This window comes from Capsicum annuum, chromosome 12 (assembly GCF_002878395.1).
Source record: "Capsicum annuum cultivar UCD-10X-F1 chromosome 12, UCD10Xv1.1, whole genome shotgun sequence".
NCBI classification, from domain to species: domain Eukaryota; kingdom Viridiplantae; phylum Streptophyta; class Magnoliopsida; order Solanales; family Solanaceae; genus Capsicum; species Capsicum annuum.
This window is the reverse complement of record NC_061122.1, coordinates 130,309,314-130,381,402: the sequence shown is the minus strand read 5'-3', so window position 1 is coordinate 130,381,402 and position 72,089 is coordinate 130,309,314. Positions and strand designations below refer to the sequence as shown.

The following is a 72,089-nucleotide window of genomic DNA, read 5'->3' as shown; positions in this document are numbered from 1 at the left end:
ACTACCCCACCCCAACCGTACCCTATGGTATAAGTGGTACCCTTAGCTTGTACCCTAGGCCTCCCCATGGATCCCAACGCTGTCCAACATACGACCTCTCAAGTCAAACGGTACCCAGCCATACGACTAGTACTATGAAATTGTACCCTAGGCAGAATAGAATCACCTAGACTAAACTTAGGGAAATATACGATTGACACCTTACTATTCGTACCTTAACATACTACTTGTATGTTCCAACTGTACCTTGGACAGAAACCATCCAACCCATACTGGTCACCATATGACTATGAACTACTAAATTGTACCACATCATATGACTAGTACCTCAAATCGTATGATGCCTAGAAGCATAAAACTGAGAAATTTTCTTAGGGTAAAAACCCAAGGTGTTTTAGTCTCCCTCACTAGGATAATTCATCCCCAAATGACGAAAAAGGTAGTACAAGCATGAATTACACCCAAACATAATCACTCCAACCTTTTACTAAGTTAGAAAACAAAGATACAAGGAAATAAACCTTCTTTTTACCAAGTTAGAAAACAAAGATGTGATCAAGAACACATACCTTCCGTACGAATATCCAGAGCAAAAAACAAATGTGGATACTTGGAATTCATGTCCTCTTGCGTTTCCTAAGTAGCTTCTTCCACCTTGTGGTTCTGCCATAGAACCTTAACCGAAGCTACATCCTTGGTCCGCAATCGACGAACCTGCCGATCCAAAATATCGATCGGGATCTCTTTATAAGACAGAGAATCCGAGATACCCAATTATTCCAAAGGAACAACTGATGAAGGATCACCTATGCACTTTCTAAATATAGAGACATGGAATACCGAATGAATGGAGCTCAAACTAGAAGGAAACTCTAATTCATATACAATATTTCCAACCCTTCACAAAACCACATAAGGACCAACATACCGGGTACCGAGCTTTTTTTATCCCAAACCACATTACTCCCTTCATGGGAGACACCTTTTGGAACACCCTATCCCCAATCTTAAACTCCAAGTCCCTGTGTTTTACATCCGCATAGGACTTTTGGAGACATTAGGCAGCCTTAAGCCTATCCTGAATAACCTTTATCTTCTCTATAGCCTAATAAATAAAATTCGAGCCAAACATATCTGTCTCACCAAGCTCGAACCACTCAATAGGAGATCTACACCTCCTACCATACAATGCCTCAAAAGGTGGCCATCCCAATGCTAGAATGATATCTATTATTGTAAGCAAATTCTACAAGAGGTAGATGCTACACCAAATTACCACCATATTTATTCACACATGCATGAAGCATATCTTTCGATTTCAGAATAGTCTTTTCTGCTTGCCCATCCATCTGCAGGTGAAAAACAGTACTCAGACTAACCTAAGTACCCGACTCTTCTGAAACGACTACCAATAGTAAGAAAAAAATTGCGTACTATGATCAGAGATAATCAAAAATAGGTACCCCATGCAGCTTCACAATCTCATAAAGATACAACCTCACATAATCCTCAGCTGAAAAGTTATTCCTCACTGGCAGAAAGTGAGCCAACTTGGTCATCCTATGTATAATGACTCAAACTGAATCAAATTGGTTTCAAGACCGATAAAGACCGATAACAAAATCCATGTTGATCACTTCCCATTGCCATTCAGACAATTCAATTTACTAATACAAGCCTCCAGGCCTCATGTGCTCAAATTTCACTTGTTGACACACCAAACATTTTCCATAAAATTAGCCAAATCTTTCTTCATACTACTCCACCATTACATCTCCTTGAGATCATGATACATTTTCATACAAACGAGATAAACAACATAGCGCGTTTTATGCGCCTTGGCAAATACCCTTTCTCGCAAACCATTGACGTCAGGAACACAACCTCTCTTGGTACCACAAGGTACCATCACCAATGATCTCAAATACCATTATCTTTTTCCCACCTACATCACCCTTGATTTTTATCAAGACAGGATCTAGTATTTGCTTCTTCTTGATATCTACACCAAGAGACGGCTGAACCACTTGCTCTACCAACACACCACCATTCTCAAAGTCCAAAAGGCAAACTCCAAGATTAGCTAAGCAGTGAATATCCTTCTCTAACTCCTAACTCTCTTTATCCACATAAGCTAAACTCCCCATGGACAGCCTGCTAAGAGCATCAACAATATTATTAGCCTTACTTGGATGGTAGTGAAGACTCATGTCATAGTTCTTTAGAAACTCAAGCCATCTCATCTACCTGAGGTTAAGCTCTTTCTGAGTGAACACATACTGCAAACTTTTATGATCCAAGAAGATATCACGTGCACTCTATACAAATAGTGCTGCCAGATTTTCAATGAAAATACCACAGCTAACAATTCCAGATCATGAGTTGGATAATTCCTCTCATGCACCTTAAACTGTCTAGAATCATAAGCAATCACTTTACCATGTTGCATCAAAACATAGCCAAGTCCCACCCAGGATGCATCACAGTAAACAACAAGCCCCTCTTGCCCTAAGGCAAGGTCAAAACTGGAGCCAAAGTTAGCTAATCCTCCAGCTTCTCGAAAATACCCTCATAAGCATCATATAATAAGAACTTTACCTTCTTCTGAGTCAACTTAGTCAACGGGGAAACTATCGTAAAAAAATCTCCATAAACCTCTTATAGTACCCGGCCAAACCCAAAAAGCTCTGAATGTCAATTGGAGTCATGGGTCTAGGTCACTTCTTAACCACTGACACCTTTTGTGGATCCACCATGATCCTCTCACTGGAAATAATATGACCTAAAAAAGTGATAGCGTTCAACAAGAATTCATATTTCGAGAATTTAGCACACAATTGCTTATATTTCAAAGTATACAACACTACATGGAGGTGATTGGCATAATTCACCTCACTCTTAGAGTACACCAAAATGTCATCAATGAATACAATGACAAACAAATCCAGAAACTGACAGAATATCCTATTAATTAAATCCATGAATGCCACCGGGGCATTGGTCAAACCAAATGACATAACCAAGAACTCAAAGTTCCCATACCAGGTATGGAATGCCATATTAAGGATATCCACCTCCCTAATCTTAAGTTGATGATACCCAGACCAAAGATCTCTCTTTAAAAAGAATTTGGCACCTTGCAACTGATCAAACAAGTAATCTATTCTAGGAAGAGGATACATGTTCTTAACCATCTCCTTATTTAATTATCGATAATTAATACACATCTTTTTCTCTTCGACTTATTGCATATATACTACAAGCCTAGAGATATCCATATCCTTGTTCAACAAGACGGCCTTGTTTTCCTAGGTCAAATCATAGGATAATCCAGAAGCAAACTTTCTCGTTCTAGCCCTCATTCTAGACACTTATTTCAAAGCATATCACAATAGCTAGTGAAACTTTAAGGCATACTCCTTTACTACCATCCTACCTTGCTTGAAATTCACAATTTCCTCAGCTTTCACCTCTCTCAACTCCTGAGGAAAAAAATGATCAAGAAAATCACCAGAGAAGTTATCTCACAAAGCGGACTCAGCATCATCACCCCTAGACTGGTCCCATTCCTCATACCACTGTACGTCACAGCCTTCAACTAATAGGCAACAAACTCCACACCATTCACATCAGTAGCATGCATCATAAGGAAAATCTTTTCTATCTCATCAATAAAATTTTGAAGATCTTTCTCAACTTTGAACTAGTGAAAGTAGGAGGACTTAACCACATAAATTGACCAACTTTAGTGACCTCATAGGATAGAGTAGTAGAAGCAACACACTTATTCTGAGAGACCACCAGCTGGGAAAGCAAATAGATTGACTAGAGAAACTCAGTATTAGATACGGCAGCTTAAGTCGCCCGAGGAGGGCCAGAGAGAACTGGTGGAACTCCACTAGTGCAGCTAGAAAGAGCAACCCTAGACCGGTTCTAAACTCTTTGAGTAGGAAAAGCTTCATCCATATTGTCCTCAGACGGGACAGAAGATTTTCCACGAGCATCAAATCTTCTAGGAGAAATGATCTAAAAATCTAACATATAGGGATTAGAGGATATTTCAAGATCTTAGACTCTATAGATCGAAATAGAACAACAAGGAAGGAAAACATTCCTAAATGCCTCGTAGCCTCTCCTTTATAAGTGTGGCTCACTACACACCCATAAAAGAGACTTTATTTGACACGGCTTTGTAGACACCCAATGACACCAAACCTAGGCTCTGATACCAACTTTGTCATGCTCCAAACCAGGGCTTGGCCATGATGGGAATCTCAAGTCTACCGTGGACTGGAGACCATCCCCTGTACCTAACTAAAACACCATACACTACCTATAGTGGCTGAATTTCGAACATACAATAAGATAGCATAAGATAAGCTCAAAGAAATTTAATACATGTCTATAAATGGTAATTTGACCAAAAACAACCAACAACCATCACCACCCAAGTCCATAGTAATCCAAAGAGCCTTCAAAACAAAACTAAAATCAATAAAGTATCGGGACATACCCCCAACCCTAACAATGTTAATGATAAAGTAACTGTCAATTCTAGTCTATGAAAGGAACTAATAAAATATCTAAGTATTTTGGAGAATAGAAGTTCACCACTTCACCACAACGAACTGATGAACCAAGCCGATCCACCAATCTCTGTGCAGAAAAAGTAGAAGTATCTCCAGTGCCTGCATCACATAGTGATATAGTATCAAGAGACAGTTAGTGGGGTGAGCACTAGCATAAAACTCAGGGATAGGGGACAAAATAATGTCACGTCTAACCATTCCAAATACCATAGGAATCACATCATAATACATATATAAATAATATGCCGGCATAGGGAACCAGGCCTAGCATGAACTTTAAAACTTTAGCCTGGATTGTGTAGCTTAACCGTTAACATAAGAAGGCACCCGTGGGCTATATGAGCCCAGCTCTACCCTAGATAAAAGGGCCCCAATGCGTGTAGCTGCACAAACTAAATGATATATATATGCACCATGGGGAGTTCGAACCTTACGACATATCACGGTTACTTAAGCACCTAATTATGTGATATAATATGAGGGACTCAAACCTCCCAATTATATGATAATAATAAGGGTGACTCAAACTATTCGATCATATAGACCCCTTCGTCAGCAACCACAGTTTCTAGTATTGGTCCCTCAAGACCTCCACTTTCATGACTTATCTACACAACCCTCATTAAATCCAAATTAAAACCTTTAACACACATTCCTATTCATTGAACTATGATACACATTTAGTCATACATTATTGGTATCATCATACCAATTACACTTGCAAGGTAACATCATCATGCCAAACCAATTAGCATAATTTAGGGGAAAATCACATCCCTCTTGGTTTAATAATACATTAGCTTGGGGAATTACACAACCCCACAAGGTTCAATTCAAAATCATTATACTTCATTGACTTTTCACATTATGCAATAGTTCAAGAGTAGTTCAATATGCATACTTTTTGTATTCAAAACCAATTTCACAATATGGGGTTGAGGTCATTACCAATTCAACTGTAATATTTGCAAAATTTAGGGAATTCATAATCCCCTAGTTTATTCACCATACCCATGCATCAAATTGATTTCAAAACCACTATTTAAGCATGACCAATGTATATACAAACATAAAACATCACATAAATAACAATCGTTCAAAACCTTCAACCCATGTTCAAAACCCAACATCAAAACCATATGAATAGTACTTTTAAATACATGTTTTTAACAAAATAACAATTTGGAGTAGAGTAACATATCTGAAATACCTAATATTATGGAGAGAATTCTACCCTTGAAGCTCTCATTGATCCTCTTGTTGGAAACCCTAGGTATGGATGCTTAAGAGAATTGAGAGAGAAGAAAGAATTTTTAGAGTGTGTTATCGATAAAAATAGGGCCCCAAGTATGTTTATAGGTCGTGGGTTATTATTGGGATAAGAGGGAAATATCTATAATACCCCCATTAAAAGCTGGGAAATAAGCCGTTAGTTGTTATGGGTCTCATAATGACTCGTCACAAGTCATTACGACTCATCTCTACTAGTCATTATGACTTCTCTCTAAGAGTCGTTGTCAAGATAGCGTCACTAGGTACACTATTGACCTTACGACTCATATGCCATGTCTAATAATGGGTCACTATGACTCGTAAGTTCAGTCGTAGTCAACACAAAAACTATTAGGGTATACACTAGACATCCTACGACTTGCACACAATAACCCATCATGAGTCCTCATAACTCGTAGTAAGCCACTCATACTCAGAGAAGAAGATTTATCTACATGCACTGGTCAGGCTACGATTTATGTCCAACAACTCATCATGACTCCCTACGAATTATAGGGTAAGCCATTAATACGCCCAAACTACACCTCTCTTAAGAGAGAGTAAGCGGTCGTTGTCAAATATATAACCTAACTAGGTTAGGGTCGAATCCCACAGGGAATATGGTGCTAATTAAGTTGTATACAGATTAGTTAGCTTTTAATCATTCGTTTTCATAAAATAAATAGGGGGGATTTGATTCAGTTCACAAATTAATGATTTCAGTTTAACCAGATAAAATAAGTGTAGTAGTATTCAAATTCAGAGAAAGAGCAAGCTAGGATTATGTCCACCTTGTAGTTTTCAATACTTTCTAACACTGGGCTTTACGAATTCATACATGCATCATGCTTACAGAGAAACGTATTGTATTTAATAACATAATCCTAGTATTTCTCAACCATCAAGGACTAATTCACTTTAGTTCTCTCGAATTAAAAACATTTACCAAAAATAATACGAAATCTCCAAGTAGTTAATCCTTCTAAGGCATTAACATATGAAATAGGGGTTGGTAATCCTATTTTCTTGTGTTACTCTCCTTTCCGAACAACAACCTTTCTTTCAAACAAGTTGCATTTTAAGGCATATCCTCTATGTTTGCAACCACGAGAATTCAAGATAAACGAAGAGTGTATGATGTAAATAAATCAATGCATAATGAATTCAAAACCCAAAGTAATAGATTGTATGCTATAAGGCTTCCATAACCCTAACTAATAAACTTAGCTACTCATGAATAAAATCAAAATCACAATAGAAATATTCATCATACCAAAAACTAGAAGACGATCTTAGTGTGCGAATACTGAGAGCAAGAACAAAAAACATTTTTCTCTCTCTCTCAAGCTAAGCCGCCCTTCTCTGCTCTCTAAAAAAAATACAGAATAATTGAATAATCAATAAAAATTCAGCATTAAGCCTTTTAATAATCTTTTCTCTCATAATTGCCTTCTAGATTCCTGAACTAATTATAAATGATAAATTGGTCTTGGACATAGTTTCTAGGTGCCACATTTGGTCCAAATTATAGTTTTTAGGCGCCACATTTGGTCCAGGTTGCTACTCTCTCTTGTGTCATATGCCATCGGCATTCCATAGTCCCATAATGTCTTTATCTACCTCATTAATGCCTGAAATCATGCTAATCACATCGGTTAGCTCAATTACATAGAAGTAGAGTAAAAACATAAGAAACTAGGCACTTTGTTCTCTAAACATAGCTAAAATATGGATAAATTATGGTGCTTAGGCGTATAAATACACCCAAGATCAGTCATAGCCAGGACAGTGAGGATAAAATTTTAGAATTTCCTCAGAGATAAACACCTAGGGTGTTTCACTTTCTAAGGACAATGCTCTACCTTAGACAGTTTCTTTATAGAGTCGTCCTTAACCCCATCAAATTTCAGGAAACAATGCTTAGATTCAGATAATTTCTCGAGAGAGAGAGTTGTGCTTAACCAAATTAACTTTCCAAGGACAATGCTCCTCACGCAATTTCTTGATAAAGTTGTGCTTAACCCCTTCAAATTCAAGAAAATAATATTTAGCTTCGTAGAATTTCTAGAGAGAGAATAGTTGTCACGACCTAAACTAGGGCCTGACCGTGATAGGTATCCTAAGTCCGTCGTGGATCGGAGGCCATCCCTCTTTTGCCTAGTGACACAGAACATAATACAGCTAGCAGCAGATAAATTTTGAATTTATAATAAGATAGAATAAGAAATAATAAGAATGTGCTAAAAATCCATAATACCAACTCCCAATCCACAAAGCCTCTAGACAGACCAAAACAGATCTAAGTCGGGATATGCCCTTAATAATAGCCAAGAAGATAACCAAAGAAACAGTCTATGACAAAAACTGGACCATAAAGTAACGGGCCATTCAGAGGAAGAAGGGTCACCACTTCAAACTGACTCATGAACTATCCAAGAACTATCTATCACTGCTCAGGAAAACTAGAAGTGTCTCTGTTCCCTGGATCGCATAGGGATACAGCGTTCGGAGATGGTTAGCGGGTTGAGTGCTATTATGTAACTCAGGGATAAGGGAATGAAATAGATCCATGATCAACAGCTCAAAATCATTCAATGTCAATGCACATAGTCATATGCATATACATATATATTTATATATAACATACCAGGAGTTGGAACAAGGCTTAGCATGAACTGTAAAATATTATCCTAGACTGTGTAGCTCAACCCTTATAAACTGGCACCCACGGTCTATATAGGTTTAGCTCTCCCCCGCTGAAAGGGCCCCAGTATGTGTAGCCATACGAACCAGAGAATAATCATATGTATATATATACCATGAAGGACTCAAACCTCTCGATTATAAATCAAGGGAGACTTAAGAACCCAGTCATTTAACATGGGGCACTCGAACCACTCAGTCATTTAACATGGAGGACTTGAACCACCCAGTCATTTAATAAGGAGGGAACCACTCAGTCATTTAATAAGAAGGACTCGAACCACCCATCATTTTTATCCCTACACCGACAAATATGGTTTTCAGTATTAGTCCCTTGAGACCTCTACTTTCACGGCCCAGCTACACTATCCTTTTTAAGCTAAATTAAAACATCTTTCACACATTCCCATTCATTAAACCAATTTATTAAGGCACCTCATTGGTATCGCCATACCAATTTTACTTGCAAGCTAACATTGCCATGCCATATCAATTAACCATTCATACAGGGGAATTCATGACCCCTCGAGGTTCAATTACTCATGCATACGGGGAATCCACAATTCCCAAGGTTCAATAAAATTAATTCATATTTCAAATGCCCTTTATGCCATACAATGGTTCCAAAAGTATTTTCAATGTTTGTATACTCAAATTTAAAGCCAATTTAACAATATTGGATTGAGTCTATACCAATTCAATTATTAAGATTCATAAAATTAGGGAAAACCACAACCCCCTAATTTATTCCCCATACCCCTGCACCCTGCGAGTTTAAAACCATAAACAGAGCATGAACAATGCATATAAAATCATGGGATTTCAATTTAAAAAATATTCATTCCAGAACCCTCAACCCATATCAAAACCCATGTTCAAATCCACATAAACCATTAGATACTTTCATGCTTTAAGTAAGACATGTTTAAGGGTAGAGCCACTGGCCTAAAAGCATCATCATTATGGAGAGAATTTACCCTTAGAAGCTATAGAAAATCAACCTTGAGAAACCTTATGTGTTATTTGACTTAGGGATTTGAGAGAGTAAAGAAAGTGTTTTGATTTGTTAAATGATAAAAATAATGCCCAAAAGGTGTTTTATGGTCATGGGCTCTAAGTGGGGAAAGAGAGAATTGACAAGAATGCCCTTACTTAAAATGCTACAATTTGGTCGCCCAGTTGTTATGGGTCTCATGATGACTCATTACGACACATTATGACTCGTCACCACGAGTTGCAGTCAAGGCAGTGCCATTGGGTACCCACACTGTTGACCCTACGACTCACATCACAGATTCATCAAGTCACCCTATGATTCGAAGAGTCCTAGTCATACTCAAGACATAATAGTTGGGTAATAACATTGGTCACCTCATGATTTGGTACCTTACGACTCATATAGACACATTATGACTCGTATGGACAAGTTGTGGTTAGGGTAGTGAGCTTAAAACTCAGGGATTTTTCAAGGACCAAAATCCAGGGTATTACATCCCCCTCCCCGTAAGATCATTCATCCTCAAATGATAAAGCAAGGTATCCATCAGCATGATTTAACACAAAACATAACCACAATTTCCTTTAACAAAGACAACAAATAAGATATTAAGAAATACACATACCTTAAACATGATCATCCAAATCGGGAAACAATAATGGATATTTGGACTTTATGTCCTTTTCAGTTGCCTAAATAGCTTCTTCAACCTTATGGTTCCTCTATAGAACCTTCACTAAAGCCACATCCGTAGTTGTTAAATGACGAACTTGCCTATCCAAAATCTCAACTGGGACTTCCTCATATGACAAGGAATCCAAAAAACCAACACTCTCCAAGGAAACAACCAAGGATGGATCACCCACGCACTTCTTCAACATCAAAATATGAAACACTAAATTAATAGAAACCAAACTCGAAGGCAATTCTGACTCATAAACCACCTTGCCCACTCTCCTCAAAATCAAGCACGTTCCAACACAACAGGGATTGAGCTCCTCCTTCCTTCAAAACCTTATCACTCCTTTCATAGAAGACACTTTCAAGAATACTCAATCACCAACATCAAATTCCAACTCCATTTGCCTCATATCTGCATAGGAGTTTTGGCAACTTTGAGCGGTCTTAAGCCTATCCCAAATCACCTTCACCTTCTCCATATCTTGGTGAACCAAATCAGGGCCAAATAATCGAGTCTCACTAACTTTGAACCACCCAATTAAGACCTGCATCACCTACCATACAAAGCCTTGAATGGAGCGATCTGAATGCTTGAGTGATTGTTGTTATTATACGCAAACTCTATGAGAGGCAAATAATCCAATCAACTACCACCAAAATCAATCACACAGGACCTTAGCATATCTTCCAAAGTCAGAATAGTCATCTCTATTTATTCATCCATCTAAGGGTGGAAAGCGGTGATAAGGTTCACCTTAGTTCCTAAACTTTTTTGGAAAGAATGGCAAAAGTGCAATGAGAACTGCATACCTTGATTAGAAATAAAAAAAACAGGCACACCATGCAACTTGTTGATCTCCTAAACGAAAAGCTTAACATAATCCTCTGCCAAAAAATTAGTCCTCACTGGCAAAAAGTGAGCAGACTTAGTCATCCTATCAACGATGACCCAAATAAAATAAAACTAACTTTGAGATAGCGGAAGACAAGTAACAAAGTCCATATTAATCACTTGCCACTTTCACACGGACAACTCAATCTCTTGAGATAGACCACCAGGCTTTAAGTATTCCACTTTCACTTGCTGGAAAACCATACACTTGGTTACAAAATTGGCCACATCCCTCTTCATGTTATTCCACCAATAGATCTCTTTCAAATCGTGGTACATCTTTATCAAACTAGGATGAATCATGTACCTCGACTCATGAGCCTCAGCCAAGATTCTTTCTTGCTGTCTACCAATATCGAGAACGCATAATCTACCTTGGTACCTCAAGATACCATCACCACCAATCTCAAAAGCCATGACTTTCTGGTGACCCACATCATTCGTAATATGCATCAAGATAGAATCCAAAACCTATTTCTTCTTCACCTCAGCACCAAGAGATGACTTTACCATATCTTGAACGATCATACTTCCATTATCAGAGTCCAAAAAATAAACTCCAAGATTATCCAAATTGTGAATGTCCTTCACCAAACCTCATTTTTCTTCCTCCACATGCGACAATCTACCCATAGATAACCTGCTAAGAGTATCAGCAATCACGTTAGCTTTACCTGGGTGATAATGAAGACTCATGTCATAATCCTTGAGTAACTCAAGCCATATCATTTGCCTGAGGCTGAGTTCCTTCTGGGTGAACACATACTACAAGCTCTTATTGTCTGAATATATGTCGACATGAACTCTATACAAGTAATGGCGCCAAAATTTCAAAGCACAACCCATAACCAACAATTCCAAATCATGAGTTAGATAGTTTTTTTCATACACCTTAAGCTTCCTAGAAGCTTACACACAACCCTATCATACTGCATCAAAACACACCCTAGTCCCATATGGGACGCATCATAATAGACAATGAAACCATCAGTACCCTTGGGTAGGGTCAAAATCAGAGCTGAAGTCAACTTATCCATCAACTTCTCAAAGCTACCCTCACAAGGATCGGACCATAGGAACTTTACCTTCTTTTGAGTCAACTTAGTCAATGGGATAACAATCGAAGAAAAACTCTCCACAAACCTCCTATAATACCCGGCTAAACCCAAAAAGCTCTAAATATCAATTGGAGTCGTGGGTCTAGGGTACTTTTTAACTGTCTCAACTTTCTATGGATCTACCATGATCCCCTCATTTGAAACAACATGATCCAAAAAAGCAACAACATTCAACCAGAACTTACACTTCGAGAACTTAGCATACAAATGTTGATTCTTACTATAGAGAGGTGATAGACATGTTCCTTCTCACACTTGGAGTATACTAAAATGTCATTAATAAACACAATGACGAATCAGACCAAAAACTAACAAAATACCCAATTCATAAGATCCATAAATTCTGTTGGGGCATTAGTAAATCCAAAAGACATGACTAAGAAATCATAGTGGCCATATCGGGTATGGAAAAAAGTCTTAGGGATATCCACCTCCTTAATCTTCAACTGACGATACCCCGACCAAAGATCAATCTTAGAAACGTACTTAGAACCCTGAAGCTGGTCAAATAGGTTACCAACCCTAGGAAGAGGAAACTTATTCTTCATCGTCACCTTATTCACTATCGATAGTCTATACATATCCGAAAGGAACCATCCTTTTTACGCATGAATAGCTCAGTATCATCCCAAGGAGAAATACTAGGATAAATAAAACCCTTATTAAGAAGATCTTTTAACTGCTCATTAAGTTCTTTCAACTTAGTCAGAGGCATTCTATAAGGAGAGATAGAGATAGGACGGGTATCCAGATCAATCCTAAAGTTTATCTCCTTATCGGAAGGGATACCAAAAAGATCATTAAGAAATACTTTGGGGAACTCGTTGACCACAGGGACAGATTGTAAAGAGGGGCTCTCAAAATTTGAATCCTTAACCTAAATTAGATAATATAGATACCCCTTGGAAATCAATTTCTGGGATCTAAGATATGAAATAAACCTCCCATTAGGTACTAAGGAACTACCTTCCCACTCCATCATTGGTTCATTCGAAAATTGGAGACTGGCCCTTTAGGTCATACAATCAAGAGATACATAGAATGAATGGAGCTAGTCCATTCCCAAATTAATATCAAAGTTTAACATATCCAGCTCTATCAAACCCATCAATATCTCCCTACCACAGACAGATACCACACAACCCCTATAGAATTTTTTAGCCATAATAAAGTTACCCACTGGAGTAGACTCGAAAAAGGAATTAGGAATACAGTCAGGTTTGAAACCAAAATGAATAGTCAAATAAGGGCTTACGTAAAAATGAGTAGACCTCGGATCAAGTAAGCAATACACATCACGATAGAAGAGCTATAACATATCAGTGAAAACACTAGGAGATGCCTCAGATTCTTGATGAGTAGTAAGAGCATAAAGATAATTTTGGCCAGTGTTGATACTATAAGTAGCACCCTTTGGCGTAGGAGCTGAAAAAGAAGTAACCGAAACCTTATTAGCTTCAGAAGCAACCTTTGAAGGGCAATTCTACTTTATGTGACCAAGATGACCATACCTAAAGAACCATTTACTCCCTTTATCACACACTACACGATGCACCTGCCCACAAAATCTGCAAAAAGGATATGATGGAGCAGACTGAGCTCCACTGGCCTAAGATTGGGCACCTTGTGCCTTGAAACCACTATTTGTCTGAAAGAGACGATCACCAGATAGCTTTGGATTTAGAGAACTAGTCGTAGAATTAGAACCAAAGTTTCCCCACTTTTTTTAGACCACGATCTACCATCTCTACCACTATTTTGTTGGACTTTACCCTGCTCAGAATACCTGAATTTCTTACTCTATCTTTTCCCTATTTTATCTTGCTTCATTTTCTTATTATTCAGCATTGCGACCTTGCACTCTAATACCAAGTCTCGAGTTATGCCCAAAGCAAACTTCCTTATCTTAGCCTTCATGGTAGAAATTAGCTTAGGAGTATAACGAGACAACTGATAAAATTTCAGGGCGTACTTTTCATACTCATCTTGCCCTATTTCAAATTCACAAACTCCTCAGCTTTTGCCTTCCTCAACTCTTGAGGAAAGAAGTAATCTAGAAAAGTACCAGCAAAGTCATCCTATATAGTTGGCTCTATACCATCTTCTCTTAGCTATTCCCACTCCTTATACAACTGATATTCCACATCTTTCAACTGATATATGGAAAACTTCATACCCTTCGAGTTAGAAACATGCATTACCCTGAATATCTTTCAACTGATATGCGGCGAACTCCACACCCTTTAAGTCAAAAATATGCATTACCCTGAATATCTTCATCATCTCATCAACAAACTCTTGAGGATCCTTCTCAACCTTAGATCCAGTAAAGGTCAGGGGATTCAGCCTCATGAACAGGCCTACCCTAGAGGCATCAAAAGATGGAGCGATAGAACCAATATAATTAGGCTGCCGAGACTGAGAAGCTACTAACTGAGCCAGCAGATGAATAAACTGATGAAACTCGACATTGGAAATATCTCCTTGGGGTGGTGGGATATAAGCATCATCGGCTCGTGAAACCCAAAGAGAGCTGGTAGGGACCAGTGGAACTCCAAGAGGAGTAGTACAATAAGGAGTCTATCAATACCCATATTGCACTATTGTGTTTCGAGTTCAAAAAAAATACCAAAACCACAAGTGGATCCCACATATAAAAAATGAGTTTTCAAGACCAACCCAATAGTAACACATGAATAAGGAATCATAATCATCAAGAAATGGGTGAAAAATAAGCATACTTTGGGATAAAATCAAGACCTAAGATAAATTGGAGTTTTTGGTCAAAACTAGGAAATTTAAGCATGAATTTAAGGGATTCTTACCTTAAATTTGAAGATAATTGCAAAATAAGATGACAATTAATCTTCCAAGTCACCCACTATTATCAATTTGTGATTAGCACACCATATTAGTGTTTTAAGCTCTGAAGGGAGGAAATAAATGACCAATTCTCGGCTAAAATGGCTATCTAAAGAACCATCCTAGGCCCTCAGTCCTCACGATCACGACACACAGATCACGTTTATGACAGTCACGATCGTGTTAAGGCCTCCACAATAGTGGTCTTGGCTGCACCAGATTACAGTTAAAACTTGGACTTTGATTCCAAGTTTTGGCTAATGGCTTGGGATACATCCGGAGTCTAATTTTTGCAAACAAAATATGTAACCATACTAAATTCGGCATTTCAGACGCGTTGGAGAACTCAAATTTTCAATTCAGGGTCGTTTTAACCAAATGTGGATCCCACACCTAAATATTCAAATTTTTAACTATTCTATCGATAGGTCAAAATGAGTTCGAGTACATTGGGACCCAAACCAAAGGTCTACCTAGTCTAAAATTGATATTCTAGATCTGCTGGTGCAGTAGGAATTTGCATCTGATGTTATTTTACTAAAGTTTTCACTTTTAACCTCTGAGCTCTAAGATAAGAAATAAATCTCCCCCTAGAAGCTAAAGAACCACACTCCCATTCTATAACCGGCTCACCAGTGAACCTAAAGATAACCCTATGGGTCCAAAAATCCAAGGATGCATAACAAGAGTGCAACCAAGGTGGCTATTTGGAACCAGCGAAGACTTCTAAATAGAGAATTGGTTCTAAAATCAAACAAACTACCCGGTAATAGAACCGTCAATCCTAGCAAGTCATAAATAACTTAGGGCAGCTATGGAGAAGCTCATGGAAAATGGCCGAAAGGGCAATTATAGTTATAGAATATATATATATATATATAAACTATAAAATCTCATAACAATAGAACACCAAACTCATAACCTTCAATTCCTAACTTTGTTTATATTATTTGATTCTTAAAAAGGAAATTATGATAGTTAAAAAATAACAGAGAAAATATATTCAACTGAGAATGAAGATAATCTAAAAAATTAAAAAGAAGATAATCTAGAAAAATTTTCTACATTGTATGGAACAAACAAATCAATGACACTGAAATAAAAAAATTAAGAAAGGAAAACATTTACTCGATTTCAAATTATTAGCATTCATGCACACCAATATTTACTTCCCTCTGTAAAGCTTCATCAAGATCCTAGATCTTCAGTGCACACCAACATTTGTATCCCTATGTAAAGCTTCATCAAGTTCCTCTTTATCATCAGGTGTAATGTCTTTAGCATACAATTGAGTCAAGTAATTACGGTTCCTAAATAGTAGAAAAGTCAGCACTAAAAAGGTAAAATAACTAAAAATATAGGGAAAAAAAGACTTCCATTGGTAATGATGATGCAATAACTTGTAAAATAGGTGTAACAAAAATTTCATACCTTGTATGCTTCTAAAGAAAAAATCTCCAGATAGATTGAGTTGGATGAGCAGTAAGGACTAAATCCACTGTCTGATTCTTTAGAGCATAACTCGATGAAGAACATTATGAAATTAACATGATTTTTATAGAAGTTGAAAAAATTCAGAAAAAAAAAATTTCCCCATCAAACCTATTTTAATTTGAAAAGGTTATTTTGCCAATATGTTTGGACAGTGAAAAAGGTATTTTTGGATTTTATTTTTTAAGGACCAAGCCTATTTTAGTTGGAAGAGATTTTTATTATAGTCAATATTTAATATTATAAAAATAATAAGAAAAAAAAGTAAAAAGATGGTTTTTTTCTAAAAAGGAGACTTTAAACAACATTTTTACGGTCTTTCACACTTTTAATATAGCTAATTTAGGATACGTGCATTGTACGTGTATCAAACATTAATTAAAAATAAATATATATAAGAAAATAAATTACTGTGTGAATGTTATTTTATTAATTACAAGAAAAATAAAAACATAACATAAAATTTTGAAGATTAAAAAACTAGTAAATTAGGAGGAACATGATAAATCACTGTCACACTAATAATTAAGGAGCTAAATTAGACGTATGTCAGCTCAGTTTGCTTACAAAAATATATTACTCGTTTTAAATTTATATTATTTAGTCTTTTTGTATAAGTTGAGAGTGGTCAAAATTTTACAATCAAAGTGTACTCTGAATAGTATTTAATCATTGTTGAAAAGATATAACATAAAATTTTAAAAATAAAAAAGTATATTTAATTAAAGAGGAACATGACTAATTACTGTCAGAGTAATAATTAAGGAGCTAAATTAGATGTAGCTCATATATATTCGCTGTAAAATTTATACTATATAGTTCTTTCTTATAAGTTGAGATGGTTTGATTAATGACAACCAGAGTCACAAATTCTACTGATTTTTTCTCTTTTAAGTGTTTTTGTTTCATATCTAAAATAAATTTGAAAATAAGTTTAAGACAACGGTAGTACTTTCAATGAATCAAAATTGCCTATGATATGACAATACGATAGTTTTAATGATGTTCACGTGATCTACGCCTATTTAGTTAGTTCAAATATTGATATACATGTAGAATACGACTGAACTCACCATGTCGCTAGGGGCGAAACAACACACCGAACAAAGATTTTCTTAAAGACGATACTAAAGAGAAATTATGAAAAGACTAGTAATATATTAAATTGATCGTTTACTTTTAATTGAATTTTTATGCGTAATATGGAATGAAAATAACTTTTTTGGTGTTTCCTAATCAATTACAATTTCAAAAGTTTATGGTAAATGTTACTCGATAGAAAATACTGTATTTTTAAACCACTAAGATAGACTATAACAAATATATATTATAATAAAAATACAAATTATATTTACACCAAAAAAAGAACAAAATATATAATTAATAAATTAGAAAATTTAAAGCAAATAATCTAGGAGACAAAAGTCTTAGAAGAACGTACTATATCAATTAGGAAACTTCTAGTTGTCTTCGAGCTTATTTGGATAGGCTGAAAAAAGTGGCTTTTAAAAAGTTCTTTAAAAGTGTTTTTGAAAGTGCTGAAACTTATTTTAAAAATAAGTAGTTACATGTTTGGATAAAAGTGCTAAAACTGACAAAAAAGATGTTGATGTGTTTGGTAAACAAGTGTTGTTAAGCACTTTTTCTGGTCAAAATATCTTAAATACCCTTAAAGCTGTGAACAGTATGTAGAGTTGTTTATTATTAATTTTTATTTCTAAAATGATTTAAATTAGAATTAATATATATTTTTTAAATTTGGTTTCAATATATATATATATATATATATATATATATAGAGAGAGAGAGAGAGAGAGAGAGAGACAATATTTTCATGAATGACTATTAAATTTGTGCGCTAAAATAAATCTGTTTTCTTGGTTAAAAGAGTTTAAATCATCAAACAAAATATATATGTTAATAATCATTATAATTACATTAATAGATAAATAGTTGGTCACAAATAATACTATTTGTTTGCTAAAATGACTCTTAATTGAAAAATATATTACTCGTTGATTGACTATGACGATATCACTATTAAAATATTGTTGAATACGAATGTTGTGTCATCAAATATACATGAATCGTTCATTAATTGTTCATAAAGTTGTATATCTTCAGTGAGTGTTCTCCATGTATCTTGGTTGGTGAGTTGTTTTTTCTTAGATAAATTCATATGTTGTACTATAATAATTATTCAAATTTAAAAAAATATATTAAATAATAAGAATAATACATAAAAATCATATTTCATAAATTAGAAGTTTCATACGAAAGAGGTATTAATATGACTAGAGTTAAGTTCGTCATAAATACAAAAAGTCAAAATGTTTAATTAATACAAAAAAGAGTATGCTGTAGTGAAAGAGAAGTGTGTTTTAGGGTTACAAGAGGGTGATTTTGGAATAATAATTATAAGGGACACAAATATCTTTTACTTGGTCAACTTTGAATGGATTATAAGCTAAAAAAGGTAGGAAATGGATAACTTCTAGCTTTTGGCTTTTAAAGGGTCAAAATTGACTTTTTTAAGCAACTTTTAAATTTGTCAAGCACTCCTAAAAGTAAAAAGTGGCTTTTAAGCATTTTGACCAACTTATAATCTTATCCAAACACTCAGTGAGCTTCATCTAAACGAATCTTTGATGGAGTTGCAGAACACGGTTCTTCACCGTGGAACCACATCTTTAATAAGGCAGATCCATAGCCATGGTGATCGCTCAAGGTAACGTGCTCTTTGGTTGAGTTCCTCTTTAATTAACATTGTTATTTCCACGACGAAGAACTATGTTCCGCAATTTGATGTGTGTTTATCCATAGCAATGGAGTTGAAGCTCAAACGACCTAGGTTCTTGTTCCCAATAAAGTAGTTAACTTTGAAATGTACTAATTTCAATTTGTGGGTGAGTGAGTAAGATGTGTTAAACTGATAGTAGCCTTATTTTATTCGAAGTTGGGATAATCGTCGTGTGCACTTTTAGAATTTTATTTTTCTATCTTCATTTTACGGATCTACTTATTTTGAAATGATGTGAAATTTATTTTTATTAGAAAATTAAAACAATAACCAGATTTAGAAGTCGGTAGCTTTGAAATCTCTTAATTTCACTTTGGCGTTTAGTGACTAATGTGTATTTAAGCTGATAGCATCCTTATTTTTGCCCCAATTGAGATAATCTTTGCATCCATTTTTAGGATTTTGATTTTTTATCTATTTACTTTTAGACATGAATTCTCCATCATAGTAACCATCTCAGGGGTTTCATTTTTAGTTCACTAAGTACCTTATGTGTGATGATTTTATCTGATATTTATGTTATTCTGTGATTTGTGAGATATCGTTATATTAATTTATCAGTTTGAAATAATTGGAGTATCTATTTTTTTATTTTTTAAAAAACAATAATCGAGTTCAGAAGTCAGTTCTGTCAGGTTAGGAAGAATCTACTTGACATTTAACTTTACTTTTTTTTTCAATTTGTCTCACTTATATAGTCAATAGAAAGTTATCATTTTGATTGTCTGTTTTATTATTTTAGGAGGGATTTTTATCCATTTGCCTCTCAATTAGATGATTAAACTTTTATTTATTTTTGCCACCTAATAGTGATTAGTTTAGCTTGTGAGATCTCTAGCGAAGAAGTAGTAAGCAGTTTTGTTTGTTTTGGTTTGCCTGATTGTACACTTGTGAATTTACGTTGCTAATTATTTAGTTGCTCTTTCATTGTCACTGAGTTTGTGATTTCAGCAGATTGCTCAAACTCAATTTAAACGGTGATATTGAGGGAGACCTAGCAACAATATCAACAAGTGAAAGTGGCACAGTAGGAGGTGGTGGTGGCTTGAATAAAATGAGTTGGGCTTTTTCTCCAGCGATCTAACCCCTACTAAAAAAACTTGGAACTTATAGTGTTACTAGTTTTATTTTTTATTTAAAGTTTCAGGGTTTCACCCTCTTTCAAACTGTAGTCAACTGATGAAGATTTTTGGTATTGTCGCTTCATCCTTTCTAGATTTTTCTTCTTATTCAAGTATTTATGATGGTCTTGAAGAGCAACTTGGAAGTCATAAGGTTTGGGTATTTATCTAAATCCAATACCAATTAAAGCATGTCTAAAGCATCCTTCAATGTTCTCTTCAATCTGAAGAACAAAGTATCTGCTGCTATCAGTTATAGGCTCCCCATCTTTGAGAAACACCCGAGCATACAAGTCACTTGTTTTCTCATCTTTCAGTTTGATGATGCACTCTTTACCATTGTTTATAACTTTTAATGTACCCTCCTACATGCTCATATACTAACATTTCATTTATCGACCATATATGAAGATGCACTTTTCTTCGGAGGGATCATGTAAACATAACAGTTTGGGACTTGAAAGAGCGGAACTTCAATGAGTTTCTCAATTTCTTGAATTAAATTCCTTTCTATCTCCATCATCTAATTTTTTTGTCAAAAGTAACATGAAGTGCAACTCTAACACCTTTATGAGGGTGGATGTTGTTATTGAGGAAGTAAATGAAGTGCCTAAATAGAAGCTTATATATAAGAAATATGTGGTAAATGGATATATGAGGTATGAGTGACATATGAGATAATAGTTTATTGCGTGTCTATCACACTACTCTCTGTTGTATCTTTTTTTTCCTTTTTCAGTTGTATCGATTGTGTAACTTTGGTAATTGCAAGTAATGCACGGTATAAGAATATTTTTCCGATTTTCTCTAGGTCCATTGACAAAAATAATCCTCATTTCTCAGACCGACCCTATCCAATATAGTCTTGGATGCTTGATCTTGTTCAAGATTTAGGTTTGTTTGTGTATTCAAATAGCTCATAATAAATATTAGAAATCTTAAATAATAGTAAATCTATTAACATCCGTCTACTTGAACATATAGACTTTTCTACTTTACGTATAAACTTTTCTAACGAACCACTAACATATAAAATAAGAGATATAGAAGTTCCTTCTAATTGAATATATATTAAAATCCGTCGGAGAACTGAAAATCGAATGAAGAAACGGAGACAAAGCTGAGACCAAAAGAAATCACAACAAAACGGAGCAACATGCTGAACACGAATATGAAATTATAAGATTTTTTATAGAATTAGACACCCTTGCTTATAACCTTTAATGCACCCTACCGCATGCTCATATATTAATATTTCATTCATTAGCCCTGTATGAAGTTGCACTTTCCTTCGGAGGGATCACATAACATTCAGGGACTTGAAAGAGAGGAACTTCAACGAGTTCCTCAATTTCATGGATTAAATTCTTTTCTATCTCCATCATATAATCTGTTTTCAAAAGGTATCAAGTAGTGTGATCTTGAAACCCTTTTTAGGGTGGATGTTGTTATCGAGTAAGTAAATAAAGTGCCTAAATAGGAACTTATATATAAGAAATATGTGGTAAATGCACAGTGACATATGAGGTAATAGTTTCTTGTGTGTTTATCACACTACTCTGTTGTGCCTTTGTTTCCTTTTTTAGTTGTGTCAATTGTGTAACTTTTGTATTTGCAAATGATACACGATATAGGATTTTTTTTGGTTTCTCCAGATCCATTGACAAAAATAATCTTTATTGGTCAGATTTGACCCTATCCAATATAGTCTTGGACGCCTGCTCTAGTTGAATATTTAGCTTTGTTTGTGTATTTAAATCATCTGAAGGCATTGCGATATCCAACTCATAATAAATGTTACAAATCTAAAAAATAATAAATCTATGAACATCCATTTACTTGAACATATAGACTTTTCTACTTTACGTATAAGCTTTTCTAACGAACCACTGACATACAAAAGAATAGATGTAGATGTTCCTTCTAATTAAACATTTATTAATATCCATCGGATATCTAAAAACCAATTGAAGAAGTAGAGACAAAGCTGAAACCAAAACAAATCAGGAAAAAGTCATCATTTCCACCCTACACTATACCTGAAAAGTCGAAGACACACTTAAACTATTGAAGTGACCTAATACACACCTAAACTATTTAAAAGTGAATTTTTTTACACCCTAACATGCATACAACCAGTCTCATGTTGGGAGGTGTTCTGTACTCTCGCCACACATCATCAATATGTCACTGCCACGTCAGATATTATGTGAAAATTACAATAAATAAATTCCATGTCATTATTATTGCTTCTTCCTCACTATACATCATCAATTCACCATTGAAGAACCACCATTAAAGCTACTATCACCCACATTTCCATCACAATTATTTTCACAAAATGCCATTAAATTCAAAGTTACACCCAAATATTTTACTATTAAAACCCGCAACAACGTTTTTACTAGATTTTTATTTTTACCATAATTGTAGATCTTTCATTGGAGACAACTTGTTCATATTTATTTTTCTTCTTTTGTTAATAAATTATTTATTTTTGTTTCATCAGTATCAAAACACACACAAATTTACTTAACAACTCCCATTTTCACTATAATAATGCTAAAAAAGTTCAAATCTTTACAAGAGAAATTTAAGATGACCCACAAAAAATTGAGATCAAAAGTCGCATATTAATTTTCTTCACAAGATCCACCACCATTGTTATTATCGAAATTTACAACAACAATCACCATAAATTTTTGCATTCACCATCAAAATCACAACATTATCATTTTCAATCATCAAAAATAAAAACATACCCACTATTCATTTTTTCATCAATCACCAACTTCACCACTAAATACTGAAGAATAAGCACTCAATTAGTGAGAAAAATAGATCTAATGAAGTAAAATAACTGTGATAAGAAAAATGGAGAAGAGAAAAGGGACAACATGAAAAAAAAGAAGAAGAACAAGAAAAGAAGAAGAACAAGAAAGGTTGCCACTGGCGGAGAGGAGGCTATGCATTTTTTCTTTCCTTTTTTTTTTTCTTTTCTGTTTTGATTTTATTCCAATATAATAAGCAATGTTCATGGAAGATCTACAACTAATACTTCCTACAATATCTATTAAACAATAAAGAGATAAAATTTCAAGTATTGAGCTTAAATTAATTTTCTTGTTTCCTAGAAGAAGAACTTTACCTTGCAACTTATTTAAGTTTTTTTATTAGTAAAAAAGTCCACGTGGCTATATTTCAAAAGAAAAAAATAAAAAATGCGTCTGATTTCTTTTTCTTTTTAGTTTGTTGCCACATCAGCTTCTAGGGTGTAAATAAATTCACTTTTAAATAGTATAAGTGTGTAATAGATTGTCTCAATAGTTTAGGTGTGACTTCGACTTCTCGGGTATACTTAAGGGTGAAAATGATGATTTTTTCCAAATAAATCGCAGCAAAACTGAGCAACATAATGAACAAGAATATGAAATTATAAGACTTTTTATAGCAATAAAGGATTCATAAGCAAAAAAGGACACTAATTAATAAACCAAAAAGGACACTAATTAATATTTTAATAGGATTTTTCATATATTCATATTTTTAATTGTTATTTTCCCATAAAACTACAATAAACATAGTACAAACCCCTTTTTTTTTTTTAGAAAAGCAATGTATAGATTTTTCATATATACCAACAAAACCTTACCATAAATCTAGAAATTCAATTTTGGATAGAAAAGTTATTTTTTATTTTTTTTCATATATTTATTAATTGGAGGAAAAAAGTGAAAAGAAAATTTTGTCTATTTTGAAGTCTTTTAACGAAGGACAAAAAGTTCAAGTAATATTTCTAAAGTCCTTCACACTTATTATATAGACTAGTTTAACTACACGTGCCTTGCACGTGTAATATTTGATTATTTAAAATTAAAATTTTTTATCTACTGTATAGATTTTTATTGAAGTGTACAAAATTCAAATCACTTTTCAAAGATCTTTCACACTTCAATATAATAATGTAAACATAAACATATATTTTAGTTTAAGCATATATATATTTTACCATCAGAAGTTTCAAGTGGTTGATGGATCACTTTTGTGTTTGTCATGTAATACCTCTTTCCCTTGTTGTCAGAGGCTAAGAGAGACACATCAATTTGATCCATATTTGTGGTACGATTATGTTTTTCTATATTTAAAATCTTTTCTTATTTTTAAAGTTAATTTTTTACAAAATCATTGATTACATTCTTATTACGTACTTAAAACTTTTAAAAACTTGGTAGTTCTTAAATTTTTCTTATTCTAACGCTTTGATAATTGTTTCTATATTTTCAAATTCTTTTAAAATCAAATTAAGTTGATTTAAAATTCTTAAATTAATAAAACAAATATTAGTTGTCATTTATTTTGATGACTTAGGAAAGGTCTTACCATAAATATATTTAAGAAAAAATGGTTTATTACCCCCCCCAACCTTTAGTTAAAATTTCGACTACACACTCAACCTTTAAAGGTGACCTATTATCCCCCTAAACTTTTATTTACCGAATTTATTACCCCCTAGTTGCTGACGTGTCAACATAAACCAAGTAATAACAAATCGGTGCATTCCACGCGCCTGGACCCACGCCAATATTCTTCATTTCTAAATAAAAGAAAAAACTTTTTCATCCTTTTATTTTAATCTTCCTCTCTCCTCTCTCTTCTCTTTAAACCTTTTCATCTTCCTCTCTACTCTCTCTCTTATCTCTAAACCAAGATTTCATCTCTTTTCTTTTAAAGATTTTTGTTCTAATCTAAACTTTTGGTTGTGGCTTTTCAAGCAATCATCTTATTGTTGTTATAAGTTCGTGTCTTTTTCTTTACATAACACAAGTTTCTTTTTCAATTTTGTTTCACATTTGATCCAAAATTGGGTAGAAAAAGAAAGTTTCAAGATTACCCTTTTACTATCTTTGGATTCTTGAAAAAGCTTTAGTTTGAAAAAATAATAAGTTTTGGTGACACCCTTTATGCAGATTTTGGATTCTTGAAAAACTTTAGTTTGAAAAAGACAATTAGTTTTGGTGACACCCTTTATGCAAATTTTGGATTCTTGAAAAGGTTGAGTCTTTTTCTTGTTTTCAGATTCTGAAGGTGTTGTATTCTTTAATCATTAGACTAGTTAGGTATATTGGCAGTAGATCTTAAAGGGGTTGGAATATTCTTGATCTTGAAATAGAACCAGTAAGATTTGGTGGAGAAACCACCATTCATCAACACTACAGTTGTTGCAGGTAGTAGGAACGACGAGGGAGATGGTGGAGAAATTTATTGTTATTTTGGAATTTTAACAAAGAATTTGATTTTTAAAATGTCATAATTTTATATACAAATTGAAGAATCATAATTCAAGAGTTAAGGAGGAATTCTAAAATTTCATGGTAAATCCGGTAGTGGCAACGACGGCGGGATGATGGAAAATAATAAACAATACCAAAATTGAAATTTCCAACGATCTTGAAGTCGAAAATAATAAACAACATTGAATTTGAAAATTTTTGAAAACCTTGAAGTGGGAAACAATGACCATATTAATTATTAAATTTTTGACGATCTTAAATCCAAAAATAATAAATAATACCAAATTCAAAATTTTCAACGACCTTGAAGCCGAGAACAATGAATAATACCGAATTTAAAATTTTTGATGGCTTTAAAGTTAGAAACAGTAGAGAATTTTAAAATTTTTGACGACCTTGAAGTCGAAAATAATGAACAATACCCATTTTAAAATTTACGAAGACCTTGAAGTCAGAAATAATGGACAATATCGATTTTAAAATTTTTGATGATCTTGGATAAGTAGAAGTAAAACGGGAAGGTTAAGCGTTTTACACTTGCTTTATAATGGCTAAAAAGTCCCATCGAAGAAGATGAGTTTAGACTGTTGGGACACACACTTTAATAAAATGGAGAAATTAGAAAGAGAAGAGAGAATTGAATAATATATAATATAATGTAATAATTATTATATTATTAAAAATAATGATGTGGCAACTAAAAAATAAAAAATTTAAAGTGAAAAGAGTCAACTAACGCGCCCATGGACAATATAGTCACGTCCATTGACACGTCAGCAACTAGGGGGTAATAAATTCGGTAAAAAGAGTTTAGAGGGGTAATAGGTCTCTTTTAAAGATTGAGTGTGTAGTTGGGATTTCGAATAAAGGTTGCGGGGGGAGGGGGGGGGGGATAGACCATTTTTTCTATATTTAATTAATCTTTAATTCTTAAATATTAGAAAAAATAGTGAAAAGAAGATTTTGTCTAAAGTAAAGACTTTTAGTGAAGGACAAAAATTTTAAACAAATAATTCTAAGACCCTTTACACTTTTAATATATTATAGATTATAGATATAGATTATACATATAGATATAAATTATATATATAGATATAGATATACAACAACAACAATCCAAGGACTAAGGTAGTCATCACAAAAGTTTTCAACTTAATTTAATCTTTTCAATTAATTACTTTTATGTCATGATTTTATCTTTTATAGTAATTTAATTAATTTCTTAATCCTATAATATTGTGACATTTGATTGATATAGATGAAGTTACTTTGTCTTCTTTTTTGCTATATGGGCCTTTACACTTGGTGCATGTGTCATAGTATGAGAAGCGATGATTAAAGTTTTTCTTATAATTTTAATTATTTAATTAACTATTTAAAAAAAATATTGGGAATAGGACAATGGAAATTAGGGAGGAGATTATAATAAAGAATTAAATATTTATCAACAAAGTGGAGTTTAGGTAGTTAATCAATTGAACGATTCAAATTTCCATATTGTTTAACTAATAGACAAATCATTTTCAAAATCTTCCATTATAATGTTCTGTTTCTCATACTTATATATTATTTAATCAAGTCAATTGCAAACTATAAATGTCAAATATCCTTTAATTATTTTAATTATTAAATTACTTGTATTTCATGCTTTACGAAGTACAAGACTAGAAAGCTTTAATTTTTTCCTTTGCTACTCACAAGACCAAAAAGCTTTAATTTGACTATCTTTTGTTAATTTTTAATCAAAATTAATCATATAATTAATTTTTGTAAATGAAAATAACCGTAAAAAAATTAATATTTTATATGAACTTTTTTTAGATTAGTTTAAGGAAAAAATATATTTTGATTGCGGAGACTGTGGAAAACTTTTTTCTATTGCATGAATAATTCATTACTTTTTTTTTATTTCTTAGTATTAGTCTTTAATAATTTACTTTCTATAAGAAAGAGTTTTGTGCAACTACCGTGGGGATGAAGAAGAGGGAAAAAAGAGGGGGTTAAAATTAGTTATTGTATGAGGTTATATTTTATTTCTATCATATCGAGTATTGTTCTAATGTATTTCTTAATTATCTTTTATAAATTGAATAGTATTTTTTGTGGACAATTTTAACCATTGCTTTTGAAAGTATCAAACATATTTCATATACTAAAAACTAAAATTATTGATATAATTAAAAATTAAGGTAATGATATGAATTAAGATCAAATTACTTTTAAATCTCTTTTCTGGTCAATTGAGAATCAATATTTTTAAGCATCAATCATCTAGAGAGAATCAATTGATTCTCGATGTTCATTTTAGTGAGTACAATATTTTTCTTAGTTTGATAAAAAATTACGCTTAAACACCACATTTAGTTAGCATGAATTCTTGTCACGTTAAATTATAAATAAAATCATTTATTTTTCATCACACACAAAAATACTTGAGTAAAATAATTGATCCACTTGATGTCTTTCGTCTTCATCTTCCTGATTGCAAAAATGAACATGAATTGAGAAAATAGAAAAAAAATTAGTTATATGGTCAGAATATAGTTGACTAGTATTTTTCAATTTTTATGATCTTTGCAAGTTATAATTATTTACTACTAATAATAAGAGGGAATAAGCAGGTAGCAGGTTGACACGCCTGTTTGTGCTGCCTGCTTTAGTTGTTTCAATCGTAATTTTACTATATAATCCCTAATTAATTACCATAAGTCATTTAAGTATTAAAAGATTAAAAATATTTAATAAAAAATTTAAAATAGACATTTATGACATGACTATTTCAGTTGCTTCAACTGTGATTTTACTATATTACTCATAATTAATTATTATAAGTAATTTAAGTATTAAAAAATTAATAATATTAAATAAAAATAAATAGACATAAAATAATAAATTATTTTTTGATTTTTTTATAAGTTATTTAAATATTAAAAAATTCTATGCTATGCGAATCCGAATTAGTTGGATACCAATGCGGATACCGAACATCGGATGAGAAACAAAAAAAAATATTAAGAAATTAATAATATTTAATAAAAATATAAAATATATATAAGATGATAGATTATTTTTTGATATTTTAAATTAACTTGACGTCTTATAAATAACCACTTAAAAATATAAATTATTTTTTGATGTTTTAAATTAGCTTGACGTCTTATATGGGATCATTTAAAAAAAATTCACAAGTATTTGTTATAATAATTTTACTATGTCACTTCTAATTAGTAGGACAAAAGAAAATTATAATAAATCACAGTAACTAAAAAAATTATTTAAAAAATATAATCGACTATCAATGTCACAAAAGTTTTAACAACATAAAATATTGTTATACAAATTTCATCAATATAAATATAATAATATATGCCTAACTTAGAATTTATCAACCAACAGTTTAGCAGCTGAAGCAAGCAGGAGGTCGGTATGTCTGCTTCAGTTGCTTCAACTGTGATTATACTGTATTACTCTTAATTCATTATTATAAGTCATTTACATATTAAAAAATTAAAAATATTTAATAAAAAATTTAAAATAGACATTTATAACATTACTGTTTCAGTTATTTCAATTGTGATTTTACTATATCACTTATAAATAATTATTATAAGTCATTTAAGTATTAAAAAATTAATCATATTTAATATAAAAAATAAAATAGACATAAATTAATAAATTATTTTTTGATATTTTTATGTCATTTAAGTATTAAAAAATTAATAATATTTAATAAAATAGATAAAATAAACATAAAATAATAAATTATTTTTTGATGCTTTAAATTAACTTGACATCTTATGCATGACCACTTTAAGAATATAAATTATTTTTCGATGTTTCAAATTAACTTGACATCTTATATGAGACCATTTAAAAAAATTTCATAAGTATTTGTTATAATAATTTTAATATGTCACTTCTAATTAGTAGAACAGAAGAAAAAAATATTATAAATCATAGTAATTAAAAAGATAAATTATTTAAAAAATATAATTAACTATCAATGCCACAAAATTTTTAACAACTTAAAATGTTGTTATACAAATTCCATCAATCTAAATATAATAATATATGTCTAACTTAGAATGTATCAACCAAATAAATACAGGTTTTAACTAAATGATAGAATTATATATAACGTAAATTATTTAAGGATCAACATTGGGCCGTGTGTGACTCTCTTTCTCTCTCTCTCTCTCTCTCTCTCTCTCTCTCTCTCTATATATATATATATATATATATATATATATATATATATATATATATTAAATCATAATATTCATAAAATATCAAATTACTTGAGTTTGGGTATGGGATTAACACGAGCCTTATAAAACTAGACTATATATAAGGAAGAACATCTTATTTTGGTAGTCCTCACATGACTGTATTTTGTCTATTTTATCCTTAATTGAGTTTTAATGATCTTTCAAGATCTCATCAATTTCAGTAAATTTGAACAATTACATAAGCATTTAAAATGCTATACAAAATGATGAGTCATAAAGAAGTGATAGCGACACTATAAAAAAATCTATTTATCCAACTAAATTTAAAATTAATTCAAAATTGTATTGTCGTATTTTATGTGGGATAAAAGTAATTTAATTAAAAAAATTCTTAATCCTCACAAGAAATTTGTGAAACTGTAGTAAACTTGTAAGGACTCATTGAAGAAATATCTACAAAAAGTATTTTATCTAGTTTGACATTTAATAATTTAATTTATCATAAATCATATAATTGTTTGTAGCATAAAATATTTTTATATTAATCAAATATTGTATATTTAAAAAAAAAATGAATTAGCCGATGTAAAGTTTAATTGAGAAAAAATAATGAAATTAATTATACATAAGTAAAAAATCAATTTAGATTGTTAAAGACTTTCATTCAAAAACTTTCAGTGAAATAAAAAGGAGAAATTTTTTTGTGTTTGCATTTTTGTGTGTTCATTTGTTTGAAATTAAACGAAAGACTAAAATATACCATAAAAAATTGTTATTTTTACCTTATAAAATCTTTTTCTCCATCCGTTTTAATTTATTTGTTTGGTCTTGACTTAATACAAAGTTAAAGATAAAAGTAATTAATATTTTTGAATTTTAATGTCTTAAACTAAAAATATGTAGAAAGGACCAAAATATTTATTGATCTTGTTGTCTTAAACATACCATGTAGAAAGTTGAAATTTACCTAAGAAAGAAAAGAGATAGTTTTTTTTAACGAATTAAGAAAATAGGACAAAAATTAAAACAAATATATAATTTAACAACCGTTAACTAATATAATGGTACAAAACAAATAAAAAAAAACAACAAGTTAAGTACAAATATAAATATTAATATAGTTTTGGCCCGGGCTTAACACGATTAAACATACCAGCATATATTCTAGTTGTAGATATAAATTATATCGATTAGTACATTTAAACTAGGGAAATACAAAAATTCTCGAGGTACCCCTGCCAAGCAGAGGAGAAAACCCGGGAGCTCCGCCTCTGTTTTTCTTATTTCCTTTGCACTCAGAGTCTCAAACCCTTCTCCATAGACAAACACCACCGCACGCAATACCTCCAGTTACTTCAGTCCACTACCGGCGATCACCAGGTACTTTTTCATTCATCTCCTTGTTGTTTTCTCTCTTGCACTCTACCTTGTGATGCAACCCCTGTTTCCCAACTCCACTAACCCCTGTAAATTGAAAGTATTTTGCAATTAATACATAATATTGTGGTTTGAGTTTCCATATTTTTGTCGTTGCACTGTAATTCCCACGTAATTGCGCGGGTCGGCACCAACTCATATTGCTTGTGATACCTTAACTGTATTATGCATATGAGATGTTCGACGAATTGCTTGAGTGAGAAGCTCAGTCTTTGGTGAAGTCTGAGTAAACAGCAGACATTGGGAGCTGATTATAAGCAAGTGTGGGGTGCTTTTGGGTACGTCTTAGAGTGCCTTTTCAGCTCGCTCAAGCTGAAAATTTTCCACAACTGAGATAAGCAGTCCTTTGGCATTGTATTGAATGACTGTCATCTAAAAGAAATACGTGACTGTCTTTGGTGTGGCGAATTTTGTGTTTGGAGAGATGCCAAGAGGTTGAATACATTGTGTGATTGCTATCTTGTTTCATAAACATTTTGTTTGACTGTTTATGAATCTGGAATATATAGGTTAAATGACTGATGACTAAGATAACTTTTACCTTATCAACAAAAGAATGTGCAACAATAGGAAGAGTTCTGGTGAGCTCAACAATGGACAAATGGGAACAAAGAAAGAAGAAAAGAGCGAGATAGGAAGAAAGAGAGAGGCAGGAAGAAAGATATTCTTATTCAGCTTGTTCCTTTCTCATCACTGCAACAGGTAACCAAATATAATCCCACGCAGTGGGGTTTAGGGAAGGTAGAATGTATGCAGACCTTACTCCTGCCTTAGTGGTAGAGAAGCTATCTCCAATAGACCCTCAATTTGAGAAAAATCTTCCAAAGTAGTCCAAACAAGAAGTAACAGAAGTACAAAAACAACACATGTAACCAAAAAGAAACTACAACAAAATAATATGATGGTCAAAGTACAAGAAACAACAAATAACAATAGAAATTGAAGGAAAAGAAACTACTGGAGCAATACTATAACTACTAGCATGGACAGATAACACGACAATGCGTTGCTACATACTAACTTTCTACCCTAATCCGTCCTCCACAACTTTCTATCTACGATCATGTTCTTAGTAATCTAAAATTATGCCACGTCTTGTCGAATCACCTTTATCAAAACTTCTTCGGCCTACCTCTACCTCTACTGAAACTATCCTTAGCCATCATCTCAGACCTTCACACTGGGGCATTCAGACATCTTCTCTTCACATACCCGAGCCATCTCAATCTCACTTCCCATAGCTTGTCCTCCACCAAAGTCACTCCCATATTGTCCCAGATATCCTCATTTCTAATCCTATCTCTCCTAGTATTGCCATATATCCATCACATCATCCTTATTTCTGCAAATTTCAACTTCTGAATATGAGAATTCTTGACTAGTTAATACTCCGTTCGATACAACATAGTTGGTTGAATTACCACTCTGTAGAACTTGCCTTTAAGTTTTGGTGGCACTTTCTTATCACACAAGTCTTCAGATGCGAGCCTCCATTTCATCTACCTTGCACCAATACGGTGAGTGATATCCTCATCAATCTCCTAATAACCTTGGATTATAGACCCAAGAACTTGAAACTTCCTCTCTTTTGGATGACTTGTACATGAAGTCTTACTTATACATCCACCTCATGCTTTACGTCACTGAATTTGCACTCAAAGTACCATCTTGGTCTAAGTTGCTCGTACTCTTCCAAATTGAGACCGCTCTCATGTCAGATCCTCCGGAAAACACTATTTTTGAAGGATTCAACACACCCTCGATGACTTTTTTGAAGAGTCTACGCAACATACATCTTAGTCTTGCTCAATCCGAACTTTTAAGATTCTAGGGTCCGTCTCGAAACCTCTCTCTTATCGTTATCTCTATTGTAAGTCTCGTGAATCAAGATTATGTCATCTGGAAATAACATACACCATGGAATCTCACCTTAAACTATGTCCTTTCTCATACATTGTTCACTATTATTTACTATGAATAATTATTTACTAGATTTGAGTTGTGTCTATTTTTGAGAATTAATTTGGATTTATGTCTGGTCACTCGACGGCACAGGCAATTCACCTTATGTGGAGACTGGTGGAGCAGTATAGGGAGGGGAAGAGGGACTTATATATGGTGTTCATCGACTTGCAAAAGGCGTACGACAGTGCCTAAGGAGGTTCTTTGGAGATGCTTGGAGGCAAGAAAGGTCTCGGTGGCGTACATCAGATCATTTAAGGACATGTATGATGGAGCAAAGACTCGGGTGAGGATGGTGGGAGGAGATTCAGGGCATTTCCCTGTCTTGATAGGGTTGCACCAGGGATCAACTCTTAGTCTATTTTTATTCGCCTTGGTGATGGATGCGTTGACGCGACGTATCCAAAGAGAGGTGTCTTGGTGTATGCTATTTGTGGATGAAGTAGTGTTGATTGATGAGACATGTAGGAGTGGGGGTGGGGTGTTAATGATAAATTGGAGGTTTTGAGACAAACCCTAGAGTCTAAAGAGTTCAGGTTGAGTAGGACCAAGACGGAGTAGTTAGAATGCAAGTTTAATGACTTGAGGCAGGAGGACGAGGTGGTCGTGAAGATGGATTCCCAGGTTATTTGTAAGAGGGATAGTTTTAATTATCTTGGGTCTATGATTCATAGAAATAGAGAGATTGACGAGGATGTCTCTCACAGTATTGTGGTAGGATGGATGAAATGGAGGTTCACCTCGAGAGTTTTGTATGATAACAAGGTGCCTACCAAGCTTAAAGGCAAATTCTATAGAGTTGCACTTCGTCCAGCCATGCTATATGGCGTGGAGTGTTGGCTAGTCAAGAACTCTCACATCCAAAAGTTGAAGGTGGCGGAAGTGAGGATGTTGCATTGGATGTGTAGACTTACTATGGGTGACAAGGTTAGGAAGAAGACTATTCGATAGAAGGTAGGAGTGGCGTCAGTGGAGTACAAGATGTCAGAAGTGAAGTTGAGATGGTTTAGTGTGTGATGAGGAGGGGCACTGATGCCCAGTCGTAGGTGTGAGAGGTTGGCCGTGAATGGTTTCAGATGAGGTAGAGGTAGGCCGAATAAATACTGGAGAGAGGTGATTAGACATGACATAGAGCAGTTACAACTTAAAGAGGACATGAACCTAGATAGGAAGGTATGGAGGATGCAGATTAGGTTAAAGAGCTAGTGCGTGTGGGTGAGTCATAGTCAGTAGTTAGGAGTGTATTGGTGTAGCTTGGCTAATAGTCTTAGGGCTTTGTATATAGGTTTCAGCTTCTAGTTAAGAGGGTTGGGGGAAGGTGTGTGCCTTTAGGTTGCTAGTGTATTGTTTCATATTTTATTACGACTATGTTTGCTGTTCTTTTATTCTGAGCCGGGGGTCTATCGAAAACCACCTCTCTATTTCTTCGGAGGTAGTGGTAAGGACTGCGTACATTTTACCCTCCCTAGACCCCACTATGTGGGAATATACTGGGTTCGTTGTTGTTGTTGTTAGACAGCTGTCCCTACTATGACATCAAACCTACAACCCAAATAAAAATTAACATATGGTCACCAATTAGCTAGTAGCCATTTGGGTCTATTCTGGGTTAACTAGACATCAAAGACTAAAAGCTAAGGATTAACTAGTAAATTAAAAATTAACTACATACCCCTAAATCGTTACTCCTTTCCCCTTATAACAACCTTGTCCTCCACACTGAAAATGTGAAGATAGAAATGATGAGGCCAGTGATATTTTGCTGCAATGCTCCAGTGATTCTTTTTGACAATTATGGAATGCTCCATGGTTTAGAAGCCTCAAAAGGCTATGCAAGAGTGCTGCAGCTTTTCTTGAGGTGGAACCAGTTTCCTTGTCAAATGCTTCAGGCCTTTGATCAGTAATTAGCTTTAAGGTGTAGCTAAGTGCGTCCTTATAGTAAATTACTACTGCTGCAAATATTCCATAACTTGCTTTAGCTCATGCAATTTCACCTTCCAGTAAGAAAGCTTGACTTGGGAGTTCCAGAATTCAATTTTAAGGACGACACAATGATGGAAGAAATTAACCATCCTCTTCCTTCCATCAATCATAAGCTTCACTACCATTCAGACAAAACGAAAGAGATAACACTTTATAAACTTGGCCATATGGATAGCTCTTGTTAGCTTCAATGCTGCACCAAAGTAATTGAGCAAGATTCTTGATCATAGAAGTAATACTCATTTCAACAATATTTAAATTAGAAATTTTTGCTCTGATGTCAGCCCCTAGCACTTCGAGCAAATCCAAATTCCTCCTTTTGATTTGAACATTCAAACTACAAGTATGTGATATCCACAATTTTATCTGGCAGCGACTGTGGCGTCGCTCAATAGTTTTCTGTAGCACAAACAAGTATGTGTCCAGGAGCAATCCTTGAGGTCCGACTGATGAGCTCTAAATGGCTCAACTTTATTTTTTTGTGCCAAATGTTCCCAAGTCTCCCCATCACTTTCCATTTTAGATGATCTATTAAAATCTATATGTAGAACCGTTTCCTCTATCAGCTGCATCATCTCAAGTATAGCCAACTTCGGAGTAATAGAAGACTCCAAGTAGAGACTCCTATGACTCATAATTCTTTTAGCAATAGTGATTGCAACTTCCAGTTGTTTGTTGGGTTCGCGGAAAGAGATAAGCTTCAATGGTTAATTGCAACAAGTACACATTTTGTATTTTCACAAAGTTATGATGTATACTTGAGAAATGACATGAATCTTTCGCTATAGGGTCTTGTGTTATTTCAAAGTAAGAGTCGTTCAAGCTTCATCAGACCAATGTTTAGGAGCCAAATGATGCTTCCTGAATTCTTTTGCTGCAGATGACATCATTTCTGTGGTAAACTAGGCTAAAAGATGTTTTGTGTGTTTTTGGTATCTGGTATGTACAGGGTTAGTAGCCCTCTTATAGGTAAGTAGTATGTCACTCTTGTGTCCATCAGCATTGTAGTGCTCTACTTGATGTGTTTCGTATGCCATCCCTTGTAACACCTCAAAAGTTTTTGAATCCAAGTTTAATACTTTAATCGAGCATGACCCTGAATTTATAAAGAGTCACGGGCTGGACGTATTTTAAGGAGAATCATAGTGTATACATATGCATATAATTATAGAGTATATAAGTTATATGGTTGCTGCTAGTAGGGAAAGAAAGAGAGAACTGAAAAGTATTAAACTTTGATTTGCTACCTCCAAGTAGGGCCCACTTTAGTTCCTCAAATTTACTGAAGTGAAGTAAGTAATAAGGGGAAACAAAAAAAGGATTTTGGTTTTGGGGAAACTAACGTATAGTACTAGTACTTAACAAGAAAAGAATTGTAAATGGGAAAAATGAAAAAATTAAAGAAAAATACTAGTGACATAGATATTACTATTATTCCTCTGTTTCTTCTTTCCCACCAACTAAGAAAAATCAAAGGATTTAAGAGAAAACAAGAGGCGGCAACTAGAGTACTAGTACATCAATTTCTTCTCCTTCTCTCGACATCTAAGAAATCACTGAAGGAGGAAGGGAGGAAAGGATTCTTATGATAATTAACAATGAGGGAAGAGAACATGCCTTAAACCAAGATGATGACAAAAATAAATCACCAAGACAAGTCCCAAATCGATCCTTTAGTTGAAACCCTATCTTCCCTTGCCCAAAAGTTCTTGAGAGAATTCTGGAGTGTTTTAGAAAAGTTTATAAGGGTTAATGAATGGAATAATAGTGTAAATAACCTCCCACATAGGTTAGAAGTCAAGGGACGTTATTAGTATAAGTGGGGAAATGTCAAGAATACCCTCACTTAAGTTGCACCAAAATCCCATCACAGGGGTACGATTGACCCATACGAGTCGTTCCCTCCAATACGATTGGTATCCTTTACTCGTATCCTGGCCTCAACTCTCGGATCCAACACTGTCTAGCATATGAATCATCCCACCAAGTCATGATCACAACATACGATCCATAACCATGACCCGTATCCCTAGCAAAATAAAATAGTAGGAGGATTGGACATTGTCTATCATATGAGTCCATGGTATGACTTATACCCTCGCTTACGTTCACAGTGAGCCACTCGTACTCAGATCCAACCCAAGTAACTAAGTCTAAGATTAAGTTTAGGAACCAAATGATCCGTAACCACCAATGCAACTCGTAACCCTAAGTCGTATCCTTTCTATTAACCAAAATCCATCCCACCAATCAACACTGGTCAGTATACGACTGGACCATACCATCCGTACAACAACATACAACTTATACCCTTAAGTCGTATTGGGTCCAGAGACCAAAATTCCAGGAAATTTTCTTAGGGTCAAAACCCAAGGGTGTTACAGTCTCCCCCACTAGGAGCATTCATCCCCAAATGACGGACAATGTAGGGGTAACCACACGCACGAGTCATTTGCTTTATCAAATATATATATTCCCAATCTTTAAAAAAGTTTGATAACAAAGAGGAAAAGATACTAATCTTTCCTTTAACAAACTCAGAAAATAAAGATGTGTTGAAGACACATACCTTCCGCACGAATTTTAGAAGCAGAAAATAAATGCGGATATTTGGACTTCATGTCCTCCTCTGCTTCCCATGTATCTTCTTCCACCTTATGGTTCCGCCAAATAACCTTAATCAAAGCCACATCCTTGGTCCGCAATCGATAAACCTTCCTATCCAAGATCTCAATCGGGACCTTTTCATAAGGCAAAGAATCCATGAGACCCAATCTTTCCAAAGGAACAACCGAAGAAAGATCACCAATTTACTTCCTCATCATGGAAACATGAAAGACCGAAGAACCAAGCTCAAGCTAGAAGGCAACTCCAGCTCATAAGAAATATTACCAACTCTTCGCAAAATCTCATAAGGGCCCACATATCAAGGACTGAGCTTCCCCTTCTTGCCAAACCGCATTACTCCCTTCATGGGAGATACTTTGAGGAAAACCTTATCCCCAACCTCAAATTCCAAGTCTCTACACCTAACATCTGAATAGGACTTTTGGTGACTTTGGGCAGCCTTAAGCTTATCTCGAATCACCTTTACCTTCTTCATAACCTGGTAAACCAAATAAGAACCAAATATGTCTGTCTCACTAAGTTTAAACCAACCAATAGAAGAAATACACCTCCTACCATAAAATGCCTCAAAAAGGGACATACTAATATTTAATAATAGCTATTGTTGTAAGCAAAGTCCACCTTAGGTAAATGCTTGATGTTGGGTGTATTTATGGATTCTAGGGTCGCTATTCTAGTCGTTTTAGCCTTGTTTTAAGGATGATTCTATGCTATATTGGTAGATAATGAGATAAATGTGTAACAAAGTGTGAAAACATGTTTTCAATGGTTACAAGTGTTTTCTAACAAGTTTGTACTTCAAAGAGTCAATTAGAGTTCAATTGGAGAAACTAGTGTTACTAGCTTGAGCTAGTTGCTTGTCTAGTCTAACTTATTGGATTCTTTGGTGCTTCAAGTATTCCTTGTGGTTTTTAATGATGTTATTATATGTGTAACAACTTGTTATAAGTGTACAAAGTTCAATTGAGTCAAGGAAGGAGTCAAAACATTGAGTGGAAGATCATGGAAATTTGCCTAGTCTAAGCTCTTATTTTGATTCATCATTATGGATATATCATTGTTTGTAACTCTAATTCGTGTATTGTATTCTTGTAGGATCCTTTGTGAGCTCTTATTTTGATTCATCATTATGGATATATCATTGTTTGTAACTCTAATTCGTGTGTTGTATTCTTGTAGGATCCTTTGTGAGCTTAATATGATGATATATGGATGATATATATGCTTGAAAATCATTGGAAAGACACCACAAGACAAGGTATGAAAGGAGAAAGGACCAATACTTAGCCGAAATTTAGAGGACAACCTCTAGAGGTACCATGCGCACCATGCGATTAGCATGCATCACATGCTCTATTACTATGGATTAGAGGGTGCGACTTATGCCCCATTCCATAGGAATAGAGAGTAAGATGAGAATCTATATAAATTTCTTGGAGAACTTTTCAATAGCACGATTTAAGACTTGAAAGAATGGAGACATTTTCTAAATGCCCTGTAGCCTCTCGAAGAAAAGTATAGACATCTCCGTACCATTCCGCAAGACTCTAATAGACACGGTTCATAGACACCCTAGGACACTTGAACTCTGTGCTCTGATACCAAGTTTGTAACACCCCAAAATTGGATCCTGAGACTTCACACGGTGCTTAGGATCACAAGTGAACCCAAGCTAACCCTTCTACTGGCATAACTCATAAGCAATTGAAAAAAAGTATAAATCTATACAAATCTGCAGAAAATAACTCTTTTCTGAATATTATAGATACAAAACTAAATTTACAAGATTACAACTCTGCTTTTACAACCAAAATTGAAATGGAATACATTAACTTCTATTGACTGTCTATGAAGCCTCTACTAGTACTGACTGTAGGTAGCTGGGTCATGACTCCCAACTAACCCAACTCAATATGATTGAATAAAGAAAATACAACACTTCTCGAACTATATAACTAACTCAAGCCCTTAAATCAAAAGAACTCATCACCTGCTGACTGGATGTCGTGAACTGACTGGATCTGAAGATATACACTATACCTTGTACCTACATTCCAAGAAAATATAGCCCATATACAAATATATAGGTCGGTACCATGGAAATGTACCGAGCATATGGGGGTGTAATGCATATATAAAATAATGTCGTAATATCATCACAGTTTATAAAATTATGCATGCTAATATAAACGATTCACTTAGCTCGAATTAAAATCATCATAATCATAAGAGATTAAAATATATCGGGTGAAATATGTGAGTTATCATAATAAATCTCAATTCACTTCTATCTCGATTCTAAATTATTAAAGCAATCAAATATCATAACAATTCTCTTTGGAATATATGTTCATTAAATCTTTCGAAAACAATGACTTTCTCAAATTCATTCTTTCAAACAAATATATTTTCTTCTCAGATAGAAGAATAACACTTTTCATATTAGAAAGGAGAATACACACACACATTGGGTGATCTCATAACCGACATAAACCATGTGAGCGACATGGAGTCTAACGTACAACCCACATTGGGGAGAGCTGTCCTATCCTTGCCATCAGAGTAGGACTATAAGTATCAAATCCAAAAACTAGTGATCACTATATATAATCAGCCTCAATTTCGGATCCTACGGGGGCACGTAGTTATAGGGAAGTACCAACACAGCTATACCTCCCACTCGGTGCTAAAGACTGCTCCCGGACTTAGCTCAGATATTTTCAAAGAAAATCCACCATAAAATAATTCAGCAATTCACAACGGGAGCCATCATGCTACCCCTTTTTCGTAATAAATCAAAATGTGGATTTCTTTTCTCATTCGAGTTCAAAAATAACTCTTTCAAGACCAAAAGGTCAAATCATTCAAATCTCAAGGTGTGCATAACACTTTACTTTCACAAAAATTATAATTCTCAAATAGGGTTCAAAACCCATATATCAATACTTGAGCAAAATATTTCAAGATTCACACTTTATGTAGCAAACATGTATAATTCATATGAAAATTTGGAGATTCAACTTCAAACATGATATTAATATCAAAACTCAAGGAATTTATCTTCAAGACATCATAAAAATATAATAGTATTTTGAACAAGAACGTAGGATAATAGTTTCTATCTCAAATTCATATCAAAGCATGTAAAATCTATATCTTTGTAAAATAATACAAATTTTGGGCACAAGAACGAAAGAATGTTCTTGTTGAAAAACCCCACATACCTTACAATTAAAGCTTTGAATGAAATCTTGACCTTGGGACTCTATTCGTGAAAATAATGAGTGTTTCTTGTATCCCTCGGAATGGGGATTCCGAATCTCAAAGACTTATTGAAAACTCATGGTTGAATCTTGAAATATTTGAATTTTTAGGTTGAAACCCTAATGAATGTTCTTGGTGATTTTGAGAGAAAGTAAACTTATTTTGGTGTTATGAGATTTTAATCCCGTGTTATAGACATATATAGGGGTGTTTTTGGCACTTGGAAGTGAGGTATGCGGCGCATTGCTTATCGCACACATTTAAGTATGCGCTACATTATTTATCGCACACATTTAAATATGCACCGCATTGATTATCGCACATATTTAAGTATGCACCGCATTGATTATCGCACACATTTAAGTATGCGCCACATTGTTTATCGCACACCTATTCCAGTAGCCACGTGCGATTGGTTAGGCAACGCACTCTGCTTTGCAAAGCCATAACTCCTTGCTCGGGTGTCAAATTTTGATGAAATTAGTATCATTGGAAAGCTAATTCAATTATCTACAACTTGATAGGTCTTGGGATGATAAATTCCATGTATATTAAGAGATATTCAAGTTTGAAGTTGACCCTTGTAGAATTGAATGTCAAACTTTGGATGAATCAATTGGTCTTAGCTCAGCTTTGTTCTAGGTCATTGCTATGAATATTTTTCACCTCTAAACTACTCCATAGACTAAGATAATGATCATGCAACTTGTATTCATGTGAGAATCACTTGGATTAGAGCTTAGACGCTTAGGAACGATGGTTAGAATTCCAATACAAAAATACGGGGTATTACATGATGGTACCCTGATCGAAGATGTATCATGGAAAAGAACTTGGCACATTACAACTGGTAAAATAGATCATATATCCTTAAACAGGATACTTGTTCTTGACCGTCACCTTGTTCAACTACCTAAAGTCAATGCACAGCTGAAGGGAACCATCTTTCTTGTACACAAACACCGGTGCACCCCAAGGAGATACACTAGGATGAATAAACCCCTTATCCATAAAATCCTTAAGTTGCTCCTTGAGTTACCTTAACTCATCCAGAGCCATTCTATATAGAGGAATAGAAATTAGACGAGTATCCAAAATTAAATCAATACCAAACTCTATTTCCTTATTTGAAGAAACACCAAGAAGATCATCCAAAAATACCTCTAGAAACTCATTAATAGCTGGAAATAACTGGACAGAAGGACCTTTCGAGTTAGAATCCTTAACCCAGACTATGTCATAAAAACAACCTTTAGAGATTAACCTCCGAGCTCTTAGATAACAAATAAAACTCCCCCTGGGAGATAAAGAAATAACCTCCCACTCTATAACCGGTTCACCAGGGAACCTAAAGATAACTTTATGGGTCTAACAATCCAAGGATGTGTAAAAAGAGTGCAGCCAACCCATACCCAGAATGACATAAAAATCCACTATATCCAACTTAAATAGATCCACCAAGGTTTGCTTGCCACCAACAGATACCACAAACCCCCTATAGACTTTCTTAGCAATAACTGAGTTACCTACTGTAACACCCCGTACTTAATTACGTGCATTAGTCATTGTTATATGTGTTGGGGTATATGTATTGATCCTAAGTTAGGTATATATGAGTTTAAGTATGAGTATTGATTATTTTGAGATGGTTTCAAGTGTATAGTTTGATTATAGGTGTATAGGAATCGACTTTATTTATATCGGAATTTTCCCGTCGATGGTTCCATACGAAGGTTATTGAATAAGCTTTCCAACGATATAAAGATTTCCAAAAACGGATAAGTTTCGGATATAAGCGAGCTCGTTCGAAACTTTAAAACGGTGGCCGGGATGTGAACAGTAAAATGTGCAGGAAACTACTGAGGCCTGCCAGTTTTTTGGGTCAACTTTGAACGATCATAACTCCCTCAATATAATGAACTGGTTGAGCTACCATATATCAAAAGAAAGATCTTTGAGTCTTCTTTCCAATGAAATTGGTTTCATCCAAATCCAACATCTGAGTAAGGAGTTATACTCGTTTTACTTCAGCCTCTCAAAACAGATTTTTAGGGTCAACTTCAAACGATCATAACTACTTGTACAGGACGAACTGGGTGGATTAATTTATATTAAATAAAAGACCTTTGAATTATCTTTCTAACGATACCAATTTCACCCAAATCCGATATCGGAGCAAAGAGTTATGGCCGATTTACTTTAGCCTATCAAAACAGTCCACCATGGACAGATTCGGATTTACTTAAATTTTTAAGGGCAATATGGTCATTTTCCATCACCTCATGGACGAAAATTGGTCATTATATACATATACTTATCCTTATATCCACCATTTATCATCCAAATCATTGAAGAATAAGAAACCCTAGCCTAAGTTCAACTCCAATTATCTTGTGATTCAACCGTAGAAAATCCAAATTGATTCCGTAGTTGTGTTCACCGTCTCAAGGGCTTCGAGAAGCACCCCTTATTTGTGCCAACAGGACTTCGAAATCAAAAGGGCCATTTTTTTTGGTAAGGATGTAAATTATGTTGGTGTTATTTATATGGATATGTATATATATATATATATATGCATGTGAGCATAAGAAGTATGTTATTTGATTGTTGTTGAAAGATGATTGGAAATGATGTTGGATTATTCTTGTGCATGGTTGGATTATGTTAAATTGTGAAGGAATTTGGGGTGATGATGTGGTATTGATGATGTGGTATTGAGATGATGATTATATACATATACACACATAAACCTATTGTTCAAGTTGGTTTTTGGAATGTTTTGCAAATATTGGTAGTATGGAATTATGGAAGAGAATTGTGGTGTTGGGTTGCTAATATTAGATGCCAAACATTTCATTGTAGATAAGTGATTTGTAAAGGCGGGAAGTTGTGTTGAATTGGTAGCTGAATCTACAACGAGGTATGTAAAGCATACTCTAACAATGTTCTTTGGCATGAAAACACCAATGTTCCATCAAGTAAGATTCCGAGGTTGTCCAAAAACATGTATTGTTCTACGTTACCAACGAAGTTGTTTCCATCCTATAAAGTGTCAAAATGTTCATTGATATACCAAAAGGCTCTTATTTCATTGTTGTGATATTGATGATTCTGAAACATATTGTTGATGTACCAATGAGTCCTTATTACATCGTTATTGTATAGAAGGTCTATTACTTGGTTCCTATTGATGTATCATTGTTTCAAGGTATCAAAAATGTGGTGACGACCGAAATAACAATCTCAAAGATTAATTGAACTAAGTGATGAAAGTTCTCTCTTATCGGGTGGTATCCCAGGGGCATAAGCCTAGCATGGGTCGATCCCTATTTCATGTGTTTATGGGTGGTATCCCAGGGGCATAAGCCTAGCATGGGTCGATCCCAGTTGATATGTACTGGAGGCATCCTAATGGTCACAGTACAGTACAGTAATGATTACAAAGACGATAAGAACGAAGGTAAAGTGATTGAATAAATACAATGTACAGGTTGTCACAAGTTCTAGTAAGTGTGGTCCACTCCTATTACGACTTATTCACTTGTTTCTGATTTCTATTGAGCTCCTATATCATATGTGATTATTTACAGCTTTACATACTCAGTACATATTTCGTACTGACGTCCCTCACGGGGGACCTGTATTTCATGCTGCAGGCACAGGTACCTCAACTCATACACCGCACAAGTAGGAGCCAGGTCATACAGCTATTGTTGGTGAGCTCCAGTTTGCTTCGGAGCTTTCCGAGTCGGTTCCTTATGTTTTGTTATTGTACATGAGTCACGTGTGGGCGGGGGTTTGTCCCGACCCTAGTTATGTCATGTATATCCTAGAGGCTTTGTAGACATAAGGAAGGGTAAAGTCATGGAAGTTTATATAGTAACGTTATATTTGTATATGTGGTGGCCCCGACGGCCAAGTATTATATATATATATTTGTGCGTGTTGTGCTGATACAGGTAATTAGACCTTTCTATATGCAACGAAGTGCTGTCCAATTTTTTTGGTGACATGTAAGTGAAAGTACAGGTATTTGAACGGGTTCTCCCGGGCCTTCTCGGCTTCGGGTGCCAGTCCGGCCCGATGGGATTTTGGGGCGTGACACCTACTAGGGTAGAAACAAAAAAGGGATTTGAAATAACTTTTGGTTGAAACCAAAAGATACACCAGCATAAGGAGTCACATAGGAAAAACTGGACCCCAAATCAAGAAAATAATATACTTCATAAGAGAAAAGTTGTAACGTAGTAGTAATGACATTAGGTGATCCCTTAGATTCCTATCAAGTCGCCAAAGCATACAACCTATTTCGACTAACACTAGAATGAGGAAGAGTAATAGAAGTAGATGCAACACTACCAGGTGTAGGACCAGAAGATGAAGCCATAGGAATCTTATTCGCCCCTATAGCAACCTTATTAACTGTCCTACCTGTCTATATTTGAAGAATTTGTCCTTTCCTTTATCATAATAACCCCGATGAGGATGACCATAAAACCGATAAGAAGGGAATAAAGAAACTGACTGACCTCTATTTGCATGAGATTGGGCACCCTACACCCAAAAATTGTCACCACCCTGATGATGCCTAAGGATTACTAGCAGAAGAGTAGGAACCAGAACTCCCCCACTTATTTTTCTGCCATTTTCCACCATCCCGACCACCCTAAAACTGAGCACCACCCTAGTCAAAAAACCTGTTCCACTTACTCTGCCTATATCTAAACTCTGCCTATTTCCTTTTCTTATTCTCTACCTACTGCATATGAATAGTCAACCTAGAGATATCTATATATTTAATCAACAAGGAAGTCTTGGTTTAAAAATCCAATCCTGATTCAACCCAGAAGTAAATTTCCTCCTCCTTGCCCGTATGTCAACCACTAAATCAGGAGCATACCTTTAAAATTGATGAAACTTCAAGGCATATTCCTAAGCTACTGAACACATGGATGCGTGAATCCACTAAGCTACTAAACAACTAAAATGTCAAGCCTAAACTGATGGGTGACTGCCAATATGCTACGCTGGCTATGTAGTTTTGGAATCAAGGACTGCTATTAACGACTCCACCTAACTGACGGGGAAGCCGTCATCCCTATATTTGCTCAGTGCTAAATCCTACTCCCAACTGAAAGACCTAAAATGTTGGACTGACTATGCTTAACTATTGAAAATATTAACTGAAATGATAGGGCTCGTAACTATTTTGTAACCATTCTATAAATACTGAAAACTAGGTAAGTAGCAAAATGTTGGGTATTCAAACCCCAAGGACTCTACAATAATAGAAAGATTTTACTAAAACTTTGAGGACATGATATGTAAGTATTTATTCAAAACTCCTTCTTATGGGTATTTCATCGAACACTTGTAATTCATGGTTTAAGCTAAGTATGAGAATAGTTTTAAAGCTTATTGTAATAGCATGATTTCCCTACTAAAATCACCAATTAAGGTTTAATTCAGTGAACAACACCATTTAAATGTGTGGGGATTAATAACAATTATAATTTCATGTAAACTTGGAATAAAATAAAAATTCATGGGGATTCATGGTTAAAATCACAATAACTTGTAAAAATCACAACTTTGAATTTAAAGTTGGGTTCTTCGGCTCCATGGTTGGAAATGACCCATGGATGAACATTTGACATACCTTAAAGCATTAATCTTAAAAGAGAATTAATGTTTCTTGAATGTTCTTGGATTGGGAAACAAAAAGCTTGATGTTTTCTAGATTGTTCTAGAGCTTGAAGAACTTGAATTTCTTAGTTTCTTGAAGAAGTGTTTGAATCTTGTTCTTGGTGAATGATCTTCAAAGTAACCCAGATTTTAATTTTAAGGATGAATGAGGATTTATGTTGTTTAAGGTGATGGAATTGGGGATTAAAAAGGGTGGAAAAGACCCAAAAAGCTCATTAAAAACATCATTACGTTGTTTAACAGGCTTGGTTGATGGACCGCAGGCTTGGTTGATGGACCGTCACTCTGGTGACTGATCGTCTTTCAATCCGTTAATTTATGGCCCAAAAATAAGCTCACTACCTAAAGTTAACGGCCTGGCTTGATGGTCCATCAGTGTCTTGACAGTCCGTCAACCTGGCCGTCGCATTTCGGAAGTCGGACAACTCTCTGGTAAAATGGGCATAATGTTTTACCCCGATATTAAATTAAAGAAAAATAGCTATAATTTGAAATATAATTCAATTAAATACTTGTTGGTGGGTCATAAGATCAAAAATTCTTAGTAAAACGAATGATATGCTCATTTGAAGTTGACTATAGCAACAACCTTCTCAAGAACTCAATCGATAAGGGATATTTTGATTCGTCTAATAACTAGGAGTTATTTGAGGCCTTAATACACATAAAACTCACTCAATAAAATACCAAATCACTATAATTTATTTGGCATAATCTTGAAGCATGGTTCTAATATTGTTTTGAATTTTTGGGTTATTACAATATCTCCCCTTTGGAAACATTCATCCTCAAATGAGGCTGGTTTAGCTGATAGTATTTAAGTATTTGAGATCATACACTGAACATGTATGATTGGGAACATGAGAACATAACTAGGTCCGAAATGTGATTCAAGAACTGAATATCATGAACTAAATTGATATCCTTGAATACATGCAATGGCATGAGAATGGTTATAAGGCTGAGATTGGAATGATAGTCAACATAAGAGTACCCATTACTTTAATCTAGATCTTGTTACGTGAAGAGAAAATGGAAGGTTTAGGACATGGAATCTTGGGGGATTATATTACACTCCCCCTTGGGATATTATGTCCCCCCAAAAGACACTGACATGGCTAAAATACTAAGGAAATACTAAGATGATACACAAGAATCTTGACTGAATATCTGGAATCTAAAACTAATGCCCGATGCAGGAACTGAGCTAAAGTTATGACTTGTATGGACGTGAAAGAATTTCCTCCTGAATAAGAGAGATGAAAACCATAGGAATTTGTCTGCCTAATTGCTAAACCAAATTACTGGCTATACAAACTAACTCGTACTGAAAGATTATACTTAACTAGAGTATTTATTCGATATTCTTTCCATGAAGTTCTAATGACATTAAGGAGTGGAAAATCTTGGCATGGTCTGAATAAGACATCTGAATAATACATCTGAATAAGAAATCACAACATGGCTAAAATTCTGTAATATGAACGAAGGCCTATGAAACATCAGCTAGGATAGAGTTACTAAGCCTTATGCAATACAACTACTAACTTACAATCTTAGCCACATTTCGTAACTACTTCCTTAACTATACTTTCTACTTTAACACCGCACTTCACTTGAGGCTACTAAAAAATATTCATATGGACACGATAAATCTACCTACTGAGGTCTGAGCTGGACTGAATTCTTCCACTATGTTCAAGCCAACTCAAATGTATACAATGCACACATAATACTGTAATACTAGTCTGAGTCATAAATTTAATACACTATGCATTTTCATAACTTCCCATCTCCTTAATAATTTTGATTACCCTATTAACAACTAAATACAACTTTTTACTTGCCATACACTAACACATAATGCATATATCCACTTACGCACCAACATGATGTTTAAGCCAATCTTCATTACTACCGCCTCATGTAAAACAAGCATGCAACATTCTTTTCATAAATTGAAACAATTACTTTCTCACATCTAAACAAATTACTCATCATCACCATCATTTCATAAAGAAAGGTCACTGAAAAGTTAGAACATGAGATCCTGAAGCATGGAAGAAATACCATGCATAACTTGGACACTTAATTGTAGCCTGAGGAATTGAGTATAAATGACATGAATTCATTAAAGAGGTCTAAACTGAGGATATACGTGACACAAATCTGTATTTCGCTGATCATTAAGAGTGTAGCATGAGTCATGGAAACTGAGTACACTCTAAAACATGAATACATGAGTCATGAGCACCATGACCTGAGTTTGGAGTTTCTGAATTGATAGAACATAATTCGTACTGTTGGGTGAATTGGAACTTATCAAACCAGGGACTGGGAGAGTATATGATTTTCTATAAAGTGCACAGATATAAGCTATGGTCATAGAGCTGACAAGTAAGGCATGAGTAGATATCGTGATAACTAAAATACAAATACTAAAATAAGTATGGGTCGGGCATCATCTTTCCTACTATTATTATAAACACTCTGCTATCACTACTAGAATTTGAGAGCCTAACTTGGTTAATTGTTCTATCATATCCCCCTTAGCTTAAAGTTATCATTCTAAATCTTGGAGCAATTTAATCAATATTTCTAAACTGAACTACCACCACCTTACTCTAGAATCTGGGATGTAATAATACGCATAATTGGTAAACTCACCATCAATGACTATGCTCGACAATATAAGATTTACTGCTAGTACTTTCTTCTAAGATATAACTCTTAGCTTTCTATAGCCCTAGCATTCATCATGTAACAACTTAAAATTGACCAACTTAGAATTTCAACTCCTCTTTGTATTAGTTCAACCTTTAAAGATTCAAACTTAGATTCTAACACATAATATTGATATCCCAAAATATTTAATAACCATACTACATTAATAATATCCTATAATTATCACATCTCTAAACTAATATTTCTCCCTAAACCAAGAGAACTACTATTGCACTTGAACATCTGACATCAATAACTTATAGTCCATAACGGAGCTGGTAAGAAAATCAATTACTATATCATAGCCCCATTCAAACTTAGCACTCAAGGATACTACATAAGCACAACCGCACCATAATACTTAGCTTAAATTCTTGCATACACTATTTTAAGCCTACTGATTTACCTTTCATACAACTAGCCCCATAGATACGTAATCCTCTAAATTCAGACAATACTGTCCCCACTTTATTGGTACTAAACTTCTAGGTTCATGCTTCTAATTCTAGGTTATCTACTGTTATAGGATTTTGAGAAGGTCTCTGAAAACACATCTGATCCCTATGAATTGAGGTATTACCCCTCCATTAAATGACTGATTCATCGAGAAACTAAAACTGAAGGACTCTATTTCTGAAATCAACTGAAGTGGTTTGCTGGGATATTGTAACTAGGAAATTTTTGTATAATCACTTGGAAATGATATATTTACCCACTGAAGTAGACATTGAGATGGGCGCTGCTAATATTTTAGGTTGTACACCAAAGTTGACAGCTATATAGGGGGGTTACAAGAGAAAGTGAAGCTCTAGGTCTAGTAAAACATACATAGGAATATGAAAGGCCTGCAACATACCCATAACCGCATCAGGAGAACTTTCTTGATAAAGTCAGGACTAGAGTTCATAAAGTCTTTTTTGACGTTAACTACTGGGGAACTAGAAGTGGCACCTTATTGAGCTGGGTAACAGATAAAATTAGAGGATGGTTGGACTAGCCTTACTGACTACTCTTTGGGCAATCTCTGACTCTGTGGCCAAGATTTCCTAACCCAAAACACAGATCACTATTGGCTCTACATATACCTTTATGATTTCAGCCACATTATTCACAAAACAGAGTAGTATGAACACCCTCCCCACTACCCTGTGACTTAGAGCCTGGTGCTCAATTTCAACCTTTCTCTTAAGCTTATACATTGGCACACTGGCTGAAGGAGAGGCTGGGGATGAGAATTTCTTACAGAATTGGGAGCGGTTAGTACCTCTAACCTTGGCTTAAAACTACTAGTTCTGGCCCTTTTATTCTTTCTCTCTTTCTTCTGATGCTCCTCCATCACTCTACTGAGCATGAATCAAAAGCCTAGATTGGAGAATTGCCTTCAGATTATTCTGAGCAACTACTAAATATGTATAGGTAGTGAAAGCAGCTCTGAATTTGGCATTAGAGACATCATCATTCAGGGGGTTATCCTGAACAGATGGAGTTGCAGGCTGATTCCCATTTCTTCTTTCGTTGTTCTTTTTGGGAGGCATTTTCTTTACACGAAAGGATAGATGAGTTAGGAAGAGATTTTACATAGAGATCATGCTATTTCACACGATATGAACACTGAAAAAAGAGAAACATTTCCTAAAATATCTTGTAGACAATTGTCCATATATGTGGGGGGATTCACACCCAAGCACAAGACTCTACTCAACATGACTTGTAGACTCCGTAGGACACTTTAAAAACTTAGGCTCTGATACCAATTTTGTAAAGCCTCGAGAGTATACCGTGGATGCCACACGGTGGCTACTGTCACAAGTGACCACAAACAAACCCATGAGAGTGGTACCTATCTTGAGCTCTGAGTATAACCGCTATCAAAAGATCATATGTAGGATTTAACTAAAAATGCCATATGATTTTAAAACACATTTTTGATAATATCTGTAAAACAATACTAACTACACTGATAAAATGACTAATGATAAGAACAAAAACACTGACTAACTATTTGTACTAGTCTAAAAAGCCTCTAATGACTAACTGTGGAGATGATGGGACAAACCCCTAACCAACTCCAACTAAATAGAAAATATTAAAATGATAATGTAAACTGAGAAAAATAAACTATGTCCTTGAAGAATGAGGACTCAACACTGCTACAGCTAATAATCTCATATGTCTATGCACGATCAGGGGACTGAGCATTTGAACCTATGATATTAAATATCATAATACAAGAAAATAGTATGTGATCATTGCTCTGAATGTATTGGTATGCTAAATGAGGTTAGGCTAATACGCATGTCTGATGTGCACAAGTAATAACTGACTGAATGTGTAGCATGAAGTACTGAATAGAATGTATAAAATCTGTAAAGACTGAGAATGCATGACCAAACATAAAATATGTTCTGAATATAATCTACAAACTAAAATATTAAATACTGATAAATGAATGACTTATATTTGTATTCCATGGTCAAGTAAAACTAAAACTGAATTACTGAGCTGAATACTGGACTGAGACTGTAGGAGCTGTCATCTAACCGACATGCGTCAATATGCAAATTGGGGTCCAACGTGTGACCCCAGTTTGAAGGGTGGAAATACCTTGCCACAGGTACTAACATATGGATGCGTGGATCCACTAAGCTACTGAACAACCAGGATGTCAAGCCTAAACTGATGGGTGACTCCACATATCCTACGCTGGCCACATAGTTCTGGAATACAAGGACTGCTACTACAACTTTGCCTAAGTAATGGGAAAACTGTCATCCCGACATTCGCTCGGTGCTAAATCCTACTTATAACTGAAAGAACTAGAATATTGGACTGACTATGCTTAACTATTTAAAATACTGACTGAAACGATAGGGCTCATAACTAATTTGTAACCAATCTATAAATACTGAAAACTAGGTAAGCAGCTAAATTTTAGGTATTCAAACCCCCAGGACTCGATAACAATAATAGCAAGATTGTACTTAAACTTTGAGGACATGATATGTAAGCATTTATTAAAAACTCTTTCTTGTGGGCATTTCATCAAACACTTGTAGTTCATGGTTTAAGCTAAGTATGGGAATAGTTTTAAAACTTGTAGTAATAGCATGTTTTCCCTACTAAAATTACCAATTAAGGTTTAGTGAACAACACCATTAAAATATGTGGGGATTAATAACAATAACAATTTGATATAACTATGGTATAAAACCAAAATTCATAGGGATTCATGGTTAAGATCACAATAACTTGTATAAATCACAAGTTTGAATTTGAAGTTGGGTTCTTGGGCTCCATGGGTGGAAAGGACCCATGGATGAATATTTAACATACCTTAAAGAATTAATCTTGAAAAAGAATTAACATTTCTTGAACGTTTTTGGATTGGGAAACAGAAATCTTGATGTTTTCCTGATGGTTCTTAAACTTGAATTTCTTAGTTTCTTTAAGAAGGGTTTGAATCTTGTTCTTGAGGAATGATCTTGAAAGAAACCCTAAATTTTATTTTAAGGATGAATGAGGAGTTATGTTGTGATGGAATTAAGGGTTAAAAAGGGTGGAAAGACCCAAAAATCTCATGAAAAATTTCATTACGTTGTTGTACGGGCTTGGTTGACGATTTGGGTGATGGAACGTCACTCTAGTGACTGAACTTCACTTAATCGGCCAGTTTATGGCTAGAAAATGAGATCACTGCCTGAATTTGATGGCCTGGCTTGATGGTTTATGAACCTAGCCGTCACACTTCGGTAGTTGGACAACTCTCTAGTAAAATGGGTATAACATTTTACCCCAATATTGGATTAAGGGTAAACTGGTACTTGGAAAGCTAATTCAATTATCTAATTATTTGTGGGTCATGAGATAAAAAATTATTAGTAAAATGAGATATATGTTCGTTTGAAGTTGACTATAGAAACATCCTTATCAAGAACTTAATCGGTAAGGGATATTTTGATTCGTCTAATAACAAGGAGTTATTTGAGGCCTTAGTATACATAAAACTCACTTATAAAACTACCAAATCACTATAATTTCTTTTGCAAGATCTTGATCATGGTTCTAATATTAGTTTGGATTTTTGGGGTAGTACTATATCTCCCCTTTGGAAACATTCATCCTCGAATGAGGCTAGTTTAGCTGAGAGTACTGAAGAATCTGAGATCATATACTGAATATGCATGATTGGGAACATGAGAACATAATTGGGTCTGAAACATGATACATGAATTTAATATCATGAACTAAATTGATTTGCTTGAGTATATGTAATGACATGAGAATGGTTATAAGGTTGAGATTGGAATGAGAGAGTCAACTTATTTTTACCCATTACTTTAAGCTAAATCTTGTTACGTGAAAAGAAGATAGAAGGTTTAGAACATGAAAGCTTGGGGGTTTATATTACATCTGCCCTTGGGATAATATGTCCCCCGAAAGACACTAACATGGCTAAAATATTGAGGAAAGACTGAGATGATACACGAGAATCATGACTAAATAGCTGGAATCTAAAACTTATGCCTGATGCATGGACTGAATTGAAGTTACGACTTGCATGGTTGTGAAGGAATTTCCTCTTGAATAAGAGAGATGAAAACCATAGGAACTTGTCTGCCTAACTGCTAAACCAAATTACTGGCTATACAAACTAACTCGTACTAAAAGCTTATACTTAACTAGAGTATTTCTTTGACATTCTTTCCATAAAGTTCTAATGATATTAGGGAGCAGAGAATCTTAACATGGTCTGAATAGGACATCTCAATAAGAAATCACAACATGGCTAAAATTCTGTAATATGGAACACAGGCCTACGAAACATTAGCTAGGATAGAGTTACTAAGCTGTATGTACTACAACTACTAACTTACAATCTTAGACACACTTCTCACCTACTCCCTCAACTTTATTTTGTACTTCAACATCGTACTTCACTTAAGGCTACTAAAAATATTCACATGGGCACGATAACTCTATCTACTGAGGGTTGAGCTGGTCTAAATTCTCCCGCTATGTTCAAGCCTACTCAAATCTATACAATGTCCACATAACACTGTAATATTAGTCTGAGTCATGAATTCAATACACTATGCATTTTAATAACTTCCCATCTTCTAAATACTTCTGATTACTCCTTCAATAATGAAATACAAACTTTTACTAGCCATTCACCAACACGTAATGCATTTATCTACTTACACACCAACATGACATTCAAGCCTATCTTCATAACTACCGCCTCATGTAAAACAAGCATGCAAAAATCTTTCCTTAACATGAAACATTTACTTTCTCATATCTAAACAAATTACTCATCATCACCATTATTTCATAAAGGAAGGTCACTGAAAAGTTAGAATATGAGATCCTGAAGTATGGAAGAAATACCATGCATAACTTGGACACTTAACTGTGGCCTGAGGAATAGAGTATAAATGAAATGAATTCCTTAAAGAGGTCTAAACTGAGGACATACATGACACAAATCTGAATTTTTCTGGTCATTAAGAGTGTAGCATTAGTAATGGAAACTGAGCATACTTTAAAACATGAATACACTAGTCATGAACTGCATGACCTGAGTTTGGAGTTTTTGAATTCATGGAATATGATTCATACTGTTGGGTGAACTAGGACTCCTCATACTAGGTACTAGGAGAGTACATGATTTTCTATAAAGTGCATGAATATGAGCTATGGTCATAGAGCTGACATATTATGATAACTGAAGTACAAATACTGAAATAAGCATGGGTCCGACATCTTCTTCCCTAGTGTTGTTCTACAACACTCTAGTATCACTACTAGAATCTGAGAGCCTAACTTGGTTAATTGTTCCATCATCTCCCCCTTATCTTAAATTCACAATTCTAAGTCTTGGAACCACTTAATCAATATTTCTAAACTGAACTGCCACCATCGTACTCTAGAATCTGGGATGTAATAATACATATAGTTGGTAAACTCACCTGAATGACTATACCCAATAATGTAAGACTTACTACTAGTACTTTCTTCTGAGATACAACTCATACCTTTCTATAGCCCCAACAATCATTATGTAACAACTTAAAATTGACTAACTTAGAATTTTCAACTCCTCTTTCTATTAGCTCAACCTTCAAAGATTCAAACTTAGATTCTAACACAACATGGATATCCCAAAATATTTAATAACCATACTACTTTTATCATAACCTACAATTTTCCTATCTTTAAACTTATATTTCTCCCTAAACCATGAGAACTACTTTTGCACCCGAACATCTGACATCAACATCTTATAATCCATAATGGAGCTGGTAAGAACATCAATTACTACATCAATAACCCCATTCAAACTTAGCACTCAAGGATGCTGAATAAGCACACCCATACCATAATACATAGCTTAATATCTTGAATACACTATTTTAAGCCTACTGATTACTTTTCATACAATTAGACCTATGGATACGTAATTCACCAAATTCAGATAATACTATCCCCACTCTATTGTTACTAAACTTCTAGGTTTATGCTTCTAATTCTAGGCCATCTACTATTATAAGATTCTGAGAAGGGCTCTAAAAACACATCTGACCCCTAAGACTGAGGTATTACCCCCCATTAAATGACTAGTTCATCGAGAAACTGAAATTGAAGGACTTTATTTCTGAAATCAACTGAAGTGTTTTTCTAGGATACTGTAACCAACCAATTTCTATATACTCACCTGGAAATGGTAGATTTACCCACTGATATAGACATTGAGAAGGGATCTGCTAATGTTTCAGGTTTGACACCAAAGTTGACAGCTATATAGGAGGGTTACAAGAGAAAGTGAAGCTCTAGTTCTAGTAAAACATACATAACAATATGAAAGGCCGATAACATACTCGTAACCAAATTAGTTGAAATTTCCTGATCATGTTGAGACTGGTGTTCATAAAGTCTTTTCTGACATTAACCATTGGTGGCACTAAAAGTGGTGCCCTGCTGAGTCGGGTGATAGAATGGAATTGGAGGACGATTGGATTTTCCCTGCTGACCACTTGTTGGGAAATTCTAACTTTGGGGCCTGTCTTTCCACACCCAAAACACAAATCACTACCGGCTCTACAAATACTCTTATGATTCCTGTGATATTCTTCGCAAACCAAATTAGTACGAATACCTTTTCCACTACCTTGTGACTTAGAGCCTAGTGTTCTATTTTGACAATCATTCTTAAACTTAGGCACTGGAACACTAGTTAAAGGCAAAGCTAGGGCTGAGAATTTTTGATGGAATTAGGAGCGGTTACTACCCCCTAACCTTAGATTAAAATTACTTGTTCTGGCCCTCTTATTTTTTTCTCTCTTTCTTTCTACGCTCTCTCCTCACTTTTCTGAGCATAAGTCAAAAGCCTAGCTAGGACAACAACCTGTAGATTGTTCTAATAAACACTGAATAGGATAAAGTAGTGAAGGAAACTCTAAATTTAGCGTGATAGACATGCTCATTTAGGGGATCTTCCTAAATAGGTGGAGGTGTAGGATCATTCCTATTTCTTCTTATGTTGTTCTTTCTGGGAGGTATTTTATATACACAGAAGGATAGATGAGTTAGAAAGTGATTTTAAATCAAGATCATTCTCTTTTGCACTACATGAACACTGAAAGAAGGGAAACTTTTCTTAAAATATCTCGTAGCCTCTTGTCCATAAGTGTGGTGGGCTTTACACCCATGCACAAAACTCTACTTAACATGGCTTTTAGACTTCCTAGGAAACTTTAAAACCTTAGGCTATGATACCAAGTTTGTAAAGCCCCATGAGTACACCCTGGATGCCATACGGTACCTATAGTGACAAGTGACCACAAACTAACCTATGATAGTGGTACCTGCCTTAAGCACTGAGTATAACCGACATCAAAAGATCATATATGGAATTTAACTAAAAAAGGTCATAAGGTTTTAAAACATAGTTCTGATAATGTCTATAAAATAATACTGACCACATTGATAGAATGACTAATGATAACGACCAAAGGCTAACTATTTATACTAGTCTAAAAAGTATCTAATGACTGACTGTGGAGCTGATGGGATAAACCCCAACTAACTCCAACTGAATAGAAAATACTGAATTGATAAGGTAAACTAAGATAAATAAACCCTTTCCTCTAAGTATGAGGACTCACCACTACTACAGCTGATAATTTGGTATGCCTATGCGCGATTAGGGAACTGAGCATCCAAACCTATGATATTAAACATCATTGCATAAGAAAAGAGTATGCGATCAGTACTTTGAATATACTGGTATGCTAAATGAGGTTAGGCTAATATACATGGTTTTATGTGCACAAGTAATAGATGATTGAATGTATATCATGAAGTACTAAATATAATGCATAAAATCGGTAAAGACTGAGAATGCATAACCAAGCATAAAACATGTTCTAAATATAATAAGTTAACTAAAATACTGAATACTGATAAACAAATGACTTATATTTGTATGCTAAGTTCAAGCAAACTTGAAACTAAATTATTGGGCTGAATATTGGACTGAGACTATGGGAGCTATCATCTAACCGACATGCCCCAATGAGCAAATTGGGGTCCAAACTGTGACCCCAATTGGAAGGGTGCCAATATCGTGCCACGGGTACTAACTCATGGCTGAGTGGATCCACTAAGCTACTGAAAAACTAGGATGTCAAGCATAAATTGATGGGTGACACCTGGGCAAAATCAAGCCTAAATTGATGGGTGACTCCTCATATCCTACGCCGGCTACATAGTTCTGGAATGCAAGGACTGCTACTAATGACTCTGCCTAACTGATGGGGAAGCCGTTATACCTACATTTGCTCGATGCTAAATCCTACTCCCAACTGAAAGACCCAAAATATTTGGCTGACTATGCTTAACTATTTAAATTCTGTAACCATTCTATAAATATTGAAAACTAGGTAAGCGACTAAATTTTGGGTATTTAAACCCCCAGGACTCGATAATAATAATAGAAGGATTGTACTAAAACTTTGAGGACATGATATGTAAGCATTTATTCAAAACTCCTTTTTTTGGGCATTTCATCAAACACTTGTAATTCATGGTTTAAGATAAGTATGGGAATAGTTTTAAAACTTATAGTAATAGCATGGTTTTCCTACTAAAATCACCAATTAGGGTTTAATTCAGTGAACAACACCATTCTAATGTTTGGGGAACATGTTATAGAATCAAAATTCAAGGCGACTCATGGTTAAAATCCCCATAATTTGTAAAAATCATAACTTTGAATTTGAAGTTGGGTTCTTGGGATCCATGGGTGAAAAGGATCCATGGATGAACATTTAACATACCTTAAAGAATTATTCTTGAAAGAGAATTAACTTTTCTTGAACGTTCTTGGATTGGGAATCATAAATCTTGATGTTTTCTTGATGTTTCTTGAACTTGAAGAACTTGAATTTCTTAGTTTCTTGAAGAAGGGTTTGAATCTTGTTCTTGGTGAATGATCTTGAAAGAAGCCCTAATTTTGATTTTAAGGATGAGTGAGGGGTTATGTTTTTTAAGTTGATGGAATTAGGGGTTAAAAAGGGTGGAAAAAGACCCATAGACCTCATTAAAAATGTCAATCCTTCATTGAGCGGGCTTGGTTGATGGTTTGGGTGACCGACCGTCACTCTGGTGATTGACCGTCACTCAAGAAATCAGTTTATGGGTAGAAAATGAGCTCACTTCCTGAAGTTGACGGCCTGGCTTGATGACCGTTAACCTGGCCATCGCACTTCGACAGTAGGACAGCTCTCTGGTAAAACAAGCATAAAGTTTTAATCAGAAATCAGATTAAGAAAAAATTGCTATCGTTGAAAAGATAATTCAATTATCTAACCGTTGGTGGGCTATGTCATAAAATTTTTTTAGTAAAACAAAACATATTCTCATTTGAAGTTCACTATGGCGACATCCTTCTCAAGAACTCAATCAGTAAGAGATATTTTGATTTATTTAATAACTAGGAGTTATTTGAGGCCTTAATATACATCAAACTCACTAATAAAACTACCAAATCACTATAATTTATTTTCCATGATCTTGAAGAATGTTTTTAATATTGATTTGGATTTTTGGGTATTACAAGCACCTTGGATGATGCCTTTACACTTGATTCTTTTCTATACTACTTTTTTCCATATGACGACATCCATGCTAGTCTTGGATTTTTTATGTCGAGGTAGGAAAATTGTTGGTTTGTCCACTTGTTTGTGTCACAATACTATATGGATCTTGTGAACTTTAGAAGCCATTGAGGCACCACCCTTGGTGTGGTCTGTTGAAGAAATAATGAAGCAATTGTGTCCTATGGCTCATAAGGTATACGTAGTTCTACCTTTTGGAATAATTGATGTCATTAAGACCTTTATTGTTTCCTTATATCTTGATGATGTTCATAATCAACTTCTTTGTGTATTTTTCAACGAGCTTCTAATGTTTAACATGAAGGATACTTGGATATATATTAAATATGTTCAACCTTGGCATGATGATGTGATTTGTGTGCTAACCATAACCCTCATTCCATGATGATTTTGTGTTTGTTTGTCCTTCCTTTGATTTTTCAAGGAATAGATTCAAGGTCAAATCCTTTTCAAGAAGGGGAGGATGATGCAAGCCAAATGGCCACGAACATTTTTGAACACATCATTCGAGGACAACACAAAGAGGTCCGAGTCATGATAAACCAAACAATTCAAGAATACACTTGGAGGACCTTCTTTGAGCTCCTAAACCAACAATCTCATGTATGGTTAATTTATTGGGATAAAAAGATAAAAAAACTAACATTCTTCCTAGAAGTGACAGCTTGGTTGATAAGTTATCACGTTGTTGACGACTTCACTGACGAGTTATCAAGCTGAAAATTACATTCTATTAAGGCAGATGACTTAAGTGATGACTTATCACCTTTCTGATAACTTAGGTGATGAATTGTCACTGAAGATGACATTATGTTAAGGGTTATGACTAAAGCAATGACTTATCACTTGGTTGACGACTACAGTGGCGACTAGTGATGAAGTCATCAATTGAAAATCACCCTTGAGGTTATTTTTTGTTTTTGCTAATGGGTGACTTTTAGGCCTTTTATTTGACTATAAATAGATAGATTTAGGTCTTTCTTCTTTAGTTTTTGTTGACTATTTATCATGATGTATTCATGGAAAGTCCATTGGGAGTGATGAGTACTTGGAAAAGTCAATATTGAGCCTTGACTAGAAACGTTGGTTGTAAGGAAGATCTAATCCCCTTTGCGGTGACGTAAGAGTTAGGTGCTAATTGGTAATCCATTAAGGGAGGTTTTAGGGTTTGAAATAACCTTCGATTCCCCTTGCATTATCAATTTTGTGTCTGTCTTCCTATCTTGGTTATCCTATGCTTCTATCTTTACTTCTTCGTGTTTAGATTCAAGTTCTAGTGGCTTTGGTTTCGCTCTATCCTGGGTGTCTAGAGTGGATTTGGACCAGGGTCCCTGGAGGACGACTTGGGTTTGGAAATATGAATAGCCATCAGACGCCTAACATGCTAATAAACCGTCGTATTCCCAACACTTACTTTAGAATTGAACAATAGGGCCCTGAACATCAACGAAACCCCAAACAATTTATATATTTCGAGTGGAAACTATGCCATGAAATATAATAGCTTAATTTCGTAGAAATTAAAAATATAAGTGCATAAGCAGTTTAAAAATTGCAATAGTTAGTCAACGAAGCCAATTCAAATATTTGGTTAGAACCTACTTAATCTCCCCAACAGAGACGCTATTTTTGTTTTGCGGAGAAATAACTTTTGAGTTTTTTGCTTTCAAAAAGTTTTTAAACTCAAGAATAGAGTCTCCACTTAATTTATTTAGAAACATTAAGAAAAAACCTTTGGAAATTACTTAAATGATTCAAAGTAGAAAAAAATTATTTAAGTTTGAAATTCCGAGTAAGTGGTTCCTATTAATACTCTTGGAAGGTGGTTAAGGAACCAAGAGTATCTATTAACTTGCGGTTATCCGGACTATTTGAAAACAACATCTTTGTCTAAATTTAAATAGGTATTATTTTATAAAAAAATTGATTAAGAGAAAAATTTGTGCAAAATTAATTTTGGACGACTTAATGGGGAATTTAACTAGTTCTAAGAAAACTAATATCAAATAACACATAAAGGGGAACGGGAAGAATTATAAGTCAGGCTTGTAAGCCAAAATCCATCAATCCTGTACTAATATAATTGGGCTTTTGGCCCAAATACCTCTGTCCTTAACTATTCATTTGGGCTTTTAGCTCATTTTCACCTGTCCTAATTTAAATATTAGGCTTTTGGCCTATAACCTGTCCTAAACTATCTTTTCGGACCCCTTTGGCCCAAAATCTGCTTTCTCTGTATTAATTTACCACTTTAGCTTTGAGGCCCTGAATGAATGAATAAATAAGTAACTAAATGAATAAAGACAAGTAAAGCAATACTAAATAAATAAAATAATGAAGAATGAGACTTTTCAAGTCTCCAAATCCTAGCAGCTATGTCAATGGGCTTGGACCCATTATCTTCTTCTATATCCTTATTACGGTACTCCATAGGACAAACTTTTGGACTTAGCTTGAAGTTGACTCGAAGAGATGGCCCCATTTGCCTATTATGAATGCAAAGAAAAGGAAAGTCCACTCGAACCCCAAACAGATTTTTCACGCCAAAGAAAAGAGGAGGATTAGAATTTTATTCGAAATGAGAGTAGTTAATTCGAAAAATAAATACAAAACACAACTGATTCAAACTATATATAATCTTGAACATATTCACACTACACATGGGATTGGCTTTCATATTTCAAGTAATCAAAACAAGATTTGATCTTCTTACTAATCCGCAATACTAACTCGGAGTATTCATATCTTAACAAGGCATTTTCAGAAAACTTGAAAAGAAGAAATATGGGAAAGGAATGAGAGATAAAAGTAGACATGGAAGTCAACTAAACAATTCATCATTCAAGCCATCAAAAAAAATTGTGAATCAATTCGACCTTTATAGGAAATTAGGCGTTTATGTTCGTACTTGACTTGAAATACAATGTTTAATACCAAAATTGCATGAAAGCACCTCATAAACTCGTTAAAATTTCACGATTAAAACAGTCTTTGTAGGAAACTATAAACTTTACTGTTTCAAGACAAATTTCAAAAAGATAGTTCCAGACTAAGTCATAGCAAAGAAATGAACAAAAATAAGAACAATACAACCAATGCTTTCATAGAAAATGAAAAATGAAAAGAAGGAAAGTAAGAGGTAACTTATGACCTGACCTGTTAAATGAAAACGTATAATTTTTGCTAACAAAGCAAAAAACACTTGGATTCAACAGATAAAACAATCTGGAATAAATGAGTATCATATAAGATTTGGGGGGATAACAGGCCCATTTAACTAAACCACTTAATTCATAAAATGAAGACAGAGGTCTACATTGCAATTTGCCTAATCGATACTAGTAACATGCTTGATTTAAAATAAATAACTCTAAGAATACATGAGAGACGAGCACTTGATGAAAGCAATGAAACTAGAATAGAGCATATACCTAATAGAAGAGAAGTAATAGTACACACTGAGAGCAAGTAAGTTGTTCAATACTCCACTCATGAATCAGAGAAAGAGATATAAAACTAGCCATTTCAAAAAGACAACTTCTCCTTTCAACTTTGAGCTTTTCAGCTAAACAAAACAACAGCTGGACCAATTATAACATATCTGTCGCACCCGACCACAAAATATATAGTTATTAGACTAGGGAAAACAATTAAATATTTTCAAATATTAAAAATAAAAAAATCCCTGATAGTGGGCACTTGAGGATAGAAGCAAACAGTTGTGATGATGTATTCCGTCTCCTAACTTTGTTTTTAGGAGTAAGAAAAATATAACTTCACCCCTCTCTTCTTGATGTTATCGAGCAAGAAAGATTCTTGGGAATCCTTAGCTTAAGCACAAATTACACATAGCGTAATGACAACAAAAATTAGGATATTCTACTTCAACAGAGATACTTAAATACCTAATATTCTTCAACAAGCCAATACATTTTCCCAAAGGCCTCAAACAAGAACCCCTAACAGACACGAATTTAAAATAGAACACAGGTATCAAAATCAAAGTTTCCAAGATGAAGAATTAGTATTCAAGCTAAAACAAGTAGGAAGTTAAGCTGGACAAGACGGATTAAGCTTTTTTCTTAAAAAATAGTAGATAGAAGTAGTACAAGCCACACCCTTAAGCTAGAACAAAAAATGAGAAAGGCCCAACAGAAACACTTATGTCAAAGAGTGAATAAAAAAGATACGCAGAACACGTATAAATAAGTTAGGGATTTAGTAGGAATCGTTGAACCTCAATAGAAAATCACAAAAAGAGGCACTAAAGGAAATCACAGATTAAGATAAATAGTGAATCTTCAGAACCAAAACAAGAATCATGAGGCAAAACAATGATCTAACCAACAAGATATTAAGTCCAAGAGCTGAACAAAGAAGACTTATGACTTTCAAACACTTTCTACAACTATCACTTTCACTTATATTGAGGAAGGACTAAGAGCTAACATACATCCACAAGAGAAAAAAGATGAAATTTGGCGGAGAGATAGCACAACGATATTTTTCATCATAATAAAAACCTATAGCCTTCATAGCCTCTACAACAATAATTCTAAACATACAATGCAATAATCAAAATTACTACTGCTATAACTATAACAACACGACAAGACAAGAAAGAAGAATCGAAGACTAACCTTTCTCAGGGAAGCAAAATGGTGCCTTAAACTTCGCCAGAATTCGCCACTACCGAAAGCAGCTTTTAGACTTCTGACTAATTGAGAATTTTGTTTTACTAAAAAATTTCAAATCCTTGCTCAAGGTTTTTTTTAACTCTTTTAGACTTGAACTTTTAGCTCAATAAAGAGCATTAATATAAGGATCATTTTTTTATCTTTAAGGGTAATTTGAGAATTTTTGTAAGAGATATTTTTGGATGATAACAAAAAATTTTCTCAACCTTGTACTGATTTTGGTCTTTTTTCAAGAAATTTGAAATAGGTGATCCAAGAAAAATTAGGGAACGAGGGATTATACACCCAACCAATGAAATTCACACAAATATGTATAAATTTGTATGAATTCAACCGTTTAGGAACCACCTCGATATTTTCTAGAAGATTGTCGACCCTTCATGGTACAAAATCGCGTGTTAATCATGTGAGGAGTAAGAAAGGGAAAAAAGGCAGTTTGGGATTGATTTCGGGTTTAAAATTGGGTCTGTTGGGGGGGGTTTTGGAAAATTTGTTTGCGATGTTGTTGTAATAGTTGTTCGCATACTACAATTGTTTGTTGTCGATATTCTGATAGAAGAGAAGGAAGAGAGAGTTGGGCTATTGCGGGTCGGGTCGGTGCAGCCGATGTTAGGCTGCTGGTGCTGAAGTTGTGTTGGGCCTGGGATTGAGTGTTGTTATTAAAATTAGAAAGGGTAGGGGTAGATTAGTCTATTTAATAAATAGCCAGGAAAATAAAGATTTAGACAATTGTATTTAAATTTTTGCCTAATTAAAATTCAATAGACCAATTGCATTGCAATTATGGCCAAATTGATTTCAATTAAGGTCTAATTTAGTAAATTGACTAAATTAAAACAATATTCGAAATAAATCAACAACCAATTCAATCCTGAGTTTCTTGATTCAATAAAATCAAACAAATATTTTTTCAAATAAATGATTTTCAAGAACTAATTACATATATGTTTAGATTTTAACTGTTCGGATTAATTTTCAAGATAAGCCTTGATTAAAATTAGATATTCCATAAAATAAATACTAAAGTAACAAAATTATATGATTTCATATAATTGAATACAAAAATATTTAATCGCTCCTTAAAATAGCAAAATTACCTAAATAAATACTTTGAAAAGTTTTTTATCCGGGTAAAATAAATGTTGTAATTTTATTTTAAAATCGATGAAACTAGGAATTAAACTTAGTCGTGGAGAGCAAAAAATAGGTATCAACACTACTCATCAATATTCATTAGGCAATTGTCGATTGAGCTCCAAAGATAAAACAAATATACATAACTTGTAAGCAAGAATGTGAACTATGCTCAAATATCTAGGGAGCTAACATAGTAAAGCTAAGGAGGCAATAAGGAGAAAATATCATATTCTACCCATACTCAGGAACCTAAGCACTATACTATATATCACTGGCCCATATAAGAATAAAGAACAAATATGGGGTATATAATAGTTTACAAGGCCAAGAAATGGATACACAACATTAATGAAGGAATGGAGGGATATACAATAATAAATAGCTACATATATAAATATGTGTACATAGAAAAGGCTAACCTAAATGTATAACCTAAAGTAGTCATACTAACATCTTAAGACCTCCTAATCATCATAGGAACTAGTACTAACATAATAAGGATTTTTAGTCCATACGTATAAACATAAGATAATTATCCATAATAAAGAAACAGCAAAGAAAGGAATTAGAATCATACCTCAAATCTTAGCACCGGTCCAATAATCAACTTGTCACGAACTAACTACAATAATAACACAATACAGTAACTGCCTAGTCCAAATAAACAATACCTAAAGCAGGCCCTATAACTTGGAAGGTCTAATTAACACACAATAGACCACATTCAATACTCTATACCTATACCTATACCTATACCCCATAAGGCTGATAGATATAGGCATATATTAGTGATAGGCAATGTGCATGCAAGGATGAATGCAAAGTGTAACCCATACTACTATAACCAAATGAAGTACCATAATGTAACCCAATGTTTACATCTCCTCTAGCTTAAATGATTACAAAGGTAGGACTTACAATGACTTCTCCAGCAGGATGGCCCACAATTGAAGGGGCCATAATGCTCAACTTACACATCAATTTAATTGTAAGGTGATCGTTGTCAATATATTTACTCAACTTTGGAGTTGGGGTCGAATCCACGAGGAATAATGTGAGTGACGATAAAGTTAATTCAAAATATTAGATACAAGATAAATTCAAATAAATGGTACAAAAAGATAAAATAGGGGAAATAAGATCCTGCACTAGTATTTCTTTTTGTTTTTTTTCTAGTATAAATTCGAGGCTATGAATAATTAGAGTTTTAACAATTAAGAACAGATCTTGGGATTATGCACTACTAAGGGAGTGACATATGGTGTTAATCATCAACATCAATTTGGTAAATCAAATATAAGTAGGCTTGGTTATAGGTTTTGATGCTAGTCCTTCAACAAAGCACCAAACTTTCATCCATTGATTCTTTCAAATACCTAATAGGTGTATTCAACAATTGGTAACCACAACCTCAATCTAGGCATCCTTATTTGTAGGATGATACCCATGGCATATTCAACCTCTCATTCACCCATATGTCTAAGATAGTGAAAATTGAATGAACTACACACAAAATTGTCTATCATTGCTTTGGTCTTCACATTCTTTTTTCAAGGATGATATGGATTCCTAAAGTTCACCCCAAACCCTTCTTTCGAAGATGGCCTTGAACTTTCTAGATCTTGGAGCTTTCACTCATCAAACCCATGTGGCTATTTGGGACTATCACCCATCAAATCCCAACCAAAATAGCATAGAAATAATAAAACCCATAAAAATGAACTACCAAATAGATGCTAACAATAACAACCCACACACACTTAACCCCTATTCACACATAACCCCAAAAGGGAGATTTAGCTACACATAAGATAAATAAACATAGATATACCCATAATCTTTATTGAAATAACTTGTTGAAAAACTAAGAAAATATTACTTCAAACTTGGCTCTCCTAAAATACCAACAATGGAAGTGAGCAAATCTTCCACTTAGAAAGTCTCTAATTATTCTTCACTAAAATGTTATACAATATTTTGTTCTCCAAAAATAGAGGCTATGAAGACTAGAGCTAAAACCTAGAGGAAAGAGGAAGATGGAATTGTCTCCTTTCAAGGGTTTGGGTCATTTTGTTCAATTTGGAATCAGCATGTGTAATTATAATTTTGCCCTTGGGCTGATTTTCTCCGCTAGGCTGCGGCCGCGTAAGTCTGGCTGTGATAGCGAATACGCGACCACGATTAACTTCAGTGACCGCAGTTAGAAGACTTTTGCTTGAACACCATGAACGCGGTCGACAGACCTTGACTATATTACCTGAGGATCTTCTGCTCCAAGTCTTCAGCTGCACATTTCCAGCTCCTTTTTGACCATTTTATGCTCCAATCCACATCTTTTGATCCCCTCAACTTAATGCCTGTAAAGAGTGCATATTAGTGTATCTAACCACAAATTTTTCTGATTTATTCATTCAAAACAATGTAATGTGCACAATTAATGATTGCGAATGAGTGATAAAATCACCACTCATCAAGGGGGTCTAAGAGAACACATATATGCCAACTTGGTCCCAATCCAGGATTTTAAATAACCATCACCATCATTGTCAATCTTTTCTATCCAGTAATAGATATGTAAATGTATAAATGCACAGGCGCAAACCGTGACTAAAGAATCTACAAATCTGTAAATCCATTGCCTGAGGGAAATTTCAGGGCTAAATCATCATAAATGTGTGGAAAGCGTCAGAATATATCTCGACCATGGTAAATAGTAGTAGTCAAATCATGGATCAAAATTTATCTCAGTCAAATCTCTAAAATATTATTTTCAGTCTAAAAATCCCACAAATCATTCATTAAGGTGGTATGATTTCTGTTATAAAAGTGAAAAGTGGGACTAAATCCCCTGTTTAGGAAAGAAGTAGTAAAATCATGTTTTAGTTGGAATTGTACCATTAAGTGAGCATGAATCAAATTTATGCCTTCCATCACCAGTATCCAAACAATACCATTATAAGCGTCTAAACGTAAATAAACTAGACCTTACCCTTTTAAAAGGGCAAATCACTTTCCCGAAGTCCAACTAGCATCACAATCATGGCCTTGGGTCTAATAATACATAACCGACATAATTATATCATAATCTGAAAACCATCATATTTCACTTAGTAAAGTAGTAAACCTTATGCTAAAGGGTTATTAACCTCAACTATTCTAAACATACTAGCAACCTAGGGTAATAGGATCCTAAAAGCATAAAGAGTATTGCACCTTAAGGGTTGATTCACCCTTCTATCCCTGAACTCATAAATTAGGCTAGGTAATGGTATTTTACCCATAATCACATCCTAACATCCCTATCTAACATAGAATATATATATTATACCATCTTATGAGGAAAAGTAGATAAAAGTCTACCTCGATGCCGAACCGCAATTCTTGAATTACCCATAAATTATCTACCTTTGCTCCATGATCTCAAAATGCCGTCAGGCTTTGAAAATAGTAATCCACGCATCATTAAAAGTAAAACGAGACCCATATTGCTACATCAAGATAGGTCTAAAAATGGACCTAAAAAATTGGTTAAAAAATAAAAGGGGTAAATCATAATTTTATTTTAGAAATATGTTCTCTATACTCATAGGAGTTTACAACAGAAAATCCAAGCGAAAATGAGATAAAAACGAGGTTTGAATCAAAGAAAAATCATTTTCAAGCTTTACCTACAAAAATCCACAAAACCCATTTTCAAATCAAGAATTTGAAGTTGTTTTAAAGATGAAATCAAGGGAAAACAATAGTTATAATATTAGAAAATTTACTCATTGAAGAAATTTTGAAAACTCCTTTGGATTCGCCCAAATTTGAGTTCCAAGCCCCAAAAATGGTGAAAATAAGGGTTTGATTCTCAACTTAGGGGAAAACTACGAAAAATTAGATAAAAGTTCTAGGTAAATGGAAAAAATAGAGTCAAAAATTGATAGACAATGATTCTATGAGAAAAACACTCAAAAATTGTCAAAATCAGAGCTTCCTAGCTCCCAAAATATTAAAAATATGAATTTGGGTCTTACACTCAGCGATAGTCGCTTAACCTACACTTTGACCAATTTAGCCACCTGGTCAAGGGGTCAAAACATCATTAAAACAGCTAAATGTTTGCTTAAGAGAGATGCAAATGGTCAACGGTCGCTTAAGCGGCCCCACCAACACCAACAACTTTTGAAATGACCCTCGAAACTCGTCCGAAACCCTATGAACATGAACCAATAGTTCAAATTGATTGTAAAACACATTACGGATCCAATGAAATCATCAAAACTTTCATCCAAGATTGATTAGTCTAAATTTGGGGCCTACGCCTATAGTTTTATTTTTGATATAATTCGTCCAATAGCCCAAAATGAGTTTGGATGCCTCGGGACATGAATCAAGGGTCCCCTTAGCCTAAAAGCAATGTTTCAGAGCTGATGGTGCTATCGAAGTTCTCACTCGAGGTCATCTATAAAAAGTTTTGTTCCAATACCAAATCCTAGATAGTGAAAAATCTAAAATAGGGAAATGAGCCTAAAATCCAAATAAACTGACCAATAACTGAAACGACAGTTTTGACAAGTCATAAATGACTGTAGCCGCAGTAGGATGGCTCAAAATACTAGAAATGCATATAAATTAAGGAAGTAACCTGGAGGGGCATTACAATATCCACTACAAAAAGAACTTTCATCCATGAATGTCCAATGGATAGAAGAAGCACTAAAACTCAAAGAGTGGGCCAGCATGCTCCAAGCACGACTCTCCAGATAACCTCCAAGAAGAGAAAACACTTCCAAGGGAATGTTTATCCTAAGTATCCCTTTTCCAACCAACTTTCACCCTTCACTCTCAAATAGCCAAATCTTAACCTTAACCACTAATTGGACTCCAACTGAACCGAGAAAGGCTGATGCATACAAATCCCAACCACAATAGACTAATACCATATCGATACCAGGAAAATCAAATGAAAACTCATCAAACCCAAAGGCAAACCAAGGCATGAGTCATGGAACCAACTCCAAATCCAAATATAACCTTCTTTTGCCTTTCAAAACTTACTATCTACTTTAAACCATGTAGAAAGTCACCCGACTCTTGTTCGCATAATTACATCATACTAACCTCGAAGAATCAAAGCGAATCCACTGGAAGTCCATAATGGAAAATATGTGAATAAGCCTATAAGGTGCTATGTAGACACACAAATTGAGACAACAAAGGTTTGCAATCTATGCCAGTGCTGCAACAAGTTTGGATGACCCTCAAAACTGAAAGCCAAGAGTCCAAAGCATAAATACTCACCATAAAATGATCCTCTCTAGGAGGTCTCATCAACCAAGGATGAGGCCATGCTCAATCCAACTCAAGCATACTACTACTGAGTAGATCATCCAAAATCCCAGCAAAATCTAAAACCTGAGGTCAAAGTTAAAGGAACCAATATTGTGCCAATGGACTATCATCTAAACATATATCAACCACAAACTATCTAAACTAAAGAAGACCAAAAAGGTAGAAAAGGGGTAGACATAGCCAGCATATAGATTAAATCCCAATTGAGATAAATATGAAAACAAAGGATGCACCCAATCTCTATAACTCTAAGCTAAATTCTTAACACCAAAGCTGAACTGCTTAATCTTAACCACCTAAACAAAACCTGAAGATGGGTAAGCAACCATACTCCTAATCCATCATAACCTCTAAATCGTCATTCTAAGATATTAAATCCAAAAATAAGATAATAAGTTTGATCTAAAGCCAAATACTCAATCGACCTTGGTATCCAAATTATACATATTCTTACTGAATTATGCCATAACTAAAACTGAAACATAATCGAAGAACAAAATCACCATGGAGGGTAAATTACCAGCTAAAAACATATGTAATCAAATCCATATTTACTGGAGGGTATGAACCACCAAAATATACTCAAGAACTCATCAAGGCTGCAAACTATACAAGTCATAGCCAAAACCCTAGCGACTAGGAGAAATGCAACCTTAGCTTGAAATTGGTCAATCCAATACTCCATATAGGCAATGAACACTCAATTCACCAACTTACGAAATGGTCACAGAAAAGATCAACTATCTCCAACTATCTAAATCATAAACTAGAACAAGAACCACATGTGACAAGAACAAAGTATGCAACTCCCCAACAATACCAAGAACAAACCTTCACTAGGGGACGAACCCAAAAAACCTTAAAGACAAATACAAAACCTCTCAATATTAACATCAAACACTACCAAGCGATGAACTAGTCAAATCAAAAGGATAGGACCTAAACTAGTCAACCTTAAAAATAGACTAACACAACCTAATCACCAAC

The 72,089-nt window shown here is 34.4% G+C and overlaps 2 long non-coding RNA genes and 1 pseudogene across 3 annotated transcripts; 1 reads left to right on the top strand and 2 right to left on the bottom strand.

Annotated features, from left to right (window-relative positions):
- Positions 1-20,309: 20,309 nt before the first annotated feature.
- Positions 20,310-21,908, bottom strand: LOC107849204 (annotated as a pseudogene).
- Positions 21,909-31,151: 9,243 nt separating this feature from the next.
- LOC107851214 lies at positions 31,152-45,307 on the top strand. 2 transcript variants are annotated; one of them, XR_007047926.1, is made up of 3 exons: positions 31,152-31,426; positions 39,236-39,370; positions 44,183-44,240. It is a non-coding gene; the product is annotated as an uncharacterized LOC107851214 (long non-coding RNA). The 2 variants fall into 2 exon arrangements; XR_007047925.1 differs by lacking the exon at positions 44,183-44,240 and adding an exon at positions 44,977-45,307 and having other exon boundaries at positions 31,153-31,426.
- Positions 45,308-61,885: 16,578 nt separating this feature from the next.
- LOC124889236 lies at positions 61,886-65,300 on the bottom strand. Its single transcript, XR_007047927.1, has 2 exons — positions 64,572-65,300; positions 61,886-62,417 (listed from the first exon to the last, which is right to left on the bottom strand). It is a non-coding gene; the product is annotated as an uncharacterized LOC124889236 (long non-coding RNA).
- Positions 65,301-72,089: the final 6,789 nt, after the last annotated feature.